The sequence below is a fragment of the Acomys russatus genome, chromosome 8, assembly GCF_903995435.1.
Source record: "Acomys russatus chromosome 8, mAcoRus1.1, whole genome shotgun sequence".
Classification (NCBI taxonomy): Eukaryota; Metazoa; Chordata; class Mammalia; order Rodentia; family Muridae; genus Acomys; species Acomys russatus.
The window spans coordinates 74,579,543-74,649,685 of record NC_067144.1 but is presented as its reverse complement, the minus strand read 5'-3'; the positions used below and the strand labels follow the sequence as shown (position 1 = coordinate 74,649,685).

The window sequence follows — 70,143 nt, the reverse complement described above, 5'->3', positions numbered from 1 at the left end:
CAATTTTCTCTTTGTCTAATGTGAGTCCCAGTTCATGCCTTAGCAGTGGGACTGTTACCAAATTCTGACAGACAGTTGTCCTTAAAGTAGTGGTCTATGTGTCGACAGCATAAAAGAAGCATAGAGGGGTATGGGGGGGGGGCGGGTAATACCAGGCCCTGGACAGGAGCTGCTTTGTAATATAAACAGAAGATAATACTTTTGTGGGCCAGTAACAAACTGTGACAGCCATTCCCACCAGCTCCAAGATGTCCTAAAAACAGACTAACCATCTTGAGATTGAGATTGGCTTCTCGTCCACAAGAATGTTGAGGAAGAATGTCCCTGCTCCTTTCTCTCTCTCTCTCTCTCTCTCTCTCTCTCTCACCTCTCGCTCTCCTCTCTCTCCTCTCTCTCTCTCTCTCTCTCTCTCTCTCTCTCTCTCTCTGTGTGTGTGTGTGTGTGTGTGTCTCTCTCTCTCTCTGTCTCTCTCTCTCTGTCTCTCTCTCTCTCTCTCTCTCTCTCTCTCTCTGTCTCTCTCTCTGTCTCTCTCTCTGTCTCTCTCTCATACTCACACACATACACAGGCACACACGCGGGGAATGCAGCAATAGCTGCACTGGTGTCCCTAACAAACGTTTTCACTCAGTTGATTGACCCAAGCATTAAAGATGGCAGCTCCTGCCTCTCCTGTTGATCTTCCTCTTCCTTAACCAAGACCTCAGAGCACTAAGGAGTTCTCTAGTCAGGCGCCACGTCTCCTCATCACAGGCCTTTGCTGATGACCTACTGTGTGCTCCTCCTCAGCTGCTCTCACAGCTACGGCCCAGAAACCTGACGCGTGCCTTTTAGCACAGGAAGGAGACTAAAACACTTTTCAGTTTTTTAAAGCCATGGCAGAAAAACCGTGAGGACACCCGCTAAGGGACGCGCTGCCTCAGACTGGGTCATAAGGACAAGGGTAAAACCTCCCTTTTCACAAATGTGCCTTGAGAGACCAGCGGCTTCCACAGCATCGCATGCTCTCTAAGGCCTTCGTCGGCCTATGGTGTCCAAGGGTCCCACCAAGTCCTTAGCAGTCCCTATTCTGGTTCTCGTCTTTAGCCTGTTAACATCATCACATGATGCTGACCCGCGCATAGAGACCTCCACAGTTGATACCCTATCAGCAACAGCTGTCTAAAACCACGGGGGACACAAACGCTTACCAAATGCCTCCTAGCCCATAGCATGTCCCCACGAGTGTCTGGTCAATACCTCAAGCAAGAACAGACTACGCTCCGCTTAAGAAACATGTACAGCAGTCATCAGTAGCAAATCAGTAGCTAGCTCTGTGGCGGTCAGGTTAGGTTTGCAGCCGGCATCATCTATGAGGGACAGACAGACAGCCATGCAAATGCGCTGGCTGGCAGAGGCATGAGGACAGACCGCCCCGAGAGCTGCTTCTGCACCAGCTCTTAATGATCACGTGGAGGGAGGAAGTACGCTCACGCTAGCCCCTCTTAACTCAGCGTGCTCCTTTTCCCATCATGCCCCTGCGCCAACATGGATGAGGTACAGTCTGAAGCTGGCTGCACAGAGCGGGGCAGGAGAGACACACCTGGGACAGGTTTGCATGATGCACACAGGGACAATACCCAGCCCCAGAATTCTGCACCTACCTGGGAAAGCTGAAGAACTCGCCTAAGAATCATCTTCCTCTTCCTCGGCTGCCCCTTCCTCGGCTGCCCCTTCCTCGGCTGCCCCTTCCTCGGCTGCCGCCTCTTCCTCGCCTTCTCCCTCTGCTCCTTCCTCTGCCGCCGCTTCCATCTAGTTTGTACAGAGTCACACCATTATTGAGAAGCTCGAGGGCCACAGCACAGTGGGAACAAGATGCCAAACTAGTGCTGAGGGCTCCCATGACACATGCCACACAAAAGACGGTGGAGGTGGCTGAAGGAGACGTCTGACATTGATGTCCACTTGCCACGCGCGCATGCACGCATACACCTGTGTGCACGCGCGCGTGCGCACATACACACACACACACACACACACACACACACACACCAATGAGAGGAACATAGCAAAAGCTGTACAGGTGTCACCAACAAGCGCTTCCACTCAGCTGAGTAAACAACTGTTAAAGACGGCAGGTCTCACCTCTTCTGTTGTTCTCTCGCCCTCTTCCTCCTTAGGTCCGCAAAGGAAAAAAAAACGGTTGGGGTAAGACTTAAGTTGAATTTTTAAGATAAGCGAGTGATATAGTAAAGCAGAAGCCCATTTGACAGGTAGGAATTACTCATCCCCAAGGTGTGCGAACAGCACATCTGTAGTGATCTAACTACACCCTGTTCAGAAGCCCAAGCTGTTAAGTTTTTCAGCCAGAAAAAAATTTTTAAAAACATTTTAAGGTCTTTTCTGCCTTTATATCTTTTAAGTGTGCCTTTACTCCAGTTCATAAAAACCAAGGGCCAGTGAGATGCCTCGGTGGGTAAACGCTTCCTGTGCAAGCCGGATGACCCGAGTTCAGTCCTCGCATCCCACACAGGGTTGGACTGGGGAACTGGCCGCACAGGGTTGCCTTCTAACCGCTGTTTATGCCCCGTGACAGAATGATAATGCTCTTTAAATAATTACACCATTTCCCCTCCTCTCCAACTCCTTCTATGAACTCCTCGTTTGCTCTCGTTCAAATGCATAAGTTTGGCATGGCTAGTGGGCTACATACCTTAAGAGCACTACCATATGGGGCCATCACCCTACAACCACCACCCACAAGCACACCAACACTAGCTCTCAGAGCACTGCTCCACCTCTACCCCCCACCCCCCACCCCCCCAATCAGGCCAGGGCTTTGCTTTCCTTTTCCCATCTCTCTAATCACTGAGGTTCTGCCTGACGTGGGGCAGTGGCTCAATCGACTGATACAATGTGAATTGAATATGCTTATAAGATGTCACTCCTGCCTCCACTTCTTTTTGGACTGAGGTACGAGATCCTAACTTCCCAGCTCAAGCTCACAGAATTAGACAACACCTGAAGTAGACAGCTGTCACAAAGTCACACAACGCTTGAATGCAGTGAATATAATTACATAGACTTATGAGGAAATCTGTCATTTCTGGGTAAAGGAAGCCAAGTGCTCAAACATGGTGGGAGCCAGGACTGTGAGTGTCATGCCACCCAAATGATGTCACTGTGTAGCCCTCCACGGGGGCCACCAGGAGCAAGCATGGGAAGTGAGGCGTCTCAGACCTTCCACAGCAGCTGTTTTTGGTTGGGAACTTAGCCAAGACTTGGGCCACTGACATGGCGCTGGGACAGAACCAAGGGCAGTGTCGGGGGTGACGAGTGTCAGACATGGATGGCGCTGAGGACGCTGAGGTCTGCCAGTGTGACCTGAAAGGGCAGCTGGACCTAGAACTGGCAGGAGGGAGCACTGGTGGTGTCCCCTGGGTCCCCTGCCCTGAGCCCAGCCTTGGGACCGCGCCCACACTCGCCCTGACAAAAGGAGCTTTTGTGAGGGCTGGTTTGGAGGAGCCAAGGTGGTGAGACCGAGCCCGGGGCGTCAAGGTTTTCAAATGAAGAAAAAGAACTGGCAACAAATGCGGCTCAAAACAGTGTGACATTTCCCGTAAGATGACCTTGGGAAGAGCCCGCGCTAACGTGAGCCGCTTGAGGTATTTCCACCACCTTGTGAAGCTCTGAAACGCTCTCGTGGGGAGGCTCGGCCCGACTGCCTGTAGCCCACCGCAACCCACAAGGCTCTTGGGTAGCCTGCACCAGGCCAAGGCATCGTCAGCCGAGCTCCCCACACCCCATGCTCTTGGTGCCTACATAATCCCCAGGCATCGTGCATCACCTTGCGGTCCCTGAACGGCGGACCCCTTCAGGATCAGCTCCATGCAGGCCTTGGGTCCCATTGCTCCTTCACTAGCACCTGCATGCCCTGGCTCTTTTCCCCCCAGGAGGCTCATGGGAAGGTATATGCAGGAGTTAGTCATCACTGAAGACGGAGGGGTAAGGACCCTCGTCCGAGCGGGAACATGAATGTGACTTATCGCTGGTCATGGGACGAGTCCCTGAAGCCAGCACTGACTGCTTGCCACCACACCTGGTGCGGGGCCCTCCCTCTGGCCCTCTCAGCATCTGGTCCACGGCAGTTAGAACAGGAGTGGAAACAGCTGGTTCCTCCAAGCAGCGCTCTCAGTGTCCGTGCAGCATAGCTCCCGGCACCTTACAGGAGCTCAGTACTGGGAAAGACGCAGTAAAACTCCTGTGAGCAGAGCGAGCACTCACGTTCTTCTCTGGGGACTCAGAAATGCCACCAGTGTCCTCAGTGTCCTCTCTCTGTGCCTCGGTTTCTCCACTTTCTTCAGTCTTCTCTATTCCCTGTTTGGAAAAGAAGCCCAAGGCATCGCTGACCTTCAGTAAGCTCCCAAGGGGGGGAGAAAAGGGGGAGCAGGCCACACCCACTCCCGCTGTGACACATAGGTGACCCCAGCAGAGACTCTCTCTGCACAAAGCCACTTAAATGCTGGCACAAGCTCCCCCAAGCCCCCAAGCTGCTAACAGACTGACTGCATGCTGCAGCCATAAAGTGCAGAGTGAAAGATGCCAAGTCAGCCGTTCACGGCTGGTAAAGGTGACAGGTGCACAGATGTGTGAGTATGGATGAATAACGCACACGGATGAGCAGGTAAACTGGATGGATGGATGGAGAGCAGATAAAAGACAGATGATAGAGATGATGATAGGCACAGGCTAAATAGATGGATGAGAGCGATAGATAGATATAAATACATGCATGCATGCATGCATGCATACATACATGCATACATGCATACATACATACATGCATACATACATACATGCATACATACATGCACACATACATGCATACATGCATGCATACATGCATGCATACATACATGCACATAGATACATGCATACATACATACATACATGCATACATACATGCATACATGCATACATACATGCATACATACATGCACATAGATACATAAGTAGACAAAAAGAACAAAGAAATGTCAGGACCATTCGTCACCCCAGGACCCCGGCAGCACCAGCCTTACCTCCGCAGCACCCTCTGTTTCTCCTGCTACGTCTCCATTGGGAAGAGAAGACGCGTCCTCAGACTTTGTCACCTGCACCAAATGGTTGAAAACACTTGAAAATTCTCTGGAGGACATAACTCACATTTCTGTGTCCTTTAACCAATTGAATTTTTCTCCTCTCCGGCCTTGATTTTATTCAACAGTTGGGCCCAGTAGAGACAAAGTCGTCGCCACCCACAGTGCGGTGGCCGGAGAGACACTCAGGGGTGGACACTCAGGGGTAGACAAGAGACTGTTCCTCTTGCAGACAGCGTAGGTTCGGTTCCCAGCGCCCTCCGGCAGCTCACTACCACCGGGAACTCCAGTTCTAGGGGATGCAATGCCATCTTCTGGCCTCTGCAGGCACCTAGCACATGCTTGAGATATGCACAGATGTGTAAGCAAAGCACACATACACTTAAAATAAAATTAAAATAATTTTAAGAACATAGAAGCAGAAAACCATCCTAACACAAGCTTGGGGCGGAGCCACCTCTACCTCCCTGTGAGATGACGGTCTTAACCCATGAGGTGGTTCCCAGATTTCTAGAACATCAGCTTATCTTTGTGACACCCTTCAAACTCACACCCTCTGTTGCCACCCCTGTATGACAATCTTTTTTTTTTTTTTTTCCATTTGACTTTTCGAGACAGGGTTTCTCTGTGTGGCCTTGGCTGTCCTGGGCTCACTTTGTAGACCAGGCTGGCCTCGAGCTCACAGCGATCTGCCTGCCTCTGCCTCCTAAATGTTGGGATTAAAGGCGTGTGCCACCATGCCTGACTGACAATCGTTAATATTTGGTATATACCCAACTCCACTCTCATACATAGTAGCTGTTGGGGGAATTTGTTGTTTTCCTATTTTGTGGGCTTTGAAACAAAGCAAGAACATGCTATGGCTTAACACATCATGAACATTTGTCCAGACGAAGTCATAACATCCCGATTCATTCTTTGTAGCATTTGCTTAATATTAAGTATATGGTAATTTATTCAAATATATCCTAATTGACAGATAGTCAATGTGTTCCCTGTTTGTGACTCTATGGCTAACATGACAAATAAAATAGGGGATATTTTTTATCAGGTTTCTTTTCAGAAAGATGGGAGGAATTCATATCCCTCCAAAATACTTGGCATCCCACTTTTCTTTAGCCTTTTGACCAGTTAACACAGTTGCACTTTTTTGTTTTGTTTTGTTTTGTTTCTGAGACAGGGTTTCTCTGTGTAGCCCTGGTTGTCCTGGACTCACTTTGTAGACCAGGCTGGCCTCGAACTCACAGCCATCCACCTATCTCTGCCTCCTGAGTGCTGCGATTGAAGGCATGCGCCAGCACGCCCAGCTTTTTTTTTTTTTTTTTAATTGTTTTTAGGAATATCTAGATTTTTAATCCATCTATACTTTAATTTTATATATGATATAAAATAACAGGTTGGGACTGGGGTTATAGACCATCAAGAAGCATTTGCCTAAAATGAATGAGGCCTAGGATCAATCCTGAACACAAACTTTAACATTTTTAACCTTGAAGTCAAGGCCCACGTGGTCTGAATGAGGAATGTCCCAGTAGGCTCCCGTCCTTGACGATGGCTCTCTGTGGGGAGGTTGTGGGACCGTGGCAGCTGGAGCCTTCCTGGAGGGAGTACCTCACCAGGGGTGGCCTTTGGTGTTACCAGTGGTGCCCCACTTCCTAGTCTGTATTTTCTGTGTGGATGGAAATGTGACAGCCAACTGCTTCCCTGCCGTATTGGGCTCTGGGACTGTGAGCTAAATTAAACCCCTTCTTCCTTCGGTTGAGTTTGGTCATGGTATTCTACCACAGCCACAGGAAAAGAGCTAACATAGTCCAAAATGCCTCCTCCTTCTACACAGGGGGTAAACTGTGCCTAATCCACTCTTCGCTGTTGTGAGGCTCGCCTTTAACAGCTGAGCCATCTCTCCAACCCAAATTACACCTGCTCTAAATCATCACTTGCAGCTGATGTAAGACATGAAGCCCTGAAATCTGTATCGCGCCCAGCAGCTGTTAGCGCCATCTGGCTTGTAGGTTTTACCACACAGAAAGGCGAGTTGCCATTCAAAGTCACCGTTTTCAAACTTGTCATCGTTTGTCACTTTGGGCTATAAATCGCGTTGTCTCAGGGTGATGTGTTGGAGGTTGGTCTGATGTATTTTGATGCTAATTACTGCTTGCTGTCTCTGTCCCACCTGTACCTAAGAGCCTAACAAGTTTGGCCAATAAAAGGCCATCACACCTGGGCAGGGCAAATGGGTTAGGCGTGGCTAAGGTTCCAGGGAGTGGGGAAACAGAGAATCTTGGGAGGAAGAGATCAGAGGAGAGGAGAAGAGGAGGCTGCTCATTACGGGCTAGGTGGGGAAGCACATGGCCGGTGTGGATGGAGGATTTGGCCCAGATGAAGAACATTAGCAAGTGTTTGGGATTATGGGTGAGAGGTAGCTTGGTAGACATTATTAGAAGCTGATGGCATGGGGTTGGACTACCTGCCCCACTGTGGGAGGTAGTTTAGGGGACTGATGTCTGCCCTGCCCCAGGCTAACTCAGGCTACTTTAAACTATAACAGGTGTCTGGGTCTTGATTGATTGCTAGCGGGTTAGAAAATATTGCCGTAACAGGAAGTAGAGGCCTGATAATAAACATTATTAGGCCATACTGATAAGATAACCGCAATAGGAACGGCTCCTGGCACTGGGACAGCTTCAAGTCAAGAATCACAGGTTCAAAGTCAACCTAATCTACACAGTGAGAACTTGTCTCAAAACAAAAGGAAACCTTGAGACGCCATTTTTTGTCTTATTCACTAGACAGGAGCGTTACTAGGAGAAAAGCCGTGACAAAGGTCTTGATGTTGCTGTGGCTGTGGAGACTGTTAGGGTGTCAGGTCTTGATGTTGGTGTGGCTGTGGAGACTGTTGTTAGGATGTCATGAGGTGACAGCCGGGACGCACAAACCCTGACGTGGAACAACTACACTCCAACAAAATACTGCAGAGGTGGCGCTGGGACACCGTAGTGACCGCCTGTCCCTGATAGTTAGGGGAAACTCCAACTGCACATAGAATTGGATACTGTCCACTGGTAGCTGCTAAAATAAAGCATATAAGCATTTTACGGGGGGCTGGAGAGACGGCCCAGGAGTTGAGTCCCCCTGCTCTTGCAGGGAAGGAGGGTTTCATGTCCAGCACTCACATGTTGGCTCACAGCCATCTGTAACTCTAGTCCCCGGGGACTTGATGGCCTCTTTTGGCCTCCAGGGGCCTCAGATGCACACATGGTGCACAGATATATGTGCACCCATACACTTTTTTTTTTTTTAATTAAGGAGAATTTGATAGGGCCAGAGAGAGGGCTGGAAACCTGAATTTGATCCCTAGAGCCTATGTAAATGTGGACAGAGAACCAGTTCCACAAAGCTGTCCTTTGGTCATCACACGTGGACGCACTTCATGTGCAGTTATAATAAATACAATTTATTTTTAAGTTTTAATTAACTAATTATTAATACTAATACTTTGTTGTTGTTGTTTTGAGACAGGGTGACGTGTAATTTCACAAGGAGTTCCATAAATTCTTAAAAACAAAATCCCTTCGACTCCAAGCACTGCTGTTTCTACCGTCTTTTATCATAGCCCATCCTGGACCACACAGGGCATCCAAGCTTACCTTTGACCCAGGAGGGGGAGCCAAACCAAGGAATGAGTAAATAATATTTTCTTCTTTTGCAGAGAAGAAAGAGTCAAAATCCTTGAAACAAAGAAAGAGAATATTTAAACCCACTATACACTTGGGAGTTCGAATAGCCCTGAGCCCAGGCCCCCTGTCAATCAGTCATTAGCACAAAAACGCTTCCCTTGTCAACTGATAACTAAGCTAGACAGCTATAAAGTCAAGCTGGTGATCTTGCATTGGTTTTTTTTTTGGTTTTTTTTTTTTTTTTTTTTTTTTTTTTGGTTTTTTTTTTTGGTTTTTCGAGACAGGGTTTCTCTATGTAGCCTTGGCTATCCTGGACCCGCTTTGTAGGCCAGGCTGGCCTCGAACTCACAGCGATCCACCTGCCTCTGCCTCCCGAGTGCTGGGATTATAGGCGTGCGCCACCACGCCCGGCTTGCATTGTTTTTATACATTGTCCCTGTACCTCATAGCATAAGTACACACACACAGAGGAAACAGGAAAGGCGGGGCGGCAGGGCGTGACCAGGACAGCTGCACAGCACTTGTAAAGAACAAGATGTGGAGAGGCCTTTTCCCCCCACCCTACTGGGTTTGCATTCTGTCCTTTCCACTTCCCTGAGTACCAGCGACACTAACATCTGTATTGATGCAGATTCTAATGATCAAGTCTTCCTCCGTTGTGCCCAAGCCCTGGCTTCCCATCTGGTGTTGCCTTCCTCTGATATGGTCTGCCATGGCTCACCAGACATCTTCACCTACCCCACACTGCAAACTCCCAGATACCTGACGCCCCGCCTCCAGCTGCAGACACCTGACGCCCCGCCTCCTGCTGCAGACACCTGACGCCCCGCCTCCAGCTGCAGACACCTGACGCCCCGCCTCCTGCTGCAGACACCTGACGCCCCGCCTCCAGCTGCAGACACCTGATGCCCCCCCTCCAGCTGCAGACACCTGACGCCCCGCCTCCAGCTGCAGACACCTGACGCCCCGCCTCCTGCTGCAGACACCTGACGCCCCCCGCCTCCAGCTGCAGACACCGACGCCCCCCTCCAGCTGCAGACAAACATGAACGCCCCGCTCCTGCTTGCATACACCTGACGCCCCGCCTCCAGCTGCAGACACCTGATGCCCCCCCTCCAGCTGCAGACACCTGACGCCCCGCCTCCAGCTGCAGACACCTGACGCCCCGCCTCCTGCTGCAGACACCTGACGCCCCGCCTCCAGCTGCAGACACCTGACGCCCCGCCTCCAGCTGCAGACACCTGACGCCCCGCCTCCAGCTGCAGACACCTGACGCCCCGCCTCCTGCTGCAGGCACCTGATCCACAGCTGACCCTCACTCCCACGCCTGCTGCTGTCATAGGACCCAGCACATAGCTGACCGAGAATCCACATGAACCATTAAGAACGCCTTTAATCCCAGCACTCGGGAGGCAGAGGCAGGTGGTTCGCTGTGAGTTCAAGGCCAGCCTGGTCTAAAAAGTCCAGGCCAGGCTAACACAGAGAGACCCTGTCTCGAAAAACCAAAAAAGAAAAAAGAAAGAAAAAAAGGGACACTTGAATGACAACTGTTTTTATAATCCATATTCTACGCATGAGGAGAAATATAGCAACAGTATCCTAAATTAGTCTGTGCTGGCTAGTTTTATGTCAGCTTGACTCAGGTTACAGGGGTGGTGTATGGCTGTGATAAAACACCATGACCAAAGCTACCTGGGGAGGAAGGGGCTTATTTCAGCTTACACTTTCAGTCCATTAGAAGAAAGTCAGGGCAGGAACCTGGAGGCAGGAACTGATGCAGAGGCCATGAAGGAGTGCTGTGTACTGGTTTTACTGGCTTGCTCTCCACTGCTTGCTCAGCCTGCTTTCTTACAGCTCCCAGGACCACCAGCCCAGGAGTGACCCCACCCACAATGGTCATCAGTCATCAGTCAAAAAAAGGCACCACAGGTTTGCCTACTGGCCAGGGTGGCAGGGGCCTTTTTTCTTAATTGAAGTTTTTTCTTCCTCTAACCTGAGTCACGCTGACATAAAACTAGCCAGCACATTGTTTTTTTACTTCATGAGTGTTTTGACTGCATGTGTGTCTGTACACCGTGTGTATGCCTGGTGCCTGTGGAAGCCAGAAGACGTGTCAGATCCCCTGAAACTGGAGTTACAGCTGGTTGTGAGCATCCATGCAGATATTGGGAACCACACCCAGTCCTTAGGCACAAACAGCAAGTGCTCTTAACTGCTGAGTCATCTCTCCCGGCACCCTAATGTCTTTAAGTTTCAAAAAGCAGTGAGGGAGGGCTGACTTTCCCTCCTGCTGATGGCAACATTAGGTGGCCTAGCCGGAGCAGTGCTGGGGAGCTTGCTCTCATGGTGTGGTGCAGATAATGGGGGGGGGGCCGCGGGGAGGGGCAAGGGGTGGGCGCGAAGGGAGGATGGTGGCTGACCGGATCCAGGGCTCTGAGTTGGCTCACCCCAAACTCTGTATCAGCTGCAAAAGCTTGGGACACATGAAAGGACCAGTCTGCTGTTCCGAAGCTGCAGGATCTCCATGACAACAGGACAACAGCAGGGTAACCCACAGGAGTCCCAGTGAGGATCCAATACTGGTGGTGTCCCGTAAGCCAGAGACCTTGAACCAGACCAGTGGCTCTTTATAATGAACATTTGCAAGTGAAGATGTGAGGACAGAAGGGGTTGGACACCCTGTGACGTGCTGCAGCTTCCATGTTTTTCTATGCTTTGTCGTTTGTGCGCGGGCTCGTGCGTGTGTGTGTGTGTGTGTGTGTGTGTGTGTGTGTGTGTGTGTGTGTGTCACGTGCATGTGGGTGTGTGTGTGTGTGTGTGGTAAGGGGGAGAGGCTGCTAGAGCAAAGGGCAGATATGAGGGGATGGGGAGATGAGTGAACTTTGTGAAACTCACAAAGAATCAAGAAAAAGTTTTAAAAGTTAAAAAAAAAATGAACCGGGCGTGGTGGCGCATGCCTTTGATCCCAGCACTCGGGAGGCAGAGGCAGGCAGATGGCTGTAAGTTCGAGGCCAGCCTGGTCTACAAAATGAGTCCAGGACAGCCAAGGCTACACAGAGAAACCCTGTCTCGAAAAAACCAAAAACTAAAATATAAAAAAATCATGTGTCCACTGAGTACGCACTTCACGGGGCTAGCAAGAATCAATCCCTTTTTTACCCAAGGCACAGATTTTGTTGAAACAAGTCGCCTCTGGTTTTCAAAATAAAAAACTTAAAACAGCTCTCAAGTCTTCCGAATCTTAGTTGCACTGACTCGGCCATCTTCTAACTCTTAAATATTGAGTTATGGACAATTTCAAATGAAGTCTCAAAGCTAATCTGCTTTAAACAGTTTCTGACAAACAGAGGCTCACGGTCCGTGGATAGATACAGTGCCTGCCATGCGCGGCCCCTACGGTCAGGTCCCCAGCAGCTGAGTGCAAGCAGGCGCATGCGCAGCCGCAGCATCTGCTGGGAGGGTACAGAGAAACTCAGCCTCGCTGACTCAGCGAGCCCCAGGTCCAGGGACAGACCCCGCCTCAAAAACAATGTAGTGCGTGATTGAAGAAGACACCCAGTGTCAACCTCTGCCACACACACACACACAGAGACACACACAGCACCGAACGCTCACCCCACAATATTGCTCTTCGTTGAAGATCTGAGGAGGCAAAGGGATGCCATTCTGAGGTCTCTTCTCCCCGGGAACATTCTCTCTCATCCACTTCCTGTTGTCTTCATCCCCAGCAATGTCCAGTTCCTTAAAGTCTATTTTATTGGCCTCCAAAAAGCCGACCACCTCTTGCTGTTTTTTCCTAATCTGGTTAAGAGCAGAGAAAGACGATCATTACACTGTTACAAGATTATAAGGGAGCTGGTTCGGAAGCATGCTTTGTTGACGTGTACACGACGTCACTTCTTTCCTTCCGCTGCGCTACGCAGCCTAAATAACTGTGTGCAGCATTAAAACAAAGAAACCCCCCCGCCCCCCGCGCCGCAAAAAATCATACCTTTTTCTTAGAAAGGATCGACGGAGGGGATCATTGGAGCTGCCGGTCCTGGCACAAGTGGGTGCATGACGCTACACAAAGTGCTGTTCTCAGCACGTGCCCCCCAGAAAGGAAACAGAAGAAATCTGTTTGCTCTTGGACTCACCAGGGAATTCTTAAAACTGGCTTGGACTGACTGGAACACAGGAGGAGAGCCTGGCCTGGGAGCTTAGGGGAGGAGGAGGGGTCGCAGAGTGGAGCCCAGAGGAGGAAGGAGGGTGCAGGTGGCCTCCTGAGGTGACCTCCATGCACACAGGATCAGCCTTTAGAGGCTCCTCCCCTTTATGACAGGGAGAGGTGTGCACATGGCACCCCAGCAGATCTCCTCAAGACTCACTCCACATCTTCCCTGGGGTCCCTTCTCTGTCCTCGGCATGCCAATGCCCTGACATTTCCACAGGCTGCCCTACTGCTCTCTAAGAGACAGGCCGGCAGGACCTGGAGACTCTGGGTGGGGTCACCGTTTGGAACCTTGGAGACCTCAGTGGAGGCTCGGAGAGCTCTTTCCCTAACCTATGGCGCTTGTCTGCAGCAACCTTTGCCTCTGTCCTCAAGTCGCCCAGTCACTGTTGGCCACACTGCAGTGTCTGAGAATCTGCAGGAACACCTCACCCAGCCCTTTGCTTGACACCTCTTGCTTATTGTGCGGTACAGTGAGGAGACCTTCCAACTGAGGTCACCCTACTGTAGCGTGAAGTCTGCGGGATGGGAGTCATGGGTGACCTTTGCTCTGCTCTATGAGCAAGGCCTTGGGGCTTTGATTCCCTCATCTGGAAAACAGACACAGGATGCCCTCCTCTGGGGTGGTGGTGCGAACTGAGTGACATGGTGTGTGGGAACGTGTTCTGTGTCATAGCCCGAGAAGCCGCACTGCCGGGCACCCAGTACACACTGTCCTTTCCCGTGCTAACCTGGCCATGGCAGCAGGTAGGGGTTTCACAGCTGGGGCTTTGCTTGGGACAGGGTCTCACTACACAGTCCAAGTTGGCCCAGGCTGACTTCACACACATGGTCTTCCTGCCTGGTCCCCCCCCCAAGTGCTGAGATTTCAGGTGTGCGTCATGACACCTGGTTCGCCAGATACGTGTTCTGATCGCTGCTTTAAAATAAATAAAATCGGTAGATTTTCCAAGACTGAAACCCAGACCAAACGATATATGGATATATATATGGATGGAGAGAAAGAGCTCAACAGAGCTCACAAGCATGAGTTCAGATCCAAGAACCTAACATGAAAATCTACAAAAACCTATGGAGAAATGCACAGCCACACACACACCTGTAACCACAATCTGTGGGGAGTGAGACAGGAGGATTTCAGGACCTCCAGGCTGCTGGGCTAGGCCCAGGCTGAGAGGGAGAGCCTATCTCAAGTGAGTAAGGTGAAAATGAGAGAGAGTATGACACTGGACAGTCTCCTCTGGCCTCTGCACATGTGTGCACACACATGCGCATAAACATACATACACACACAGAGTCTCACTTTTCCTAACAGACTCACACCATCAATCTAGTGGGAGAGGGAACTGAGAAACCAGGAGCCCCATGAGACCTTGTCGTAGAGGTGGCCCGTGCGGGGGATGCACACCTTAAACACAGTACACTGGGGGCTGGAGAGATGGCTCAGAGGTGAAGAGCACTGACTGCGCTTCCAGAGGTCCTGAGTTCAATTCCCAGCAACCACATGGTGGCTCTCAACCATCTATAATGTGATCTGATGCCCTCTTCTGGCCTGCAGGTGTACATGCAGACAGAGCACTGCATTCATAATAATAAATTAGTCTTAAAAACAAAAACAAAACAAAACAGTACACTGTCCTCTTCTCCTCTTTGTCCCTGTGCCCCACCGCAGAGACAGCTTTCCAGAAGAGAAGTTGGTCATAAGAGATGACACCTTCCGATTCCTGCTTCCCACACCCCCTCAGGCCAAAGCTCTCCTGAACATGGTAGAGTGTGGCTCAGGTCTTTAATGTCATTGCTAAAATGGGGCTGGCATGTTTTCAGCTCCTGTTCAATGAGATAAGGCTGGGGTGTTTTGTTTTGTTTTGGTTTGGTTTTTGGTTTGTTTTGTTTTGTTTTTCTTTTGTTTTGTTTTGTTTTTTGGCTGGGCCACCATCTTCTAAGCATGTGATCTTCGCAGACCACCCAGCATATGTGCAGCAGGAATGCAAGAAGTCACTGCACAGTTGTTCCTGTCAAAAAGCTGTTGGGTGAAATCGCCGTTCCTGAACAGCTCTGCAGTACAGATTTGAGGTGTTGGCTTCTCATTTTCGGGGGGTGGGCATTCAAGACAGTGTAGCCCTCACTCTGTAGACTAGGCTGGGCTCGAACTCACAGAGATGCACCTGTCTGCCTCCCCCAATGCTGGAATTAAAGGCGTGCGCCACTACTGCCAGGCGAGCTCTCTTTCTTTATAAGACAGAAACTCTTCCACTTGCGTGTTTTTAGACAGTTCTTCTAATATGTAATGACTATAGCCCCAGAGCTACTAAAGACAGTGGCCAACAGTCACAGTGACTACTAATTAATGGCAACTATATGCTCAGAAATAGCATTTAGTGGTGGCTAATAAAAATCAAGACGGTGACCAACACTAACAACCAGCTGCCGGGGGCTATAATTAATAATCAGAAAACTTTCCTGGCCCTGGCATGGTGCTGGGCACCCGACAGTGGTAGCTCAGGAGCCCTCATGACCAAGCTATGAGGCGAGCACTATTCTTATCCTCGCTTTACAGACAAGGAAATTGAGGCTTAGCAAGGAGAGACGCCTCCTCCAAGGCCACACGGAACATTTGCCTAGGGAGTCACAACCAACCCAGCCATTCCAAGGTCCTGAGTGAGGGGAGACCCTGGAGGGGGTCAACAAACTAACAAAGCCAAGAAACCTGTAGATGTATTCCTGTTGTCTGAAGAATACAAACAGCCAGAGAAAAGATGAAGGACTGAGGCCGGGGAGAGGGCTCAGGAGTTGAGAGCACAATTGCTCTTGCAGAGGACCTGGTTTTAATTCCCAGCACCTACATGGTGGCTTGCAACCATCTGTAACTCCAGTCCCAGGGGATCTGCCACCTCTTCTGGCTTCTGTGTGCATCAGGCACACGTGTGGTATGCAGACATACATGTAGGCAAAACATCCATGCACCCAAAACTAAAAAGTAAGCAAATGACTGTACAGAGTTTCAACGTTTAAACCCCACTTCAAAACAGGCTCCTTGAAAAGTGATTTTCAATCTAAAAAGCCTAAACGTGCACTCACTCTCAGGACATGGCACAGTGGTAAGTTAGCATGTTTAAGCAGCATGTTCTGTGCGCGGCCCCAGGGGTGAACCCAGAACTGTAGAAACAAGGGTGTGTGCAATGTTTATATCTGCCAAAGCCAAGTCCACCCTCATCAACAGCCACGAAAGATCTACACTTGCAATCTCTGTGTTTGGAGTTCTCTCTTAGAGATGTGTGTTCCTGTTTTTCTCCTGTTCTGGGTCATCAGCTCAGGGCTACATGCCATGCCATCTGTTTCCAAGTTTGAGTTAGTCCGTGTCCTACAGAAAGAAGAGAAGCGCAGACCATCACGAGTGGGTGGGTGGGTGGGTGGGCGGGGCCACCGAACTCTTTCATTTTTCTGCTCACCCTTTCTGGAAACCCTCTTGAACGTCAGGGTTGGGGCGGTGGCCCTCAGCCAGCTGTGGTTGGGGCTGGGAACAAGTCTGCTGCGGGACTGTCAGAACCCCAGCTGCAACCTGAGACCCCCCAAAAAGTAGCTATAAAAGGAAACAGCCCGGCTCTGTCTCTAACTCTCTCAGGATTAATTAACTGTTTTCTTCCTCCCACCACTCCCTCGCTCCCTCGGTTCTGCTAAAATACGGGCCAAACCCTCAATCCAGCAGACACTAGAGTCCCGCCTGACGCCAGTCTCCGGGGATCTATTCCTAGAACTGAGTCCCTAAATTGCTATTTCCTCAGCAGGCCGCTAAGCACTGCACAGGAGGAGGAGGTGGGTGGTGTCAACAAGGCACAGCCCTGGCGCCCTGGTATGACGCTGGGCTTTCAGCTCACACTCTGGGTGCCCTCACTTCTGAGAGCACTTAGAACTGTGGCCTCAGATGGGTTTGCTATTGTCATTGTGACATCATTTTCCACAAATAATAGCTTCACACCCACTATCTTTACGTTTCCAGCCATTGGGAACATAGGAGGAGTCGCGCCCTGAGGTCGCTCTCGGCCAGCCCCGTCTTCTGTTTCCAAGTTTTAGTCTGCGCCTTACAGAATGAATGGTAAAGCACTCAAAAACCAAAACGGATATCACACCGCACTACAACAGGGCGAAAGGCACAGGCTGGGGGGCACAAATTTTTAAAAAATGAGCATAAACAGTCATCCACCCTCCAGTCACCTTCCACGCCCACATGACAAATCACACACCTCACGCACCCTTTCCAACGTTGTGAAGACAAACGCAAAAGGAAGCGAAGGGCTCTCGCGTTCACTGCAGTGTGCGGGTGACCCTCACGCAAAATCAAAAACAGCGTTCCGGGCCGAAGCCCGGGTGTACGCACTGCTTCCACCTCCAGCTGGGAGCCATCCAGGAAAATCACACGGGAAGAAAGCCCACGGGGCCCCAGACACCTACCGCTATGGACCCAGAAGATGTGGCAACAAACACTCTGATAACCATTTCGACAGTCGGAAAGAGGACTCCCCCTCACACACCCCTGCTAGGGAAGTCGCTAGACAAATCCCCCAGTGACGCTGGGGCAGCAGGTGCCAGGCCAGCGTTGGCGGGGACCCGAGCCTCGGCTCTCAGCCCTCCCCCTCCAACCAAAAGGCGTCGCAGCCTTTCCCCCTCCGCTGGGGATGTCAGGGAAATGATTGGCTGATAAAAGCAGCTTGCTGAGCCCTTTCCTTATCACTTTAAAGGCCTGACAACAGTCCCTAAAAGGCCAGGCCGAGAGCGCACCAATCACAGGCCTGGGAGCGGTGCCTGGGGCAGGAGAGGCGGGGTTGGGGGCAGCCCGGAGCCTCGGGAAAATCACAGAAAAAGGCACCTTACCCAAGAGGAGGCTCGATTCACAGGGCTTTAGACAAATCACAGAGCTGTGGAGACTGAAACAGCCGCGCTGGCCATTTAAATGAAGAGCAGCTCCCTGCTTTAAAATTTTCTAGAGGTTTATTCAAAAATCCGATGAGCCGTCACACAACAGACTCCTTTGAGTGGCCTGTTTCCTGCTTTCTCCCTCTACCAGCTGTTGGATGCCGTGGAACCTCACTGACAGCTCAGAGGCTGCTGATAACTGCTACTAGAAATATCTACCCTATTTTACAGGCCTTGGGGGGTGGGGGTGCTCATGACAAGCTACAATGCATCTCATTTATACGTGCGATTTGAATTGCATTTAAGAATCAGAACACAAAACTAGTAAAGAAGGCCAGATGGTAGCGGCGCAGACTCTTCTGATTGGCCCATGAGACGGCTCGGGCTAACGTCACTTACCTCCAAGTCCGGTGACCACTTGAGTTCCATCCCTAGAACTTCATAGCTGAAGAAAGACAATCACACAGAGACATACACAAACACATATACTCTTATACACACCGACATACGTACATACATACACACACATACAAACACACCTACACACATACAAACACACATATACACAGACACACACATACATACATATACACTCAGACAGACACACACATACACAGACATACACACACATACACAGACACACACATATATATACATACACACACCTATATACACTCAAACACACACGCGCACACACATGCGTACACACAGATTGAAACTTCCACATCAAGGGAACCGTGGTGAGCACCGACCTCCGGCACCTGACCTTTCTGCTCCCCCTCACCGCAGAGGGGGGCGGCGCCCTGGAGCAGGTGGGACCTCTGTGGCTTCCACGCCTGCTCCTTTCACCAGTGGCTCAGATCCTGCGGACTCGGCTGTGTCCCCCTGACCTGGCGTGGGTGTTACCACGGGAAACGACGCCACCTAGAACACAGCTCCATGCCAACCCATCCGCAAGTCAACGTTTAACTCTGAGCAGCGTAGATGGGTATAAACCTAAGGAATTTAGAAGGCAGATTGGCAGCACCGCCTTTAGAGAAACACCATGAATAATTTCTCCCAGGGGCCTGGGACGTCCCTCGCTCCTGCAGAGCACGTCCAGTCGGGACCACGTTCCCCATGAGTAGTGGCGTCACTAGTGCACCGCGGATCACACCGCGTATCCGCTGGCGCCCCTCTCTCCTAGCAGCGCCCTGCACAGCATCCCTGAGCGCTATGAAAGCCGCCCAGAAGCAGAACCTGGAGTTTCCTGGTCAGTTCAAGATTGATCGCTTTGTAACCAAAGCGTGTGGTGTCTTCAGCAAGAGTCTTCCCAGCTCCTCCTGGTGGGACCGCAAGAGTTTGGGCAACTCTCAGGTCTCTCTGACCGATAACTCATAGGGAAGTAACCTGTGTTTGGCACTGGGCTTTCTTGTTGTTGTTTGTTTGTTTGTTTGTTTTTTAAGACAGGGTTTCTCTGTGTAGCCCTGGCTGTCCTGGACTCACTTTGTAGACCAGGCTGGCCTCGAACTCACAGCGATCCACCTGCCTCTGCCTCCTGAGCTGAGATTAAAGGCGTGTGTGTGTCACTGTGCCCGGCGAGGTTTTCTTTAATAGCCCAGGTCTTCAGGGAGCAGCGCCGGCCACTAACGTGGGGGCCTCATGTTCAAACTCTCTTAATACACTTTTAATTAGCTCATAAGTGAAGGGGGCTTCCTATGGTTACTTCACACATCCTTGATTTATCCATCCCCTACCCTCCTCCTCCTCTTCTCCACCCTCCTGTCCCCATCACTCCTTATTTAGTTGCCAGTGTTCATCCCACTTCTTGATGTCATATATTAGCTTGCTTTTTTTTTTTTTTTTTTCCCCCTTGGTTTTTTGAGACAAGGTTTCTCTGTGTAGCACTGGTTGTCCTGGACTCACTTTGTAGACCAGGCTGACCTCGAACTCACAGCGATCCACCTGCCTCTGCCTCCAGCGTGCTGGGATTAAAGGTGTGCACCACCACGCCGCCAATATATTAGCTTCTTATTGCCCTGGGTACTGGCTAAATCGCAGAGACGTTACTGTTAAAAGTATTCAAAATGAGCAACATTTGTATCAACCGTCTTGCCAAGACTCGGGGGACAGAAAAGAAGAGGAAGAGAGACTGTCTGGAATCAAAGGTCGGAAGGACGGCTGTGAAATGACTTGACCGCTGCACACGTGATCTCGCAGTAGCGGTGTTAGCTACAGAAGCCTGCACAGGCTCAAGCCAACTAAACGGTCCAGCGTGCAGAGGGACAGACTCCTGAGGCGCATGCGTGGATCCCGAGGCGCGCGTCCGTGGCTGAGGAGTTATTGGTAGCAGGTGGCTGATGGCAAAGTCACTTCGCTTTTTGAGTGCGGCCACCGGTAGATCCCCCGTGTCCTAGGGAACGTCTCCACACACACTACTAACTGGATTCAGAGGGAAAAAATAATCATAAAATAGGAAGTCCTGGGGGAAATGAGTGGGTATAATCAAGATACTTTATATTCCTTCATAAAATTTTCAAATAATAAAACTTTTAAAAACTCAAATTAGCTTTAGACTTCAACAGGCAAAGTTAGCTATTCCAACATTAGGTCTTCCTGAAGACTATAAACCAATTTAATATTCATTCTTTTCTGTTTTCAAAATACTGTGTACGTACTATTTTTTCCTACACACAAAAAATACTTTGTATATCTTGAAAGTCCCACCGCTGTGTACATTGGGAATATAAACTGTGGCTGCATTCTCGTGTTATGTGGAGAATACACACCCCTGCTCAGAGGATGAAATATGTTCAAAAATGGTTCTTCCCCCCCCACCCCCTAGCTGCCACCTTCGAGACCTACAGAGGGAAAAATTGCTGGCTGAAGTAACAACTGCCAATTTTTTGGAGTTGAACACCAGCCAGCTCCACTCCAGGTAATTGGCATGAAGCCCTCCTTTGACCTATCAACCTCCCACTCAGAGTGAGAGTGTAGGTCTGATATTCTCTCTCTCTCTCTCTCTCTCTCTCTCTCTCTCTCTCTCTCTCTCTCTCTCTCAATATTTATTTATTATTATCTATACAGTGCTCTGCCTGCAGGTGCAGACCAGAAGAGGGCGCCAGATCACATTCTAGATGGTTGTGAGCCACCATGTGGTTGCTGGGAATTGAACTCAGGACCTCTGGAAGAGCAGGCGGTGCTTTTAACCACTGAGCCATCTCTCCAGCCTGGTTTTAGTTTTTTGAGACAGGGTCTCTCTACATAGCCCTGGCTGTCCTGGATCTCTCTATGAAGACCAGGCAAGGCCTCAGGTTCACAAAGATCCCCTGCATCTGGACTGCTGGGATTAAAGGTGTGCACCCCTGACAGGCCTAACTCTATTCTTTTTTAAATAATCATAAAAAGGTATAATTAGGACTCTGGAAAAACCTGAAAGTATTCCGTTGACATTGTTGAGCTTGAGATGACAAACAGAACTGCCAGACATCCCGGATAAGTCTTTTTTGTTGTTGTTTTGTTTTGTTTTGTTTTTAAGTGTGGGCTACCATGCCCATCATTTTTTTTTTTATTTTATTTTTTAGTTTTTCAAGACAGGGTCTCTCTGTGTAGCCTTGGCTGTCCTAGACTCACTTTGTGGATCAGGCTGGCCTCGAACTCACAGTGATCCGTCTGCTTCTGCCTCCTAAGTACTGGGATTAAAGGCATGTGCCACCACGCCCGGCCCAGATAAGTCTTAAAGTTCACTGTTTCTGGATTATTTTCCACCTCAGTTGTGTGTGGGGGCTGTGTGAGAGATGGCTCAGTGGTTAAGCGCACTGCCTGCTCTTCCAAAGGTCCTGAGTTCAATTCCCAGCAACCACATGGTGGCTCACAACCATCTATAATGTGATATGGTGCCCTCTTCTGGCTTGCAGGAGTACATGCAAGCAGAACACTGTATACATAATAATAAATAAATAAATCTTTTTTTTTTTTAAAGGGGTGGGCTGGAGAAATGGCTCAGAGGTTAAGAGCACTGACTGCTCTTCTAAAGGTCTTGAGTTCAATTCCCAGCAACCACATGGTGGCTCACAACCATCTATAATGTGATCTGGTGCCCTCTTCTGATATGCAGACAAAGCACTGTATACGAAAGAAAGAAAGAAAGAAAGAAAGAAAGAAAGAAAGAAAGAAAGAAAGAAAGCAGCTGTGTGGCCAAGTAAGCACGCAGGAGCGAACCACTTAGCACCTGTGGTGTCCGAAGGAGAATGGCCTCCAGAGGCTCATAGATTCCAGAACTTGATCCTCAGTTGGTGAAAACTGTGAAAGATTAGGAGGTACAGCCTAGCCAGGCCCAGCTGGCACTGACTAGTCTCCCTCCCTCCCTCCCTCCCTCCCTCTCTGTCTCCCTCCCCCTCCCCCCTCTTTCTTTCCTTCCCTCCATCTGTCTCCCTCAGCCTCCCCTCCCTGTCTCTCTCCCCTCCCCCTCCCTCTCTGTCTCCCTCCCCTCCCCCTCCCCTCCTTCCCCTTCCCTGTCTCTCCCCCTCTCCTCCATCCCCCTCCCTGTCTCTCTCCCTCCCCCTTCCCCTCTCTCTCTGTCCCCCTCCCTCTCTGTCTCCCTCCCTCTCTGTCTCCCTCTTGCTCCCTTGCTCCAGCTCTCACTTCTGGATCAGGAAGGATATAAGCCTGCACGCTCCCTGCCTTGTTAAGCCCCCAATAAAGGCTTTCTTCTGTAACTTGCCTTTGTGTTTTGTCATGGTACTCTGGAGTTTCTGGCTCCAGGGTAAAGACTAGACTCATTCCAATGATAGTTAAAAGATTTATTAATTACAGCTAGCAGGAAACAGTCTCTGAGCTAAATTTAAGACATGCAAAGCCAGGTGTGGTGGCGCATGCCTTTAATCCCAGCACTCGGGAGGCAGGCAGATAGCTGTGAGTTCGAGGCCAGCCTGGTCTACAAAGCAAGTCCAAGACAGCCAAGGTTAACACAGAGAGACCCTGTCTCAAAAAAATAAAAAAAAGAGTGCCATGCAAAGAGTGAGGATTTGTTTGTTTGTTTGTTTGTTTGTTTGTTTGAAACAAGGTTTCTCTGTGTAGCCTTGGCTGTCCTGGACTCGTTTTGAATACCAGGCTGGCCTCAAACTCACTGAGATCTGCCTGCCTCTGCCTCCAGTGTGCTGGGATCAAAGGTGTGCGCCACCACACCCAGCTTATTAACATATCTTTAAGGAGATCTCCAATCCTGCTTCTGGTTGGAGAACAGCTCAGCAGCTGAGAGCATGTCCTACTTTTTCAGAGGACCAGAGTTCAGGTCTCAGCACCCAACTAGGGAGGCTCACACAGCCTGTAACTCTAGCTCCAGAGACCTGAAGCCACAGGCAGCCATACCTACATGCACACACACACACACACACTTAAAAATAAAGTAAGTCTTAGCTGGCTGTGGTGGCACACACCTTTAGTCCCAGAACTCGGGAGACAGAGGTAGTCTGTGAGTTCAAGGCCAGCCTGGTCTACTTAGATGGTTACAGGTCAGCCAGGGCTGTATAGTGAGGACCTGTCTCAAAACAAATAAACAGGAGCTGGAGAGATGGCTCAGTGGTTAGGAGCTCTTGGAGAAGATCTGGGTACAAGTTCCAGGACCCTCATGATGGTTACAAACTGTCAACTCCAGTTCCAGACCAGCCAGTGCCTTTTTCTGGCCCTTCTCAGGCACTGCAGACACACACATAGTGTACACACACACACACACACACACACATACACACACACACACAGGCACCCAAGTAAAACACCTATACACATAATCTTCAAAAAATAAAAAATATTTTAATTAAACCGTAAAAGGGTTAAAGGTCACCCTCAGTTACATAGCAATTGTGAGGCCAACAGACCTATCTCAGAGAACACAGTATTTAAAAGGGTAAATATAAAAATCTGACGGTACATACACTTGTGAAAACAAAAGATAACTGATGGTGGGGCATGACGGCACACACCTTTAATGTCAACAATCGGGAGACAGACAGGCTGAGTTCTGGTCTGTGGGGAGAGTGAGACACTGTTCTTAGTAACAGGGGATTTACAATTGAAGACGCCCGTCTTAGCAATCAAACTCATAAACTTGATCAACTTTTGTCTTATGCTGCTGTCAGTCTGTAAATACTCTGTGTTTGGTGTTTGTGCTCGCATTTAGTTTCAGAAAGAAGCCCCGTATGTATAAAAACCAAGTTAACAGGGACACTCTGTCCCCGGTCGTGTCCCTTCCTGGCACGGCGGCAAGGAGCAGGGTCAGCTATAAATTCCTCGCCACCGCTGCTCCAACTGCTCAGCCTGCAAAAGACCTCACTGAGCCGCCCTTGGCCCCGAGCACGCATGCGCACACCTGGCGCGCCCGCGCCCGCCCCGAGCCCGGCACAGAGAGTACGCATGCGCACATCTCGCGGCATGGGCTCTAGTCCCAGGAGGCTCCGCGCGGTTGCCATAGCGACGCCCGCGCTTCCCTAGGTCCGGGGTTGAGGCAGCTGCGGGAGCAGCGCGGAGCAGGTAACGGCCTTTGCCGCCGCCGCCCCCGGTAGTCGTGTCCCGTCAGCCGGCGCCGGCCTCCCCGCAGCCGCGCGGCAGTGCCTCCCGGGGTGGTCCGGCGTCTCGGGAGAGGCCTCTCGGTCCGCTCGGCCGAGCTGGTAACGTAGCCCCGGGAGGCCTCCCTGCCCCGGAAGTGCGGCCTGCGTACAGCGGAGCATGCGCAACCGGGGGTCGCTGGACAATGTCCTCCCCCCCGAAGTGCTGAGAGCGGGAGTCGGGCCCCAGCCTCTGCGTCCCGCTTCCCGGTCCGGTGCATCGGAACCCCGACCCTCCGTTGTGCATTCCCCACTCGGCTGGTGCCCGACCCACGGCTCAGCCTCGGGGCTCTTGGTCAACCCTGCTTACCCAGAGTGCTTTACGATTTGTTCTTCCCCTGACAAACAGTTATTTCTATTCAGGCCACCCTTTTTTGAGCCTGTTTTCTGTCTACACAAATCACCTAGGGTATTCATCCAGTCCCAAAGCCCACATAATGAACCCCAAATATGTATATTCAGCCCCGGCCCCGTCTCTGAACAACACGGGTGGACATTGCCGGATGGCCACGGCGTTTTCAATACCAGCTTATCCAAGATTGGTGCCTGATTAACCCCGCGGCGGGGCTCCTCTCGGACTCACACATGATCCAGCCCGTTGCTGAAAACTCCATTCTTCCACTTGCTGGGACTTTCTGTATCTAGCTTGGCGTTATCAGCACACTCTTTCAAAATACATCCAGAACAGATTCGTAGTTGTGCCGTTTCTCCAAACCCCCGCTGTCACCACGTCAGTGCCCCTTCCCTGCTTGAGCACCGGTCTTTTTATACTAATAAGGTTTTGTGGGACTTGGAAATCAGTGTCTTGGTATGTACTTTTGCCTATGCCACGTTTTAAGGCAAGACTACATAAGCATGATAGGAGTTGACAAATTAAAAGTCGGGTTGCTGGATTCAAACTGTGTAGAGAGAACTTTCAAACAGACTGTCCAGGAGAGCAGAGCCAGGGCTGCCTTCTAACCCTAGCCTCTCACGCCACCCTCAAACCCTCTCTCTCAGTGTCTGTTTCCCGCCCATCTCCCTAGGCCCTGACACCAAGCACACATCGGCGCCTACAGCCTTAAGCCTTAACCACAAACGCGCCCATCCGAGCAACGTCACTTTCACTGTCACTCAGTTACACCCAGCTCACCGTGCATGAGCGGGGCCCGGAAGTGGCCTGAACAGGAGCCTCGTCCACTGCAAACCGCCCCATGAGTCCGGACCTGAGTCCGTCCTTCCCGCTGCCAGCACCTTGGTCCAGGCTGCCCGTTCATGTCAGTCAGTTTCCACAGCTGTAACAAACACTGAAGACAGCAACTCAAGAAAGACAAAGGTCATTTAGAGGTTCCAGTCAATGGTCAGTTGACCCTGTTACTTGGGCCTGTGGCATGGACCACAATCCCTATCAAAGGCTTGTTCCAGGGACCTGAGTTCTCCGTTGTATTCCTTGCAGATTTGTGTCTTTTTCCTTTAAGGCAGAAGAGACCCCTGTGGCCAGTTTATTGCCAACATAGGATTTTCCCCAGACCGTGCGCAATTATTTACCTTTCGGTTTCATTATGATTCCCGGACACTAGTCCCTGACACATCACGTGATTCCGTACACTTCACGTGATTCCCCCCATCACACGACCTGTTGGGATAGTGACGAATGAACACCCAGTGCACACAGGATTAATGTTAGCTGCAAGGTGTTCTAGAACAAACCCGCTGAAATAGAATGAAAATTCTAGTAGGAAATAAACCCTGAGGAAAGGTCAGGTTAGGGGAGCTAGAAGTAGGCACCTCCGATGACCCTAGGTCCTTCCTGGGGGCCATGTCAGCGTCTTCTGAGTTGCAGTCCACGACATTTACCGTCACCTAGTGGAGGCAGAGAGGCACGGCTTCCAGTCCTGAAGGCAGGACTCTGCCATGTCCATGAACTCAAAACTAAATATGAGATTGGCAAATGACCAAAACCCACAAAAGCCAGTGTGTAACCAGCCAAAGGCTGGAACTGGACGCTTTTCATGCTGCAGCTCTCAAAGGGGTGTGTGTGTCTGAGTTCAATTCCCAACAACTACATGGCTGCTCACAACCCATCTATAATGAGATCTAATGCCCTCTTGTGGCCTGCAGGAATACATGCAGGCAGAACACTGTATACATAATAAATAAATCTTAAAAAAAAAAAAAAAAAAAGAATTACAACTGGGGCCTGGATAGATGCTTAGGAGCACTGACACCTCTAGAAAAGGATCCAGGTTCAATTCCCAGCAATTATGGTGATTCACAGCCAGGCCACAGCTCACACCCCTGGGGAATCCAGTACCTTCCAAGGGCACCAGGAACACACGTGATGCATGCAAAACACCCATAACACAAAATAAGTTGGTTTTTTTAAAGATTTATTTATTATAGCTGAGAGGTGGTGGCGCACGCCTTTAATCCCAGCACTTGGGAGGCAGAGGCAGGTGGAATACTGGGAGTTTGAGGCTAGCCTGGTCTACAAAGTGAGTCCAGGACAGCCAAGGCTACACAGAGAAACCCTGTCTCAAAAACAACCCAAAAAACTTATTTATTATGTATACAATATTCTGCCTGCAGGCCAGGAAAGGATACCAGATCTCATTATAGATGGTTATAAGCTACCTGGGAATTGAACTCAGGGCCTCTGGAAGAGCAGCCAGTGCTTTTAACCTCTGAGCCATCTCCCCAGCCCCAAAATAAGTTTTTAAAAGAAGAGTAAATACAACTGCCAATAGCTGATTTCCCTTTGTAAGAAAAAAAGGGCCTCAGTGTATGATGTATATAGTAATTTCCAGTGAAGACAAACACAGACCGTATCTTAATTTTCTATTGCTATGAAGAAACACTGTGATCAAGGCAACTTATAAAAGGAAGACTTTAATTTGGGGGCTTACACTTCCACAGTTAGAGCCCATGACCAGCATGGTAAGGAGCAGGGCCGCAGGCAGACAGGCATGGCCCTGAAGCAGCACCTGAAAGCCCACATCTGAGCCACAGCAGGAGGCAGAGAGAGCTGGTCTCAGAGCTCTCAGGGAGATGTCCTCCACCAAGGCCACGCCTCCTCCAGCAAGGCCACGCCTCCTCCCAGCAAGGCCACGCCTCCCAATCCTTCCCAAACAGTTTCACCAACTGCAGGCCAAGTATTCAAGTATATGAGCCTGGAAATAAGTGTTTTCATTCAAACCATCACAGATAGGTGACAGGCAGACAGACAGATAGATAGATAGATGATAGGTAGATAGACAGATAGACAGACAGACAGACAGACAGACAGATACTGTTCTTATACAAGTGTCTCTGTGAAATTAATGTTTGTCGTTTGTGATATTTTAGGGTTTTCTGAAATATAGTCTTTATTTAAAAAGACACTAGGACATGTCGGAAAGTCCTACCTTGGAGGCTTGATGTGTCCTACAGTGAAGAGTGCTCCGCATGCAGACTACAGTTCATCTCCAGACACCTTAGGGAAGGAGCTTGAAAAAGAGCAACACTGGGAGCTGGAGAGATGGCTCAGAGGTTAAGGGCACTGTCTGCTCTTCCAGAGGTCCTGAGTTCAATCCCCAGCAACCACATGGTGGCTCATAGCCATCTACAATGAGATCTGATGCTCTCTTCTGGTGGGAAAGTGTACATGCAAGCAGAGCGCTGTATACAAAATAAATAAATTAAAAAAAAAAAAAGAGCAACAGGTGTGCAGCCACACGTTCTTAAATAGTTCAGTATATGCTTCTTTCATCTGGTTTATTACAAAATAGCATTGACCGGGCGTGGTGGCGCACACCTTTAATCCCAGCACTCGGGACGTAGAGGCAGGTGGATCGCTGTGAGTTCGAGGCCAGCCTGGTCTACAAAGCAAGTCCAGGACAGCCAAGACTACACAGAGAGACCTTGTCTAGAAAAACCAAAAATACAAAAAACAAAATCAACATAGAAAACAAAGTGTAGAATTGTGACAGTTTGTGTGTACGCCTTGACCTACAAGACTGCTATGTCTTCCTCTGTAATAGATACACAACACAAAGGTGTGCTGTTGCTACCAGCAGCCATCCCTTTGGTCTGGTGCCGTCTGGGAACAAACATCAGGTTCTCCATTGTAGCAGCTGGGATCATTTTGGATCGTGTTCCTGACTCAGGACAGCAAAGAAACACTTGCACTACAGAGACAAAACTGTGCTTCGAGTGAGTAAGACGGACACCGTCGTACTGTAAACACTGCCGAGATGAGCCCAAACGAGGCCCTCACTACCTCAGAGTTGTCAGAGCCAGGTCTGGCAAGGCTTGCTGATGGTTTGCTGTTCTAACCTGCCCCTCATCAGCACTAAAGGAGAGCTCTCTGGCTGTGCCAACTAAAGCAGACCATCTGGGGTTGAGCCGTTATGGGCCATGTACCCCCAAGGTCACATGTGGAAACAGCAGTGAGATGCAGCCTACTGTGTTAGTTCACACTTTAGAGCAGTGTGGTCAGAAATGCATCATCCTGAAATTAGTCTTCAGTCAGTTTACAACAGATCAGTGATGAAACTGGGACCTAGCCCTTGTTGTTCTGCAGGGCCCTGCGGATCTCACTGCTGACTGCAGAGACTGACTGCCAGAGCCAAAACTTGCTCTTAGTTTGATTAATGTTGCCAGTGACAACCAGGTCTCAGCTCTGCCTCCCAGCACAGATGACCCAAAACAGCCACAGTCAGCCACAGAGTACAGACCTTAGCATAGCTCTAGGGCCCTGGAAACTGCAGAATGCTAACGTTCCATCTCTTCAGTGGGTATAACTTGTGCTAAGTGTAAGTACTCCTCCAGTGAACAGTGGGATTATGTTCACATAAATTTATCATAAAAAATATGTTTGGGGGGCTGGTGAGATGGTTCAGTGGTTAAGAGCACTGGCTGCTACTGCAGAAGATGTGGGTTTGGTTCCCAGCAGCACATAGCAGTTCACAACTATCTGCAACTCCCAGGTCCAGGGGATCTGATGCCCAGAATCGCAAATGGCACACACTAGCAGGAACTATGTGCAACTGGCAAAGCCACGCTCCTGCTAGAGCACAAGGTAAATCATAGTCAGCTGTGAGGCAGCCGCTCACCCCACCCCCACCACACACAACACATACACACCTGGGATTAAAACAAAAACACATTCCCATGACATTCTGAGAGTTTTAAAGAAACCAAAGTGACAAAATTGTCACTAGAGATGTCCCGTATCTGATTGTGGATGTCCCGTCTAGCCGTTGCTTAGCTGCTTATTTAAGGAGCTGAGGAGAGTGCTAGTGAAAGGAGAAATGTGGTGGAGGGAGAGTCCTGTCAGTGGCTCTAGACTCTAAGGATTTGGTGGTTTGGTTTTGCTTTGAGAGACAGGGTTTCTCTGTGTAGCATTGGCTGTCCTGAAACTCACTTGAGACCAGGCTGGCCTCAAACTCAGAGATCCACTGGCCTCCTCCCCCTGAGTGCTGGAATTAAATGTGTGTGCCACCACCGATGGGCAATAAACACTCTTGACTTAATTCTTTGTGTAACCTTGGTAACCTTGGTGGTTGTAAAGCTGAGGGCCTCGTGAGTGCTAAGCATGTGTTCAAGGCTGCTGAGCTACATCCCAAGCTCAGGCCCTCTTTAAAGAGTGTTCTAGGCAGACTGACAGACTCTGTAGCCCAGGCTGTTCTAGAACTCACTATACAGCCCCATAGGCCTTGAGCTCATAGCAATCCTCCTCTGTCAGCTCCCTAGTTGGCACAGGGGGAAGGGGGCCTTCCAGGCCTAAGTGGGGACAACCCACCAATACAGAAGTCCTCCAGATGAGCTCAGCTGCTGAGGCAATTTGGTTTTATCGAGACAAGCAAAGATTAGAGGCTAGGCTGTGAGCAGGAGGGAGGGGGAAGGCCAGTTACTGGGGGGCAAGGCTTTGCGGGGGGGGCTGCCAGAGTATTTTAGCCCCTTAGGGTGTCTTTTTCTTATTTGTTTGTTTTGTTTTTTGAGTCAAGAGTTTCTCTGTGTACTCCTGGCTGTCCTCAAACTCAGTGATCCGCCTGCCTCTGCCTCCCAAGTGCTGGGATTAAAGGTGTGTGCCACGACGCCTGGCTCCATTAGGGGGTCTTGCACTAACATCTGTGATTCCTCTTTCTTTTTCGTGTGTATGTACATGGATGTTTTGCCTGCAAGTTTGCCTATGTACTACATGCATGTTTGCCTATGGACCACATGCATGTTTGCCTATGGACCACATGCATGTTTGCCTATGGACCACATGCATGTTTGCCTATGTACCACATGCATGTTTGCCTATGTACCACATGCATGTTTGCCTATGTACCGCATGCATGTTTGCCTATGTACCACATGCATGCCTGCTGCTCATGGAAGCCAGGGAGGGGGTCAGATCCCTGGAACTGGAGTTCTAGACTGTTGGGAACTGCAATGTGGATGCTGGGAATTGAACCCTGGTCCTCTGGAAGAACAGGCAGATGACCTCTTAGCCATCTATCTCTCCAGCCTTGACGTCTGAGAGCCTTAATCCAGAGGCAGCAACAGTTCTCAAGGCAGGACCTTGGCCTGGAGTGCTGTACCCTGCTGCCCAGAAGCATGTGTCTGAGGGCAATCTGTGCTGCCATGGTGGGACGTTGTACTAGCAGCCCACATTGTGAGGCCAGAAAAGGACCTGAACTGTGCAGCAGCATCGTCACTTCACCTTTGACCTGTCAGAGCCACTTGTGTGCAATGAGCACTGTTGGTGCGTGCACGGTCCGTACCTCACAGAGGCAACAGTTAGGTCAGGCCACTATGCTTAAGACGCTTAGTGGGAAAACAAAGTGCACAGTGATCCCACCAGCCAAGGAGAAGCTTAGAGCATTAAGTACATGTGGCAAAAGGCAGAGACAGCTCAGGGAACTCAAAGCTCCCAATAGAAAGTGCTGCACTCCTGTTGCGGAGGCCCTCATGCCGGCTAGACTAATATCTCTTTTGCTTTCTTGATAAAAACAGAACTGAGAACTGAATGGGAAAGCCACGCTTCTAAAGGCGCCTGCGATGGATGGGTCTGCTTCAGTCTACTGAGGAGGTAGGCTGCCATGTAAGGGCTTCCAGTAGCCCGGCCCCTCCTCATGCTGAGCCTCTGCAGGCCAACTCAAGCTAACTGGGCTGAGTGTGCGCACTGGGGCTCTGGGCTGAGTGTGCGCACTGGGGCTCTGGGCTGAGTGTGCGCACTGGGGCTCTGGGCCGAGTGTGCACATTGGGGCTCTGGGCTGAGTGTGCACCCTGGGGCTCTGGGCTGAGTGTGTGCACTGGGGCTCTTTTTGCGTGGGACTTCCTCTTCTGTCTACGTCAGAGTCTCAGTTCACGTAGCTCACACCGAGAGAGCCCACACGTGTCCTCCTGGAACGGCGTTAGTCCACTTCTGCGGTCACTCAGCAGCTCCTCGCAAACCATATAGACCTACCTGAGCAACATGCCTGTCGTCCCAATGCCAGGGAGGCTGAGGCAGGGGGATTAGAGTTTGAGGCCAGCCTGGTCAGAATTAGCAATAAAGATAAAGAAGCTTGCCACCAAGCCTGACAACCTGAAGATGCCCAGATGAGCTGGTTCTAGCAAGTTGCCCTCTGACTTCCAACTCATAAATAAATGTTAAAAAAAATATTTTAAATGACGCTGGGCTGGATTTCCAATCCCTTCAGAACAAAAGGAACTCACTACTTTTGTCTTTCTTTTCTTTTATTAAACATAAATTGTGGCCAGCCTAGGTTATACCTTTAAAGGGACAATGGTTCAGCAGTTAAAAGCACTTGCTGCTCTTGCAGAGGGCATAGGTTAGGTTCCCAGCATCCATATGACAGTTCACAACCATGTGCAACTCCAGTTCAAAGTGATCTGACACCCTTATCTGGCCCCCACAGGCACTGCATATGTATGGTGCACAGACACACAGGCAAACACTCATATACATAAAATAAAAATAAATAAATAAAGCCAGGCATGGTGGCACATGCCTATAATCCCAGCACTCTGGAGGCAGATCTCTGTGAGTTCGAGGCCAGCCTGGTCTACAAAAGCAACTCTAGAAGAGCCAAGGCTACACAGAGAAACCCTGTCTCGAAAAACCAAAATAAATAAATAAATAATAAAGTAAATAAAGCTGCCAATGTTATTATCAGATATAGTTTTATGTTGCCTATGAAAATTATCAAAGTTTGACCCCAAGGTCCTATATTTCTTTTTTTTTAAATATTTTATTTACTTTTTAATTTATGTGCATTGGTGTGAGGGTGTCAGATCTTAGAGTTACAGACAGTTGTGAGCTGCCATGTGAGTGCTGGGATTTGAACCCAGGTCCTTTGGAAGAGCAGGCAGTGCTCCTAACCACTGAGCCATCTCTCCAGCCCCCAAGGTCCTATATTTCATGTAGACATAATACAAGACTAAATTGAAACTGTTCCAGAAAATGCTTTTTAATAATACATTGTTCTGAGCTGGGCTGGTAGCTCAGCCTTTAATCCCAGCACTTGGGAGGCAGAGACAGGCAAATCTCTGTGACCTTGAGCTGGCCTGGTCTACATAGCAAGCTTCAGGCCAGCCAGGGGTGCACAATGAAACCTTGTCTCAAAAAAAGGAAGACAGAAAATCCTGTTTCACATTCTTTTTTTTTTTTTTTTTTTTTTTTTTTTTTTTTGGTTTTTTCGAGGCAGGGTTTCTCTGTGTAGCCTTGGCCATCCTGGACTCACTTTGTAGACCAGGCTGGCCTCGAACTCACAGTGATCCGCCTGCCTCTGCCTCCCGAGTGCTGGGATTAAAGGCGTGCGCCACCACGCCCGGCTTCTGTTTCACATTCTTAATTAGCCATTACAGTAATGCAGCACGGGTTCATTTTAATGCCAGCAGCCATTAGCTGAAGCAGCCTTTGCTTTTCCTAGGCTGTGGACTATGTCTTTGGCTGATACCACAAAAGCACACACAGATGAGCACTTCCCCAGCCTGGCACCAGGAAGCACCCGGAGGTCTGCAGAAGGCAAGAGCAGCCCGGATGCTGGCAACCTGTCACGGAACAGCCGGGCTTCCAACGGGAGCGTGGATTTCAGCAAGTCCCAGTGCTCGCTCCGAAGCCTGGCTTCTCTCTATGACTATTCGGAAGACTTTCTTTCGGACTGCTCTGAAGCAGCTGCCAGCAGACATCAGTCAGAGCAGCCTCTGGGGCAAGAAAAGGAGAAGAGAAAGAATAATACTTCTAAAAACCCCCAGCCTAAAGGTAAGAAGCCAGACTTCCCAGCTAGGCTGGAACCCTGGTCACAGTGACATCCTTGTCCAGTTACAGGTGTGTGTTCCTAAATATTCCAGATATGAGTGAACTTCTATAGAAGGAATTGGGAATAGAGATAATTATAAAACAAGAAGCTATAGCCTTGTCCTCAAAGAGCTGCCACTCTGAGCCTGCTAGTAGGGGTCCTGGGTGGCCTCACCACAAGTGTTTGGTACTTGGCTTCACCAGCTTTTTGCCTTTGATCTCAGCTAAAGAATCAAAGTTTGAACTGCCAATGAAATGTCAATGTCTTGTCTTAATGCCCCAAGAAGACAGTGTCCCAAGTATGGTGAGGATATTGACAACCTTTCAAAACCAAAATCACGTAAAAGGCTGTTAGTGATGTCTTTTCCTTGTGGCCTTTTGTTTTGTTTTGTTTTGTTTTGTTTTGTTTTGTTTTGTTTTTCTGAGACAAAATCTCACTGTGCAACAGCCCCGACGGCCTAAATCTCGATTTGTAACCAGGCTGGCCTTGAACTCACAGAGCTCCACCTGCCTCTGTCTCCCAAGTGCTGGGATTAAAGTGGGAGCCTCCACACCGGGCTCCTATCCAAGTTAGTATTTGCCTGTGCCACCCTCCATCTCCTTCCTCCTTTCCCATGCCCAGACTGGATGTTTCAGGCAGTGGCCAGGAGTGTGTGCTCCTTAGGCAGGCATGGCTGGACCATCAGAACTGACGGAGAGCCAACTGTCTGAGGATCTCCTCTACCCCGTCCCCCTGCCTTTCCCCAGCCAGCTGCTACCAGAGGCGTCCAGGCCTCTCTGCACTGCAGAACATCCGGGAGCAGCTCACTCTTCCAAGATGTGTCTGTGAGCCATAAGACATTGTGTGCATCTGGGGTCTACATGTATTTCTGAGCTTTTCCAGGGTAAAATCAAAGGACTGAAGTGGGGCAAGAATGGACCGCTCCAGGCCCAGGCCCTGTCAGAACAGGGAGAGCTCACTTGTTGTTTCATGCTGAGATGTGGTCAGGAGTCTGGACCATTTCGAAGCAATGGCATAGCAAAGGACATCATGGCTAGGCAGGCCCTGCCGTCACAGAATCCTAGGGCACATCTGAAATGCACAAATCTTTGAACATCCAGCCTCTGGGACCAAAACTGACTTAAGGGGAGGGAAAAGGGCTGGAGAGATGGCTCAGGGGTTGGGAGCACTGACTGTTCTTCCAGAGGACCCGGGTTCAATTCCCAGCACCCACATGGCAGCTCACAACTGTCTGTAACTCCAAAATCTGATACCCACAAACATACATGCACATAAAATAAAATAAATAAATTATTTAAATTAAAAAAAAAGAGGACAGAAAAACTTTTGACCAGAGGCTAGAGGTGACTCAGCAAATAAGAGCACTTATTCCTGCAGAGGACATGGGTTTGTTTCTCAGGGCTCATGGTAGCTCACAACCATCTGTAATCCCAGTTCCAGGGAATCCAACAGGCACACATACATGAATGCAAGTAAAACACTCATACACATAAAATAAAAAATAAACATTTGTCTAAAGGGCATTATCTCAGAACCTACTGGGAGAATGGTTATGACCTGAAGGTAGGAACTCAAGCAGGCAGGAACCTGGAGGCAGGAACTCAAGCAGGCAGGAACCTGGAGGCAGGACCTGATGCAGAGGCCAGGGAGGAGTGCTTCTTACTGGCTTGCTTCCCATGCCTTGCTCTGTCCTTTCTTTCTTTCTTCCTTTCTATTTTTCCTGGGGTTTTTTTTTTGTTTTTTTTTGTTTTTGTTTTTGTTTTTTTTTTTTTGAGACAGGGTTCTCTGTATAACCCTGGCTGTCTTGGATTTACTTTGTATACCGGGCTGGCTTCAAACTCACAGAAATCCACCTACCTCTGACCCTGACTCCCTGAGCACTGGGATTAAAGGTGTGCGGTTTCAGCCTGCTTTCTCATAGAATCCAGAACCACCAAACCAGGGATAGCAACACCCACAATGGACTGAGCCCTCCCCCATCAATCAGTAATTTAAAAAATACTTTTTTAAAAGATTAATTTATTTGTGTATTTAAGCACTCTATTTGCATGTACGGCCTCATAACAGAATAGGACATTAGATCTCATTATAGGTGGATGTGAGCCACCATGTGGCTGCTGGGAGTTGAACTCAGGACCTCTGGACTAGTAGCCAGTGCTCTCAGCCGCTGAGCATCTCTCCAGCCCAAGAAAATACTCTTTAAGAGGCTTGCCTACACCCTGATATTATGGAGACTTTTTCTTCTTTTTTTAGTTTTTTGAGACAGCCCTGAAGGTCCTAGAACTTGATCTGTAGACCAGACTGGCCTTAAACTTACAGAGAACTGCCTGCCTCTGCCTCTAAGTGCTAGGACTAGAAGGTGTATGCCACCACTGCCTGGCTAGAGGCATTTCTTAATTGAGGGTCAATTAAAACCTCAAAATATGACTTTAGCTTGTGCCACGTTGACATAGAACTATCCAGTACAATGGTTTTGGTTTTTTTTGAGACAGGGTTTGTCTGTGTAGCCTTGGCTGTCCTGGACTCACTTTGTAGACCAGGCTGGCCTCGAACTCAACAGCGATCCAATCTGTCTGCCTCCAGCACCACACCCGGCTCAGCACAATGGTTTTTAACATAACTTTTGTTCTGTTATGTTGGAGGGATATAGGAATATGCCTCCACACCTAGCAGGATATTTTGAGTAATTTTTATTAATAGATATCTAAACACAGGCTTGGGGAAGAAGAGGTTTTCCGTCCATTCTGTGTCCCTTCAGGCTGTATAGCCTTGGATGCCTTAAGCGTTCAGCTGTAGAGCAGATGTGACTGGGCAGACCACCTGGGCAGTGAGACACGTACGTAACGTACGTAGCTAGCGGCAGGCAGATTCGGGGAGCCTCTTTTGGCCTCCTTGTTCCAAGGTGCTTCCGTGTATGTTGGGAGGAGGTGTTGCCACACTTGTGCACATTTTACGCCTGTGTGCGGGGCTGGTACCCACCTGCACTGTCTGTTCACACAGGCCGGAAGGACATCCCCGCTGGGGAGAAGCATAGCTGGACTGCTTCACTTCTCAGTTCTCAGATCCAAACGATTGCCAAAAGACGAGACACCATGACACATCGAATCCTGTCAGCCAGGCTTCATCGGATCAAAGAGCTGAGGAACGAGCTCGCTGACGTGCAGCGGAAGCTGGAGGCCACCGTCATAGAAAACCAGTTTCTGAAGCAACTTCAGGTTAGGCACTCGAAAGCCATAGGTAGATATGTGAACTCACAAAACAATCTGCCCCAGATCACAGCCAAGCACCAGAGTGAGGTGAAGAGCCTCAGACAGCTCCTTCGGAAATCCCAAGAAAAGGAGCGAATCGTGTCTAGGAAACTCCGAGAAACTGACAGTAAATTGCTGAAGACCAAAGACACCTTGCAAGCCCTGCAGAAACTTTCAGAAGACAAAAGCCTTGCCGAGAGAGAAGAGCTGACTCACAGGCTGACTGTTCTTACAGCCAAAATGGAGGCAAATGACAAAAAAATACAGGTTTGTATCTCAAAGTTCTAGTATTGACAGAGGGTGCACACCAGTCACAGCCATGGCTGTGACGCAGCTGCACACAGGGAGTGACTGTGCCTGCCCTGGTGAGTCTGGGGCCACACAGAGCATCTCCATGAGCCAAAGGTCTAGTGTATGCTGTAGGAGTCTCCCTTTGAAAGGATCGCCTGCTTCAGCTCCTGCTGGCCTCCCTCACTGGAGTATCGTGTCTGTCTGTCCAGCCCCTGTGCTCATGTCGTCTCTCCTCAGCCTCATAGATTAGACTTGTTTCTACACAGTTTTAGTTATTTAAAAATAGTGTTTCTCAGAGTAGAAGAGAAGGGGAGCTGGGCATGGTGGAGCACACCTGTGATCCCAGCACTCAGGAAGGCAGAGGCAGGAGGATCGATGTGAGCTGTAGTCCAGGCCAACCAAGGCCACATGGAGAAACCGTGTCTCAGAAAAAAAAAAAAAAACAAGAAATGGGGAAAGGAAGGGATGACAACAGAGGGGACAGGAAGGGAGGGGGAGAGGGAGGGGAGAAAGGAGAGGGAGGGAGAAGGGGAGAGAAAGGGGAGGGAGGAGGACAGGGAAGGGGGGAAGGGAATGGGAAAGAGAAGGGAAGGGATGGGATGACAGAATTAAACTGTCTAAAGAAAGATGGATGGACCGATTTTCCTCAACAGACTCTGGCTGTCAGAAGCACGGGGATGTCACTAAAAGGCACAGTGGGGGAGCAGGCCGTAATCACACAGGGGGGAGCAGGCTGTAATCACACAGTTCTGCTGTTTACATGATCCTCATGGACACACGTGCCAAGGTATTCTTTAATTCTTTGGTACTCGATGGCGACAAATATATTCAGGTAAGTATTAGATTGTTTCACCCACATTTTCAAGACACTGTTCTTCTGGGAAAGTCCTCTGCTGTCAAAGAACACTGTCTTCCCTGGAACAAGTGATAGGCACCAACAATACCAACAATACCAAGTGTCCCCATACACCCAAGACAGCATCTGGGGGGCTGTGCACCTGGCAGGCCCACCCCTAGCATGTGCCTATTGTCCCCAGCCTTACAGTCAGTCCCACGGCAGCCCTCATGCCTGTCCTCTAGGAGGCTCTGGCTCCACGGCCTGTGCTGTCTCTAGAGAGGAGCCATCTGCAAAGACGCAGGAGGATGCACTTGGGCCCCACTGTTCAGCAGGACCCTGGTTGTACTTACTGGGCTTTCAGGGTGTGTTTGAGTATTTTTTTGTTCCTGTCCAGGGTTTGTAATGTACATTGGAACATTGGGGTGGAAAGATTATTTATTCTCTAGACCTGAGATCTGGGACTTTCTGGCTGATATTTCCATTGTTTTGTTCTGGTTCCACAAAGTTCTACCATCTCCTAACCCAGTGATGAACTTTGCCCCTGTCATAAATGTAGCTCGTTTCATTGCAGTCAATTTTCATGACACCCCGCTGGCTGCAGAGTAGTTGAAATATATACTGTTTTCAGAACTTGGAAAAACAGATGAGGCTGAACAACCGATCCTTTGGTAGGCAGCTGGCCAAAGAAAATCGCAAGACGTTGGCAGCTCAAACAGCGACAAAGACTCTGCAGGGGGAAGTGACACAGCTGCAACAGAAGCTTAAGGTATTTCCTCCGAGACAATGAGAGATCTGCACACAGGTCTGCAGTTAGCAGGGAGTCCAGCCACTGCTCACTGACATTAGAAAGACTCTCATTTCAGCCAGCTGTGGTGGTGCATGCTTTTAATCCCAGCACTCGGGAGGCAGAGGCAGGCGGATCTTCAGAGTTTGAGGTCAGCCTGGTCTTCAAAGTGAGTCCAAGACACCAAGGCTACACAGAAAAACCCTGTCTTGAAAAAACAAAAACAAAAAAAAGAAATACTCTCTTTTCATACGACAACTGCTAACAACAGCACATTCTGACATTTTAGTGTATTGCAAAATAAACTTTTAAACTTAGAAATCAAAGCACTGGGTATCCACAGTACATCTTAACGCCCGTATGTTCACTTGATGTCTTACTTGTGACTGAGATGCAGCCCAGTGGCAATGCATTTGCATGGTGTGCATGGTGTGCATGAGGCGCCTGCAGCGTCTCCTAACAGATACAAAACAGAGATGGTGGAGACAGGGGGATGAGTACTTGGAAGTCACCATTAGCTAGAGCGTAATTTTGAGGCCAGCCCTGGCTATGTGAGACTTCTATTTCAAAAAATAATAGGGCTGGCATGGTAAAGGGGCTTGCAGCACTCGGGAGAGAGGCAAGCAGACCTCTGAATTGGGGGCCAGTCTACAGAGTGAGTTACAGACAGCTAGGGCTACAACCGTCTCCAAAAACAAAACAAAAAAAATTACATGTTTATATATGTGTATGGAGGATGAAGGGGTGATGTTTATCTGAGCGCCCATCGAGCCTAGAGAGAGGTGTTGGATCCTTTGGAACTAGAGTTAGAGGCAGTTGTGATCCTCCTGATGTGGATGCTGGGGACAGAACTCAGGTCCTCTGGAAAAGCAGCAACTGCTCTTCCCCACTGAGCCATCTCCCCAGCCCTGTTTTTATTTTATAGTCGTGTAGACATACATTTGTCTGTGAGAGCATGGGCTCGTGCTTGTGAGTATAGTGCCCGAGGAAGTCAGAAAAATACATCAGATCCTCTCAAGGTGGAGTTACAGCCATCTGTGAGCCACCCAGCATGGGTGCAGGCGCTGACCTCGGGTCCTCCGCAAGCCGCGTGTGCTCTTAACTACTGAGCCATAGCTCCAATCTCCACAAAAAAAAAATGTATCTTTAAAAAAATGATAATAGGGTACAGCTGGAAAGATGGCTCTCAGTTAAGAGTGCTCAGTGTTCCTACAGAGGGTCTGGCTTTGGCTCCCAGCCCCATGTGACAGCTCACAGCGACCTGGAACTCTCGCCTTCTCCTCAGCTCCTCAGGATCTGGCATGCACGTGGCACACATAAACTCATGCAGGCACACACGCACATTTAAAATAATTAAATAATTAGAATAGACACTTCTCGAAAGAAGAGAGATACAAAACATACAAAAATATGAAAAATGTTCAATATCTTTAGCCATCAAGAAAATGTCTGTCCGCATTGCCATGGGGCTGACTGTTGCTACCACAGGAAAACGCTGCTGACACTGTGGAGTGGGAAGGTAAAGTGGGAGCCGCCATGGAAAGCAGTGAGTTCCTGAGAGAGCTGAGAAGCTAAGCATAAGTCTTCACACACAGACTGATTGTTATTCCCCTTATAGGTGAGGAGCACGTGGGGGTGGGAGTGTAAAAAACCAAACCCTAAAAACATGCCTGAGAACTCCAAACACTGTGGACCAGTGAAGGGTACAAAAACATCACTACAATGAGGGGTGTACAACACACTCACCCCACAAATGAAGACATCAGCCTTCCATCCCCCGGCTGCTCATCAAGAGATGACAGAGCTCCTGTCACTTTCCTTGGGGCTCCCACTGCTGCCCACATCCCTCTCAACCATGGCCAGCTGAGCTCACCCACTGGTCCTGTGCCTTGGGGTGCGCGCACACGTGTGCAGAGACCAGAGGTCGACGCTGAGTCTCCTCTCTCTCTCTACCTTGAGACGGGGCTCTCACTGAACCTGGAGCTCCAGGACCCCCTGTCTCTGCTTCCCAGGGCTCGTCTAGGGTTCTAGGCTGTGCACTGTGCTTATGTGCAGGCACACACAGCGTAAAGTGCACTGTATGACCCAGGTTTCCCAGGGACACTGAGACTACTTGGTAAACCACAGAGCGAGGCTGACATAGCTAATAAATTCTGACCCTGAGGAGATACAAACCTGTCTGATCTGTTTCTAACGAGTGGCCTCATGACTCCCAGTCACCACCAGTGGCCATCACGTGATTTGCATTTGTGAGTCAAGTCATCTGGGCAAATGAGTTTGACCTGTAGGCTTCCCCCACATAGCCAACCCTGAGAATGAGCCAGGGGCAACAGAACAGAAACTTAAGGGCGTCAGAATCAAAACTGTTCACATAATTATGTTGCATAAAAATTACTTGCAAACGTCAATGGCTTAAGAAATGACATTGATTTTGTTCATAGTTTAGGCAGGACTTGACAGACAGCACATCTGTGTCCCTCTGCTTGAGTAAGGGTGACTCACAGGCTGGGTCATAGACGTGCCTGAAGTCTCACTCCTGTATCTGCAGCTAGTGCCAGTTAACAGCTAAGACCCTAGATACCTTGTTGGCGGAACACATCAGTGGTTGAGCCCCAAGGAGAAAGGAGGCCTGGGAGAGGGAGGAGGCAGCACACTGCCCGTAGGAACTAGCCACACAGGCACAGAGCATCGCATCTACCTCCACCATGAGCTGAGGCAGGCAGCAATCTCTTAATACGGAAGAGCTCAGGGACCAGAAATTGCACCAATTTTAGGACACTGTAATCTACCACATAAACCCAAATTCTTATTGTGTGGTCCGAGGCCAGGATGTCTGTCTCTGTACACTAGCCTCGTTTTCAGAGTGATCTCCACAAGCCTACGGCCAGCTCCACAGCATGGGGCTAACTGTAAAGATGGGTGTCAGCCCCCACAGCACCGAGTGAGACGCTGAGGCCCAGGCTACGGGCTAGGCTGGGCAGCTCCTACCAGGACGCGGCCTCATCCCTTCAGCCTTAGCTGACCTCCCCCTGGCTTCCATGGGTCCAGGTTATCACAGCCATACGTACGATGTTGGCATTTCCAGCCTCTGGGATGATAAAGATTAAGGTATGAGAAAACAGGAAGTGGAGAAATGGGCCATAATGCTTTGTTTCTGGAAACATACATTCTAGAAAAGATAATGTTTCTTATCCATGTATATGCATCTCAAAATGAAATTTTATGATTAAATAGAGCATAAAAAATAAAGGACTGGAGCGACACCTGCCAGGTTAGGAGCACTGGCTGCTCTTGCAGAGGACCCAGGCTCAGCACAGCGCAGCCTCTATAATCCCACTTCCAGGGGATCAAATGCCCTCTTCTGGCCTCTGCAGTCACCAGGCTCGCACGCGGTGAGCACGTATATGCATGCAAGCAAAACATCCAACTAAACACTCATAAAAATATATACTGAACTTTTTTAAGAGTAGAAAGCCTGGGCTGGAGAGATGGCTCAGAGGTTAAGAACACTGACTACTTTTCTGGAGATCCTGAGTTCTGTTCCCAGCAATCACATAGTGGCTCACCACCATCTAGAATGTGATCTGACGCCCTCTTCTGGCCTGCAGATGTACATGCAGACAGAGCACTGTGTACATAGTAATAAATCTTAAAAGAAAAGCGTGGAAAGCCTATACACTAGAGCTCAGACAGGTTTCCTTCCCTGACATTTCTTTGTCCTCAGACATGAGGATGGAGATGAGCTGGGAGGCGGTGCTGGAGCCCAGCAGGCTTGTCTCGATGGATAACGCCAGGACATTAGGCTCTTCGTCCTTTTCTTACCCCACAAGTTAAGACTTTGAAAGCTTTTGCCATGGCTCAAAAACATTCCTGTTGGGGTTAGAACCGAGCAGTAGCCTTGTTCCAGGCCTCACCCTCCCACACCCGTGTGCACAGCCCTGAGAGATGTGAGGTGAAAGGCTTGCTCTCTGCCACCAAATTACTGTGGCCACCAAGTATGGGGAAAGTGACTGAGGCCTGGATTTTGATTTATTTGTTTTAAATTTCAGCAGCCAAGAAATGGTCTAGCTAGCCGGGCGTGGTGGCGCACGCCTTTAATCCCAGCACTCGGGAGGCAGAGGCAGGCGGATCGCTGTGAGTTCGAGGCCAGCCTGGTCTACAAAGTGAGTCCAGGATGGCCAAGGCTACACAGAGAAACCCTATCTCGAAAAACCAAAAAAAAAAAAAAAAAAAAAAAAAAGAAATGGCCTAGCTGATACTGCTCCTCTGAGGGCTATAGAGCAAGGGTTTGTGGGAAACTGACACTGTGCTCTTTTCAGGAGAAGGATCATGAGCTGGAAATTAAAAACATCTACACTAATCGAATACTTAAAAATTTACATGAAAAGGAAGATTACCCGAAAGGTATACTTTAGTCTCTTCTGCTCACAAATCTATGTTTAAGTATCTGGGCGTATCCTCCTAACATAGGCAACGCGGTGGACGCTTTTGTGGTCATAGAATGACAGAGTGCTCCTGCTCCTGCTGGGCTGAGGTGAAAGGGAAGCAAGATGGCTGCCAAACGCAGCTCTCTAAGGAGATCTGTAAGCCAGTATGCAGGTCTGAACATGATGTTATCCAAGGTACATTTTATAACAGGTCCCTGCATCGGGGTCAGTGGATTTAGAGAAATGCTTACTGCTGTGCAACCATCACTCTGGTCAAAATCACATCTCCCCCAACACCCAGGAAGCCCCCTCGGGCCCTCGGCAGGCCTATCACAACCGTGTAAACCCTCCTTCTAGACCTGCACACCTGCAGATTCCCACACAGCGCTGCATGTACTGGCTGCCTTTGTTCAGCGGGGTGGCCCCACGCAATGCTCCTGTCCAGCACCTGCCCTATAAGACACACGTCACACGTACTGCACCTCCGCCCACCCCACCCCAGCCTCTGGGTCTGCTCAGGGAAGGCACAGCGGTAGGAGCAGCCAGGTTTGCTTTCAAAGGTGCTGACCTCCAGCCTTTGGCCTCCATTCACTCTGGACTATAACCCCAAGTAATGCCACCAGAGAAGGCGGTGCGCCTGCTGTCGACGGGACAGCGCTTCAGTGTGTACACACCACGGACAGTCTACCTAGCAGGTATCAAGAGCCCTGGCATGCTGCGGCAGTGACTCGCTCTCTCAGAACAGCAACATGGACATCTCATCCTAGCCCGTTTCCCTGCACACTGTGATGCGCGACACCTCTGAGGCCTAGAATGAGACAGAATGGGGGAAGGTGGGAGCGGAGAGCACGGCCGTGCGCTGACTGTTTATAATAAGACAGAATGGGGGAAGGTGGGAGAGGAGAGCATGGCCATGTGCTGCCTGTTTATAAATGTCTCCTGTACAGTGCTTCCTGGTTCTGCTTCTCACAAAAAACCTTTTTTATAGTTTCTTCAACAAAGTCAGTACAAGCAGACAGGAAAAGTTTGCCATTTGTAAATATGAGACACCAGGAAACCCAAAAGTCAGACGTCCCTCCTTGGACAATGAAGGTACGAGAACTCTGAAATCTTGCATTGTCAAAAAACATCTCAACAAAAACAGAATAACTGACGGGGTGTGGTGCTGCAGCACGCCTTTAATCCTAGCATTTGGGAGGCAGAGACAAACAGATCTCTGTGAGTTAGAGGCTAGCCTGGTCTACAAAAAGAGTTCCAGAATACCCAGGGCTACTACACAAGAAATCTGGTCTCTAATAAAACAATAACAACAAAAAGCAACTAAAAGCAGTCACTTAATTGTACACAAAAACCACTGTTTATTCTAAAATATAATTTAAAATTATCTACACCCAAAAATGTGTTTTTACTAGTTTTCTAAATTACAGGGTAAAAAGACAACAGGAAGCATTGGTCATAAAGAAAAATCAACTGAAATAAACCATGAAATTTCCTACTATACATGTAAACTACCAAAGCAAGAGGAGTCTAAGAGGAAATATGAAGGTAATCTGAACTTTAAAGTCTCCTGCCAGGCAGACAAGACCTCCCCTGCAATCCCAGCAAGGGGGTGGGGGCACTGAGGCAAGGAGAGGACTACAAGTCAGGGACCACTCAGCAGGCAAGGCCATGGATTGTTCTGGAAGACACAACATCATTAGCTCCACAGTCAGGGCTCCTTGCCTTAGATCCAAGGCAGGTGACGGTCAGAGAATGAATGAATGGCTGCTCAGGGCATCCAAACCTGAGACAGCAAGATTAACTTCCAGCTCCTGAGAGCAGGTCACAAAGCAAGCTGCTTCTGTGAGTGCAAAGAGGAGGAGCCTCAGCCAGCCCAGGCTGCAGACTGCCTGAGCAAAGTCAGCCCTCCAGGCCTCAGGCCAGGAGGCCGATCCCTAGCTGTCCTGGTATAGCGCAGCCCTGAGGAGAGAGGGGGTGGGGGCCTGTGGGCTGGGCTGCTGCTGGCCTGCCCCTGGGATCTCCCATCACCACCTGCTTCTCCGCTGAATGACCTGTTTACTAAACCATGTCCTCCTTTTTTGCACAGCAAATGCCGCTGCCTTAACAAGCACATCACCTCCTGGAGCGTCGTGGGGCCAGGCGGCCACTGAGCAGATCTGTGCCGTTCACCTAGAATGCCACTCTTCAACCCAGACAGGTGATTAACAACCACTTAGGTATACATCCAGAGTCCTGGGCTGGAGAGATGGCTCAAGAGGTTAAGAGAACTGACTGCTTTTCCAGAGGTCCTGAGTTCAATTCCCAGCACCCACATGGTGGCTCACAACCATCTATAATGGGATCTGACGCCCTCCTCTGGCCTGCAGGGGTACATGAAGGCAGAGCACTATGTACATAATAAATAAATAATCTTTAAAACAAAAACACTCAGAGCCGGGCGTGGTGGCGCACGCCTTTAATCCCAGCACTCGGGAGGCAGAGGCAGGTGGATCGCTGTGAGTTCGAGGCCAGCCTGGTCTACAAAGTGAGTCCAGGATGGCCAAGGCTACACAGAGAAACCCTATCTCAAAAAACCAAAACCAAAACCAAAACAAAAACATTCGGAGGCCTGAGGCCTGAGTAGAAGGCCTGGCAGGGCTATATTCTTGCTGTGAAGTTAATCAAAGTTCACAGCTTTGGCAGCCTTGCCTGTAAGGCCACTCTGATGTAGTTCAGTGGGGACATCTCCAAATGTGCATCTCCAGCAGTCAGTGTTCATTTAATTTTTCCACTTATTTTTAAGCCCGTTTGGACAGTTTATTTGCTCATCTGGTACCTTCTACTTGAGCATATGCCATGGTGAAGCATGGTTCGAGGCACACACACATCACCAGCTCACATTCTAGTGCAAACTGTCATGCCTCTAAGGCCACTTGCCCGCAGGTTCCCAGAACCGCCTCCGCCAGCTGCCACCCTGGCACGCTTACAGTGCTGGAACTAAAACTTGCTCGCCACATCTGCAGCCCTGCACCCGTCTCTCTGTGCAGGTTGTTCCTAGCAATGAAGTGCTGGGCCTAAGAATGTATTCACTTGAGTTCCACTAGAAACTGCCAAATTGCTGGAAAAACAAAAGCACAAAATTGCCAATATACATGCCCATCAGCTTCTACTGAAACGATGTCCCAATCTGGTGAGCAGGAAAGGCTCTTGTTCAACTTACTTTAGTAGGCTCGGGGGAAGAGTTCCTCAGCATCTGTGCATGGATAATCATTTTTCTTCTTTGCTAATTCCCATTTATTTGGGATGCTCCATGAAAACTTGGCAAAGCCCCTCCATTAGTGCCCTGCATGTTTGTCTCATCTGTCATTTCAGTGACTTACCTGGAAGTCTAGGGCAGATGGAAATCCACTGACGTTTCTGTTTGGGGCTGGGTGGTTTTAGGGAGTCAGGTCGTACATCCAGAATTACACCCTCATCGGCAAATCCACTCACTTTCGCATGTACGTAAGTGCTGTGAGCACACCGGTGGAGACCAGGGCACCGCCTCCGCCTCGCTGCCTGAGCCAGTCTCACTGCCCCCTTTCCCAGCCAGCAACCCCGCAGTGCCCGGGCCAGTCAGCACAGCTCTGCCCCAGCCACGGGATTTTGCTGTCTAGTGCCTCAGCTTGCACCCTGAGCCACTGGCGCCATGGGTGTGTGTTAGGGTGAGTGTCCTAAAATCCATTCCTTGTTTGACCGCACTCGATGTTCAATCTTTCTGATGCAGATTCACCAAAGGAGGTCGAACACCCAAAGCCACAAGCCTCTCTGGAAACCATTAGGAGGCAAAAAGAGGAAAAGGAAGAAGATCAAGAAAAGAAAGCTATCCCACCAGAAGCAGAGCCCATTGCGAGGGGGAGCGAGGAGCCCGCTGCGGCGGGGCCGGGGGCCCTGGCCAGGGCAGCAGCCAGCGAGGTGGCCGAGGTGGCCCGCGATGCCGAGCCCGGGCCTGGGCTGAGCAAGACCCCGCGGCCGCGGAAGCACTATTCCTTCACCGAGGCCACCGAGAACCTGCACCACGGGCTGCCCACATCCTGCGGGCAGGCGTCCGGCAGCCCACGCTGTCGCCACGGCATGGGCAAGCACCGCGGCGAGCAGGAGCTGTCGCTGGAGCCCGGCGGCTACGAGCCCTCCTTCGGCAAGGCCGCCAGGGCCACGGCGGCGGCGGCGACCTTCCGGGACAGGAAGAGCAGCCTCATGGAGGAGCTGTTCGGCGCGGGCAGGGGCGGCGGCCCCGCGGAGGGCGAGGCGGCCAGCAGAGCCCCGCTGCTCGGGCCCGGGAAGGCCTTGGCCAGCAACGCCTTCGGGGACTCCAAGGCCACCACGGTGCGGTCCATCCAGGCCTCGCCCACCGAAGGAAAGAGGAAAACAGTTATTTAAATACAGCAGTACCTAAGCATTCTGGTTTAGGTACTAGTTACTTATGAGCCTTTAATCTTATTTACCATGAGGGCTCACATAGTTTATGTTTTAGTAGTTGGGTGGACTATGGGTAATTTCTGTAATTTGCTTTATTGCTATCTAATAAAAAAAAACCCACTGTACCTTGGTCATATGGTAACATTTAAATATAAATCTACATCTGCATTATGAAGGCCTACTCTTTTTTGGAAGACCTGGAGAAGTGGGACTCAGTGACTCTTGGCCAGTCTAAGGCGTACACACTTCTGTCAGCAAGACGGTTGTCACAACTGCATGGCAGAGGCACTGGCAGCAAGATGGCAGCAGACACACATAGACAGCACCTGGATCTAAGCTTGGCCTGGGTCTGCGCGGCCTGCCTTTGTGAGCCCCGCCCCCGCGCCTGCATAGAAGTCTGTACTTTTGTTATTGAGATGCATTATTATAATGACCGTTTATCTTAATCTCGTTCTAAAACAACTGTATGTCAAGCTCGCTGCTCCTGTGTTTTGTCTGTATTCCAGCCTACACTGTGTACCTGCCTCCATTTAATCCTAAGAGAAACTTACTGTCTACAACTGCTCAGTCTCCAAATGCTTATGGGCGAGTGTATATTAACCCTTTAAACACCGAGAAGAAGGGCTGGGTGCGGCCCTGTGGCACAGAGGCTGTGGAGGCATGATACCGATGGCACATGCTGGGTACAAGCTTTGTGGAGGTCCTCGCCTGCCATCTCTCAGCACTCGGGAGGCAAAGCCAGACTCATCTCTTGGTTTGGGCCAGCCTGGTCTTCGTGGTGAGTTCCAGGCCAGCCAAGGCTGCACAGTGAGATTTTAATTTAAATTTTAAATTTTTAAATTTTTTTTCAGATTTTTTTCCTTTTTTAAAATTTCTAGAAGTTTAAATGCATACGCACCGACACTCATAAGCACGGCCCACCTTGGAGAACCCTGAGAAGCCAGCGACAGCAGAGCCTGGGCACTGCCGAGCTGGAGAGAACAGAAGCGAGCATCACGCTGCACTGGTTCCTTTTTAAGCCAATGTTTATTACCCAATTTTAAACAAATACAGTTTTGGGGCAAAAAACACAGTGATGTCCCCTACTCAGTCTTACATACATTACACACGTGGGAAGTGTTAACAGTCTTACACACGTTATGCATGTGACAGCCCTAACACCCGGGAACAAACTAACCCTCCAGTCACTGTTTCCTGCAGGGTCAGCTGAGACCACAAATCCTGTGAGAGCCACCGGGTCTGGGTGCTTTATTCTGAGTACTGTTCCAAGTGGCCTTGGGATGCTGCCCGCAGCTGCATAAGCACCATTCCAGACTGTGGCAACACACACACACACACACACACACACACACACACACACACACACACACCAGAGCTGTAACTAACACACACATACACACACACACACACCCCAGAGCTGTAACTAACTAACACACACACACACACACACCCCAGAGCTGTAACTAACTAACACACACACACACACACACACACACCCCAGAGCTGTAACTAACTAACACACACACACACACACACACACACACACACACACACACACACACACACACACACACACCAGAGCTGTATCCCTGAAGGGAACCCAGATTCTGCAGCAGGTCTCCTCAGATCCTGAACGCAACTGCCGTAGCCCAGGTATTTCCTGCGTGGGGAGGAAGCCGGAGCTGGCAGGCAGGCAGGCCTCCTGGCCATGTTAGCTAAGCCTACTGCTGCCCATTTGTGCCTTTCATAAAAACAGCCAAGAAACCTTGGTGCCATGTAGATCTGCAGTGTCAGTGGATCCTCAGGCTGCCCTGGTGGTACTCGGACTGACAACAAACCCAAGGGCCACACTTGGCCTGGTCACAGTACAATCAGCGTAACAAGGAGCTACTTAGGAAACACAAGAATATAAATATGATCCTTCAAAACCCGTGGCTATGCCTTCAACGCCAGCAGCTGAGAGGCAGACAGGGGATTTAAGTTCCAGGTCAGCCCCGTCTGCACTGTGACTCCGAGGCAGGCAGAGCTGTGCACACATGTGGTGCTAGCACATAGCTTTTCTGGACTATGGTTCCCCAGAGTCAAGTACCGCAGCTTGCAGCCAGCGCAGTGATGGATAGTTCCTGCAATATGGCTGTCAGGACAGTCACGCTAGCCCTGGCAAATACTACAACTAGGAAAAGTGCTTCAAAAACAGACGTGGCATAGCGGCATACACTTTTACTCCCACCATGTGGGAGACAGAAGCAGCTGGTCTCTGTGGGTTGAGGCCAGCCTGACCTACATACAAAGTTTCAGGACACCCAGGGCTACATGAGAGACCTTGTCAGACTTGGCAGAACGGTGGCTTGTAACTTCATAAGCCTAAGGAGGCTCAGGCGAACAGATCAGACCCCACCTTGCACATCTGCTCCACTGTATACAGCATAAACACCCAATGCTTTAAAGACAGACATAATTTGAAATGCTTTAAATAAATTTTAAAAAAGAAATGCTTTAAATAAAAACAATATGCCGTGGTCTTGTGAACACATACAGGAACCACCATGAAAAATTAATAGGCTTAGGTATGTGACAATGCTAAGCTGGTCCAGCAGATGACAAAGGGACAAGCACAAGCAGTGTCCACTAGTGTCACTTCAGCTGAGCTGTGTCAGACAAGAGGTGGAGTTTTAATAGTGGTATGCAAAGTGTGTGTTTTCTAAAATTAAAAACGGCACCCTCGGCCTTGATAGAGAAGTCCGTGTTTGCAGCTGCCGATGGAATGAAGCCACGGCCAGACTGACCTCAGCGTGCAGACGCCATGTGGCGGTTCACAGTCCTTATGGATCCAGAACTACATCAGACGCAGAGAAGTAAACATATTCCAAAACATAAAACAAGAACCTGCGGACCTGCGTGCAGTCAGCTCCTCACCCTAACGGAATCCTTTTGTAAAGCCTTGTAGCTGCGTGTCTCCCCTCAGCTGAACGGGTGGAGCACGATGGCCACAACTTTGTTACAGACTAGAATCCAACAGGTGATTCCAATTCCACCTGAAAAGACAAGCACATCAGAGGCGTCAGCGGCAAGGCCTCTGCACCATCAACCCAGGGAGAGGCACATCTCTGTGTGACCTTGAGGCCAGTCAGGGCCTCACAGTGAGACGCTGTCCCCCATCTCCCAACCTAAAAAAGTATTGCTATGTGTCTGCGTATTCCTCAATGTCATGAACAACCGTTAACATCAAAAGGCCTCTTAGCACTGAAAAGCAACAGCCAACGGCAGGAGTTACTCAGGGCGGCAGCCTCTGAGTGCCAGGGATGTAACTCTGCCCCTGAGCATTCAAGCCACCTGGCAAGTAGCTCCTCCAGACCCTGAAAGGCTGAGATAGGAGAGACCAGGGAGGATGAAGTCAGGTGATCAAATCTCCCACCACACACCTCACAGGAGCCCTGCCACCCTATTTCCAGGAAACAATTACCTGCTACTCGAGTAGGGAAGGCTACCAGGCGATCCAGCGGGGTGATCCACTTGCTGGGCACCACAGCCACAGGGACGGAGTAATACTTCCAGATGAGCGAGATCATCAGCGCTGCCTAGAGGAAGTTCACAGTGAGTGGAGGGAGGCCTCACCCCAGACAGTCCTTGCAGCGAGAGTGTGTGTGTACGTACACACACACACACACACACACACACACACACACACACACACACACGGCTTGAGATAAAGCAGTGCACACTGGTGATGGGTGGGCCTTCTCATTGGCACTGACATGTTACTGTTTTGACATGGATGCCATACAGTCCCTATTTAAATTGGCTGAGTTCACCCCAGTGTCTATCCTGAGTAGCTGAACTGCGCGCCAAATATAAAAGCAGCCACACGCCAGGCAGTGGTGGCACATGCCTTTAATCCCAGCACTCGGGAGGCAGAGGCAGGCGGATCTCCATGAGTTCAAGGCCAGCCTGGACTACAGAGCAAGTTCCAGGACAGCCAGAGCTGTTACACAGAGAAACTCTGTCTCAAAACAAAACAAACAAACAAAAAAAAGCAGCCATGACTCTGCAGTCCCTCTGCCATCTCCATCAGCTTCGCTTTCTTGTTCTTTCCTAGGAGCACCTTCTGTGGTCCCCGATGCTCTTCTCAGCTGAGCAGACGGAAGGGCAGGAGGCTGCTGTCTCTGAGGAGCTCCTCAAGGCACACCATGAGCCCCAGGTAAGAATGCCAGGCACCAAGGGGAGGGAGGAGGGTAAGACTAGAGAGACGGCCCAGCTTTGGTGAGCACAGTCTGCTCTTCCAGAGGACTCAGGTTCAATTCCCAGCACCCAGGTTGGCTCACAACTGTCTCTTAATTCCAGTCCCAGAGGATCTGATACCTTCTTCTGACCTCCAAGGATACCAGGCACACACATGCTGTACAAGCATATGCAAGCAAAACACCTACCCACAGGAAAATAAAATTTTTTTAAAAAGATTTATTGATTATTTATACAGTGGTCTACATGTACACCTCAGGCCAGAAGAGGGCATCAGGTTACATCATAGATGGTTATGAGCCATCATGTGGTTGCTGGGAATTGAACTCAGGACCTCTGGAAGAGCAATCGCTGCTCTAAACCTCTGAGCCATCTCTCCAGCCCCGAAAATAAATTTTAAAAAGCAAAGACAGGGGGTGGGTGGGTGGTGGTGGGTGGTGGTGGCATCAGTGCACACTCAGGAGGCAGAGGCAGGCTGGTCTCTGAGTTCAAGGCCAGCCTGGTCTACAGAGTGAGTTCCAGGACAGCCAGGGCTACAGAGAAACTCTGTCTCAGAAAACCAAAAGAAAAAGAAAAAAAGAAAAATCAGTTGGTTTCCCACCTGAGAACGGAAGCACTGTTTACACCACCAGGGAGGTTGGGCATCAGCTTCTGGGGTAAGGCAAAACAAACAGCTCTAAGCCTCAGTCTCCACCTGAGACAGAGGCTTTCTCTTTAGTCTCAGATATTCATAGGGAGGGGGGCCTGGAGAAATGGCTCAGCAGGTCAGCACCCACACAGGAGCAAGGGAAAGCAGCCCCCTGAGCCTCAGAGCTCAGGAGTAGGAGCTGGGCCCAGGCAAGCTGACCTGGGGTTGAGGGAGAATCCTGCCCCAGTGTATAAGATGGAGATTAAGCAACAAGACCGCAACATCCACCTCTGGCCTCCACACATGCGCACACACAGGGAAATGCCCACACACGCCCACCAGCCCAGGGTCACCACATACTCACTTGTAGCACATAGAAGGCCACACTTATAAACCATTTGATCTTGGCCAACTGAGCTGTCCGCGCTTTCACTAAAATGGAAAAAGGCGAAATATGAATTAATCCTACAAGACGAAGAAAACACCTAAGGACACAGAAATGACGTTTCCCCATATTAAACACTTTCTTTTCTTTTCTTTTTTACGTTTTTTGAGACAGGGTTTCTCTGTATAGCCTTGGCTGTCCTAGATTCTTTGTAGACCAGGCTGGCCTCGAACTCATTGATCTGCCTGCCTCTGCCTCCCAAGTGCTGAGATTAAAGGTGTGTGCCACTGCGTCAGCCTAACACTTGCTGTTTATAATGGGCCAATCAATTTACTTAGACTATCAAACAGGAAAAGAACAACCCCTGAGTGTAACACCCCTTACTCTGTATGCCAACCTGCCACCTACAAAAATCTAAGGTTGTGCCCCCATGCTACTGTTTAAGTAGACGCCTGCCCACAGTGTGTCCACTCACTCCCCAGAGCCTCTTTTCCTAATGGGTCTGCCACTCACCCACAGGGCTGAACGTCACACCATTTTCTAACCTACACCATCTCTGAACCTGCAGTCGTCCAGTTCTCCCAGGCCCACACAGGCCCTATGTGCAGCCCGCTCCACCTTCCACAGCCCTGCAGGGCCTCTAGGGGCACACTGCTCCATGGAGGCTTGTGGGCAGGAGTGGCAGGGGCGAAGGCAGTCTCACTCTGAAGCCCTGGAGGAAGAGACAGACAGACAGACAGGGCTTCACTCTGCCTCAGAGTGCGGGAACTCAAGTGTGTTCCATCCTCAGCACAGGAGCTGTGTCTCACTGTCCACACACCCCATCCTCAGCACAGGCGCTGTGTCTCACTGTCCACACACCCCATCCTCGGCACAGGAGCTGTGTCTCACTGTCCACACACCCCATCCTCAGCACAGGCGCTGTGTCTCACTGTCCACACACCCCATCCTCAGCACAGGAGCTGTGTCTCACTGTCCACACCCCATCCTCGGCACGACTGTGTCTCACTGTCCACACACCCCATCCTCAGCACAGGAGCTGTGTCTCACTGTCCACACACCCCATCCTCAGCACAGGAGCTGTGTCTCACTGTCCACACACCCCATCCTCAGCACAGGAGCTGTGTCTCACTGTCCACACACCCCATCCTCAGCACAGGAGCTGTGTCTCACTGTCCACACACCCCATCCTCAGCACAGGAGCTGTGTCTCACTGTCCACACACCCCATCCTCGGCACAGGAGCTGTGTCTCACTGTCCACACACCCCATCCTCAGCACAGGAGCTGTGTCTCACTGTCCACACACCATCCTCGGCACAGGCGCTGTGTCTCACTGTCCACACACCCCATCCTCGGCACAGGCGCTGTGTCTCACTGTCCACACCCCATCCTCAGCACAGGCGCTGTGTCTCACTGTCCACACACCCCATCCTCGGCACAGGCGCTGTGTCTCACTGTCCACACACCCCATCCTCGGCACAGGCGCTGTGTCTCACTGTCCACACACCCCATCCTCGGCACAGGCGCTGTGTCTCACTGTCCACACACCCCATCCTCAGCACAGGAGCTGTGTCTCACTGTCCACACACCCCATCCTCAGCACAGGAGCTGTGTCTCACTGTCCACACACCCCATCCTCGGCACAGGAGCTGTGTCTCACTGTCCACACACCCCATCCTCAGCACAGGCGCTGTGTCTCACTGTCCACACACCCCATCCTCAGCACAGGAGCTGTGTCTCCTGTCACACCCATCTCAGCACAGGAGCTGTGTCTCACTGTCCACACACCCCAATCCTCAGCACAGGCGCGGTCTCAGGTCCACACACCCCATCCTCAGCCAGGAGCTGTGTCTCACTGTCCACACACCCCATCCTCCGGCACAGGAGCTGTGTCTCACTGTCCACACAACCCCATCCTCAGCACAGGAAGCTGTGTCTCACTGTCCACACTCACCCCCCATCTCGGCACAGGAGCTGTGTCTCACTGTCCACACACCCCATCCTCAGCACAGGAGCTGTGTCTCCACTGTCCACACACCCCATCCTCAGCACAGGAGCTGTTGTCTCACTGTCCACACACCCCATCCTCAGCACAGAGCTGTGTCTCACTGTCCACAGACCCCATCCTCAGCACAGGAGCTGGTCTCACGTCACAGACCCCATCCTCCGGCACAGGAGCTGTGTCTCACTGTCCACAGACCCATCCTCGGCACAGGAGCTGTGTCTCACTGTCCACAGAACCCCATCCTCAGCACAGGAGCTGTGTCTCACTTTCCACAACACCCATCCTCAGCACAGGAGCTGTTGTCTCACTGTCCACAGACCCATCCTCAGCACAGAGCTGTGTCCTCACTGTCCCACACACCCCATCCTCAGCACAGGAGCTGTGTCTCACTGTCCACACACCCCATCCTCAGCACAGGCGCTGTGTCTCACTGTCCACACACCCCATCCTCAGCACAGGAGCTGTGTCCTCACTGTCCACCACACCCATCCTCGCACAGGAGCTGTGTCTCACTGTCCACACACCCCATCCTCAGCACAGGAGCTGTGTCTCCCTGTCCACAGACCCCCATCCTCAGCACAGGAGCTGTGTCTCACTGTCCACAGACCCCATCCTCAGCACAGGAGCTGTGTCTCACTGTCCACAGGACCCCCATCCTCGGCACAGGAGCTGTGTCTCATGTCCACAGACCCCATCCTCAGCACAGGAGCTGGTTCTCACTGTTCCACACACCCCATCCTCGGCACAGGAGAGCTGTGTCTCACTGTCACACCACCCCATCCTCAGCACAGGGAGCTGTGTCTCACTGTCCACAGACCCCATCCTCAGCACAGGAGCTGTGTCTCACTGTCCACACACCCCATCCTCAGCACAGGAGCTGTGTCTCACTGTCCACAGACCCCATCCTCAGCACAGGAGCTGTGTCTCACTGTCCACACACCCCATCCTCGGCACAGGCGCTGTGTCTCACTGTCCACACACCCCATCCTCGGCACAGGAGCTGTGTCTTGCCGTCTACACACTATGGGTGTGGGCCTGAGAGTGCAAAGTGCTCTGAGTGTCCATTGTGTGATCTTTATCTAGAATTCCCTCGGCAAAGCGTCAAGCCTGAGAACAAACCCTACGGGGGACAAGGTGCCTCTGAAGGAAAATCTACCAAGGATTTCTGGGTCTAGAAAACAGAAGTTTACCAGCAAATGAGAAATAAAGTGAAAGTAAAAGCCAGGTGTGGTGGTGCACACCTGTAATCCCAGCACCCGGGAGGCAGAGGCAGGTGGATCTCTGTGAGTTCGAGGCCAGCCTGGTCTACAAAGTGAGTCCAGGACAGCCAAGGCTACACAGAGAAACCCTGTCTCGAGGATAAAAGAAAGACAGACAGCCAGACAGCCATCTCAGAGCTCCTCTCAGAGCTCTTCTCAGAGCTCCTCTACACAGCGACGTAGCCCTGTCCATCTAGGAAGCAAAGCCGCACCCCGAGCACATCTACTAATACCGTGAGTTTTGAGCTTGTCCGTCATTTTATTGATCTTCCTTTCCAGTCTGGCGTATCTGGCAAACTCGTCCATCATGTTGACGGTAGACAGCTCCTGCTTCATGTTCTGGATCTCTGATCTCATCTGTGACTCTTGCTCTGCATCCTTCTGCAGCACCCTGGAAACCTGGCAGGGGCAGCTGGCATCAGTGTCCTGCCACATCCTCACTGGTACCCAGACAGCCACTCTGTTCCCCCTTCAGGATTGAATCCATGACTGGCTATGACCACCCAAGACAGGCTATGACCGCCAAAGACTGGCTATGACCACCCAAGACTGGTTATGACTGCCCAGTCTGGGAGACAGAGGCAGGGCTTAGGGGCTGCACAACAGAAACAGCTCCGCAGCCAAACCAAAGAAGGAAACAGTGGCCACCAGGTGGCCCCCACCAACTATCAGAACTTCAGGGTACCGGGGAAGGTGGGGTGCAGCAATGTCCAGACGTACATCAGAACCCCTGCCAGAGCCAGAAGCTCCCGGGCCTGGAAACAGCAGAGACCATCAAACAGTGCTGCAGGAAAGAACCTCAGCTAATGAGGGGAGACCGAAGCTGGCCTTCTGGACTGCATGCTATTAACATGTCTGGCACCAGTACTACAGCCAAGGCCTTTGCTCATTCACCAAAGTGTAGAGCAGCAGAGGACTGTCAGCTTACCTTCAAGGGTTCAGGAAAAAAATTAAATTAAATTAAACTGAAAAAGTGTTCTTTTAGACTGTATGACTAACTCCTGAATGTACATGTTTATCCAGACTTTAAAAAAAGCAGCTCTGAGCCAGGGGTGATCCCAGCACTCGGGAGGCAGAAGCAAGCAGATCTCTGAGTTCAAGGCCAGCCTGGTCTACAAAGCAAGTCCAGGACAGCCAAGGCTACACAGAGAAACCCTGTCTCGAAAAACCAAAAAAACAAAACAAAACAAACAAACAAAAAACCAAAAAAGCTGTTTTCAAAGATGAAAAGAAGAAGTATCTAAAGTGAAGCTGGCCCACAACAGGCCCCCAGATCAGAGGGCCCCTCTGCACAGTAGGGCAATGGCAGTTCTAGCCAGAGCCAAGCCCAGCAGTGATGGTGCACACAGTCTAGGCCGACAAGCTGAGCCCCTCACCGGTCCACACATCAAAGCCCCCCCCCCCGGCTGGGCCACGTGAGCTCGCTGCAGTGCGTGTTTGAGGCTGGCCTCATGTGGGGTGCGTGTCTCTGAGGCTGGCCCCACGTGAGCTCACTGCGGTGCGTGTCTCTGCAGCTGGGCCAAGGAACAGGCATGCAAACCTGCCTCTCTTTACTGCTCACTGTCCTCCACTCAAAGGAAGAGTCACTTCAGTCTGGCCCACCCCACAGAGGAAAACAGGGATGCACCAAAGTCTCTAAAACTCAGACTGGAGATGCTCAGTAGTTAAGAGCATTTTATTTTGTTTTGTTTTTGTTCTTCAAGACAGGGTTTCTCTGTATAGCCCTGATTGTCCTGGACTCACTCTATAGAACAGGCTGGCCTTGAACTCACATCGATCCACCTGCCTCTGCCTCTCCAAGTGCTGGGATAACAGGCATGTGGCACCATGCCCGGTTCAAGAGCACTTGCTTTTCTAGAGGATTGGGGTACAGTTTCCAGCACCCACATGGCTCACAACCATTTGTAAATCCAGTTCTAGGGAATTCAACACCTTCTTCTGGATCCCAGGGTATCAGGCATGCAGGTGATGCACAGACATGTATCATACATGCAGGCTAAGGATCATACACATAAAAAAGAAAAAAATTTTTCTAAAGCCAAAATCATGCTGGGCGGTGGTGGTGCACACCTTTAATCCCAGCACTTGGAGAGGCAGAGACAGGCGGATCAATGTGTGTTCGAGTCCAACCTGGTCCACAAACCAACTCCAGGACAGCTGAGGCCACACAGAGAAACCCTGTCTTGAAAAAAACCAAACCAAACCAAACCAAACAAGAACAGAGCTATCATTCAAAATCAGGGAACCTACTCTGCCCCTTGACGCCCACAGCCAGCTGGCGAGCTGACCCCGAGTGAAAGCAGGAGAGCCGGCTCTGCCCCTCGCTGGCTGCGGCACTGGGTAAGCTAGGTGAGGCAGCATTGGAGAGCTTGCCCTGATGACATGGGTTCAGGAGAGCTGGCGGGCTGACCCACCCAGGCCCAGATCCAGGGCTTTGAGTTGGGCCACCCTGATATCTTCCTTGTCCATGAACACATGAAGGGGCCCTGCAGATGCAAAGCCACAGGAGCTCCATGACGCAGGACAACAACAGGATGTCCAGGAGGGTAGGGGGCCACCCTTAGTGGCTCTTGGCCTAAAGCACAGGCAACTCCACCTTGCCTGCAGGCTCCATTTCCTACACCTCTGTTTGGCACGCAGCAAGCTGAGGGTCAGCTCGGGGGCCACACCACTCCGTCCCAGTCCCCAGAAGCCACTTGTTTGCCTTACCTCTGCAGCTGCATTCCTCAGAACCTATCTCCCTATCCTTGAAGTTTTTACTACTGAGATATGTAGCAGAACATCCTCATTAGCTCCTAGGAACCCGCTTGCTTATCAGCTACATTATCTCAAAGTTTACTCCCTTAGCTTGAAGTTTTTACTACCAGGCTAGAGAGCAGAATAGCTGCCATTAGGTTTCCATAGCAACCCTGCCCTTGCCTCTCTGAGACCCTATAAAAACCCTGTGAATATTCTCAATAAACGGGGGTTTGATCAGAATCCAGACTTGCCCTCATTTCTTCATGTCTCCTTGTCCTGTCTCTTTTTCAGTCCTGCACCCTCCCAGGTTCCGTTTGAAGACCCCGCAGGCTGGGGCACAGGAGGAATCCTAGTGAGGATCCAGCATCATAGTGTAGGAGAAACCAGAGGCTTCGAACCAAATGACCCACTGCAACGAACATTTGCAAGCAAAGGTACGTGGGACAATCTGTCATTTTGTTTGTTTTTGGTCTTGTCGTTTTATTTTCTTTTGCGGAGGAAGCTGCAAGGGCAAAGGCTGGATATGAAAGGAGATGAGTGGAATTGCGATGAATCAGTAAAAAGTTTCAAAAATAAATCGGGGGGTGGGGCTAGCGAGATGGCTCCGCAGATAGGAACAGCTGCTCTGTCAGGAGTTCAATTCTTAGCATCCACACAGCAGCACACACCTACTGCCTGTAACTCAGTTCCAGGGGAGCACACGCACGCGCGTGCACACGCACACACACGCACACACACACATGCGCGCAGGCAAAACACCAATGCACATGAAATACAAACATACATACATAGGCTTCACATTAAAGAAAAAAAATCAGGGATCTTATAAAGGCTGCTTGAACTTAAACAGGAAACAGGAGCAAGCTAGGCCTGGAGGCAGACGCCCATGCTAGGCTCCGGTGACCCCCTGAAACCCGGCATGAGCTACACAGTGGATGCACCTCAAAAGAAAAACAGATGAGGGCTGCAGAGACAGCTCAGCGGTTAAGAGCACTGGCTGCTCTTGCACAGGTCCTGAGTTCAACTCCCAGCAAGCACACGGCGGCTCACAGCCATCTGTAGTAGGAGCTGATGCCCTCTTCCAGTGAGAATGAAAACAGAGCACTCATACACATAAATTAAATAGATCTTAAAAAAAAAACAGGTGATTCAAACTCACAAATGCCCGTGAGACAGAATTACTGAGACACTGGCTTTGTGAAACTTTTACCAAAATGACTGAGGCAGAGCAAAGGGCAGGCGCTGGGCAGGCTTCCTTCTCACCATGTGGGCAGAGGCTCGCTGCCCTCAAGCAAGCACTCAGTGCTCGGCTGCAGCGCTCCAACTCTGGCCAGGATACATTCTACTGACACACTTGTCAAGGGTTGAACTTGGAGTCACTTTATCACTGATGACCCAAGGGCTGGACAGGTCTGAAGCCTGGTGGTGTGGCCTAGAGCCCGGCTCCTCCCTCCAGGAATTCCTCAGGCAAACACAAAATGACCAACTCAGGCCACCAGTGTGGCTGTGTCTCCAACATCCATCTCATCTCACAAAGGGACCAAAACCCAGACCCACAGTTCTCAACTAGTAGCAGGGACATCTAGAGCAACTCCCTAGCTGGGCCAACCCCCTCCTGGGCCACATGCTCCCCACTAGTGCAGTGTAGAAGGCCCTGTCCACCAGGCACGTGCCCATCCCCCAGCACACCTCCCAGTCAAAGCTCCAGGGGTGGATCCTGTTAGGTTTGCTATTGGAAGCTATACAAAACCCTGTCCCAACCAGGAACGGTGGCGCAAGCCTTTAATCCCAGCATGTGGACAAGCAATCTCAGGAATCTGAGGCCAGCCTGGTCTAGAGAGCAAGTTCCAGGACAGCCATGGCTACACAGAGAAACCCTGTCTCTAAAAAAAAAAAAAGAAAAGAAAAGAAAAAAAAAATTAAACAAACAAACAAATAAATTCAAAATCCCAAATAAGACCCTTGCTAAGAGTCTGGTCTGTGGAAAGGGAGTGCCTAAGGCTTGGGGCAAAAAGCAAAGGGTAACTTCAAAACTGCTGAGCTCACAGAGAGGGGTAGGCGACACCAGCCAGACCCCAGAGGCGTGTACAGGAGTGCAACTGCCCACAAAGCAGGGTCTGTCAGGAACCTGGCACAGACACCTGCACACTGCAACTCTCAGACCCTCACCACACCTGTACACGTCAGCTCACGGGCTCCCACGCATGAGCAGAGTGTGTCCTATGTCCCCTTCTCCTAAGACAATACTGGGTCCCCTACTTCATAAATTAGTCTCAACTACGCAGGCTGTGACCAAGTAAAGGGAAGGAGTCTCAGAAAAATTCAACCATGCCAACAGCAGGCAGTCCAGGTGCTTCCTCCATGCACACAGGGCAAACACCTAGGCATGTGCTCCTACAGGGACAATCCTTGGGGACAAGGGGCCAGTACAGAGCACACTCAAGTCTGGTGTACTGGAGGAGCCTGAGACGGTAACAGGACGTCTATCTCTCCTCCTTGTCTGCTAGCCACTTACAAACCTGTAGCCACCCCAGCCAGGCCGATCCAAGTGAGGCCAACCCAGCCTCCCTGAGCATCTGAGTTCTGCTTCTTAGCTCCGCTGCGAGGGGAAATGTAATGAGACGTGAAATAGAAGGGGATGGAACCACGGAGAAGCAGGGAGGTGGTTCTTGCTATACAGGCACGAGGAAGCCACCCAAAAGGTGGGTGTGGGTGCCCCTCTGTGCGTCCAGCCTTGGGAGCTGCAGACTGGATCCCACAGCATCCCAGCCCTGCCAGTCAGTGTGCCCCGGGTTTTACTGAGAGACCCTGCCTCGACAAGTAAGGTAGAAGAGGAGTTACCAAGGGCTATTGCTGATATCCATCAGCCTCAGCCCTCTGTGTGAGCATACACACACAGACGCACGCACGCACGCACACACACAGACACACGCACGCACACACGCACGGGTACACAACATGAGATGGAAAAATAAAACCACACAAGGAGCCTGAAGAAGCACACACATAACCACAAGGGGCTGCTACCGGATACACAAGGAACTTTAACCACAGAAACAAGAGTGCCTCAGGGACAAAGGACTGAGGTGCTTCTCCGGGAAACCTGTCTCCTGCCAGCCGCCCACACCACAGATGGCCGCTGTGATCCCAATCGTGCCGGCACACGGGCTAGGTGTTCCCCGACCTGCAGACAGCGTCAAATCCCAGTCACAAATCACAGAGGACAGCTCCAAGTCAGAGTTCCTACCCCCCCCCCTTTAGGCTCCACTGCTTTGCTAGACCAGCTCACAAAACTCACTGGCTTATCACAGAGCAAGTTTTCCAAGGCCATGGGCACAGGCCGGAGAGCGGTGTCTCAGAGGTTAGGCACGCTGGCTGCTCGTGCTGAGGACATGGTGGCTCACATCTGTCTGTGACGACAGTTCCACGGAATCTGACGCCCCCTCCTGGCCTTAAGAGCACTGCACACTAACATGCATGCAGCAAAAACTCATTAATAATAATAATAATAATAATAATAATAATAATAATAATAATAATAATAATAATAATAAAAAGTAGGGCTTTTAAAAAACGTTTTAAAGGCCGCAGATAACAAGACAGATGAAGACATATGTGAGGGTAGGTCAGAAAGGGTGCCAGAGCATCCTTCCCCAGTCAGCAGCCCCGCCCCTTCCCAGTGCCTAGGGAAACCCTTATTCACTTTCCTTTATCCAGTCCTTCCGGGGAGTGTGTGACGACTTCATTATGTAGGCAAGAGTGAAACGTGGAAAACCTTGTAGGAATGTGTTGGGCTGGAGGCGGTCCTGGGAGTAAGGGCCTGAGCTCGCTTCCACACCTGCTACGCAACTAACACTTTAACTCCAATTCCAGAGGATTCAGCGCTCTCTTCTGAACTCTGCTGGCAATGGACGGATGCACAGTGCGCGGATAGGCATGCGGGCAAAACACCCATACGCATGAAAATAAAAACTAAAAAGGAACCCGAGTGAGCAAGAGGGGTACGGCCTGTTAGGATTCTCCTCCCCACCTAGGGCGCACGGGGGGCTCCCCACCCTCCAGAGCGCGGTAGGTGGAGTCGGTGGGAGCCACCTCCAGGTGCAGCACGGACCGCGCCAGGCCCGGCGCCCCGGCCTCTCCCCCCCACCACCACCACCACCCCCGCCTGCTACTCACGAACGAGGACAGGGACGGCAGGAGGATCCGCAGCACGTTGCACCCGAACACGAAGCTCAGCACCAGCAGCCACGCCCAACGGTCCGCCTCGGCCGCGCTCATCCCGGATCCTAGGGAACAGCACCGCTACAGCAGCGCCATGGGGACCGCGCCGCCCGCCTGCGCCTGCGCCTGCGCACTGCAGCCTCGCTGTGCTACTGCGGCGTCGTAGGTAACCCGCCGCCCGCCTGCGCCTGCGCACTGCAGCCCCGCTCTGCTACGGCGGCGCCGGGGCAACGGCGTCCTCAACTGCGCCTGCGCAGAGCCACGGGGATTTTTTTTTTATTTTCCCGACCCCTCCTGCGGGGCGGTTGTTTAGGACTCCTCTTTGCCTTCAGCCTTCCCGGCTTCCATAGCCATGTGGTACCGGTCCTGCTCGCAAAGCTCTGAATTTGTAGTAACTGAAAATTATTTACGTTCTTGTTAACTCACCTTTATTCTTAAATTTTTTTTCGGTTTTTTGAGACAGGGTCTCTCTGTGTAGCCCTGGCTGTCCTGGATTCATTTTTGTAGACCAGGCTGACCTCGAACTTACAGCGATCTGCCTGCCTCTGCCTCCCGAGTGCTGGGATTAAAGGCGTGCACCTCCACTGCCCGGCCAAAGAAATTTATTTTAGGATAAGGCTTTGCGTGATGAGAGAGCTACTTTATCCTACAGTAAACTAAAACATCTTTTTTGGTTTTTGGTGTGTTTGTTTTTGGTTTTTCAAGACAGGGTTTCTCTGTGTAGCCTTGGCTGTCCTGGACTCACTTTGTAGAGCAGGCTGGCCTTGAACTCACAGAGATCCACCTGCCTCTGCCTCCCAAGTGCAGGGATTAAAAGCGTGCGCCACCACGCCCGGTGAAAATCCTGTCTTGGAAAAAAAAATCTTGCACACTATTGTTTTTTCTTTCCTTTTTTTTTTTTTTTTTTTTTTTTTGCGGGGGGGGGGTACTTTTTTTTTTTTTTTTTTTTTAACAGTATTGTTCTTAATAGAACATTTTGCTGCCAGACTTGGGGGTGCATACCTATAATCCCAGCATTCAGGACAGTGAGGCAGGAGATACTGGCTTTGAGGCCATGGGGGGCTACATAAGACCCTGCCTCAAAAGAACAACAAAATTCCACTTCCGATTGCTATTCTGGCCAAGGCTAAAAAAAATCATAGTTGTGGGTTAATCAAACTTAAAGCAGCAACCTGCTCTAGGTTTGTCCGAATATCCTACCCTCCAACTGCATCAGGTAAGTGTGCCTGTGCACTGTCTCTGCCATTACAAAGCCCACACTTGTTCTCAGGAAGCCGGAAGAGCAAGTTCCCTCAACATCAGAATGGATGTTTTCCATTTGCCTTGAGCGTTAAGTAGCTGTTCCTTTGAGGGAGCGATTCTCCTTTGAGCCACATAGAGCAGGAACAAGGAGTGAAAGGAGCCTTCCTCCAGTCACAGGGGCCGGACAGCACGATTAGACCAAGCTCCGTAGAACGTGTGTGTGTGTGTGTTTCGAGACAGGGTTTCTCTCTCTCTGTAGCCTTGGCTGTCCTGAACTCGCTTTGTAGACCAGGCTGCCCTCGAACTCACAGTGACCCGCCTGCCTCTGCCTCCCAAGTGCTGGGATTAAAGGCGTGGGCCATCACACCCGGCTCCACCATAGAACTTTTAAAAAAGAAAAAAGAGGGGGCTGGAGAGATGGCTCAGCAGTTAAGAGCACTGCCTGCTCTTCCAGAGGTCCGGAGTTCAATTCCCAGCAACCACATGGTGGTTCGCAGCCATCTATAATGTGATCTGATGCCCAATAATAAATAAATAAATAAAAACATTTAAAAAAAAAAAAGAAAGAAAGAAAAAAGAGACTAGTATGGTGACACATACATTTAATCCCAGCACTCGGGAGGCAGAGGCAGGAGGATCTCTGTGAATGAAAGCTAGCGTGGTATAAGTAATAAGTTCAGGTCAGCCAAAGGTACATATGAGACCCTGTCTAAATAGAAATCAATAAGTAAGAAATCCAAAATAAACAAAAAAGAAATCCAAAATATAATTTTATTTTTTAAATTTACATTTTTACTCACTTAGCATGTGTGTTTGGGTACATGCGGAGGTCAGAGGGTACTAGTGCCAGTCAATTCTTGCTTCCCACCTCGGGGTCCCTGAGGGTATAGTCAGGTCATCAGCCTTGGCAGCAAGGGTATGTATTTGATAAGCCAACTTGCTGGCTCTTAATTTACCGTTGTGTGTGTGTGTGCAGGCACACTCATGCCATAGCGCATGCTCAGCTCTTTCTCTCACTGTGTATCAGCATAGATTGGTTCTCCTGCCCTCCTCCTGTCTCACCGGAGCAGTGCTGGCATTAGGGATGTGCCACCACAGCCAGCTCTTCACACGGATCCTGGGGTGGAGTGCACTGCGAGCGCGTTTGCTCACGAGCCGGCTCGCCCCAGGTGCTCTGCTCTCCTTTGCATCCCTAGCGCCTGGGACTTGCACAGCTGCTGAGCTACCAGGGCAAAGTCAGCATCCAGGGCTGGTGTTTACCTCTCTCCAGATGCCTTCTTTCATTCTCAGGCTTGGCCTAGCATTGTTTATCTTCAGCCGATACCACAAGCACGGAGGGACTTCAGAGTGACAAGAATGCCACAGCACAAAGGGACAGGAAATGTTTCCATGTCCTCTCAGCAGCCTTGCTGCCCATGAAGCTATTCCCTCATTATTGTCATGGGCACGTTACTGTCTCCACTAGACCTGGGTGCTCTACTTTGTGTGTGTGTGTTGTTTTGGTTTAGTTTGGGTTTTTGTTGTTGTTGTTTTTCTTTTTTGGTTTTTCAAGACAGGGTTTCTCTGTGTAGCCTTTGTTATCCTAGGTGACTTTGTAGACCAGGCTGGCCTCGAACTCACTGAGATCCGCCTGCCTCTGCCTCCTGAGTGCTGGGGTTACAGGTTACAGGCACACGCGCCACAGCGCCCAGCAGATGCTCTTTCAACTCAATGTGTCAGAAGAAACCCATCTGCCGCCCTCAAATCCCTGTGTCTCTCCCTGGCTCCCAGTCCACTCGGCTGGGCAAACACTGCTGGCCACCAGCCCTGGGTCCCGCCGCCTGTCCAGGGCGACAGAGCCCTCCTCAAACATGCACGCCCCCCAACTTCTGGCCAGTTGCAGGGTAAGCCTGGTTAGTGTGTGTGTCCGGTTCCTCCTGGAATGTGCTGTGACTGGATGAGGCCGAGCGAGTCACAACAACACACTGAGGTTCCGGGACGAGCACAGCTGTGTTCAGATGCTGTAATGTGGGGGTGCCGAACAATCCTGCTTACCGCTCGAAGATGAAGCCACTGAACAAAATAAGGGCACATTGAGGGCATGGTGGCACACACGCGCGTGCCACCCGAAGGACTCTGGATACTTGGTAAGGGGACCAATGACAGGAACCTAGGAGTCTTAGACAAGTGTAGGCCACGCAGAAGAACCGTGTCTTTAAGAGTTTAGGGGATAACATTCAGTGTAATCTGAATAAATTATAGTAAAATTTAAAAAGAAAAGATTTAGAAGCATTTCGAGGCCAGCCTTGTCTACAAAGCAAGTCCAAGAAAGCCAAGCTACACCGAGAGACCTTGTCTAGAAGAACCAGAAAAAAGATAAGACTTAGAAATTGGCACAGTAGTGTAAGATTGTAATCCCAGCATGCAGTGTTCCTTTGTTGTTGTTGTTTGTTTGTTTTGGGGGGGGTTGGTTTTTTTTTTGTTTGTTTGTTTATTTGTTTGTTTTGAGACAGGGTCTCTCTGTGTAGCCTTGGCTTTGTAGACCAGGCTGGCCTTGAACTCACAGAGATCCACCTGCCTCTGCCTCCCAAGTGCTGGGATTAAAGGCATATGCCACCAAGTCCGGCTTTTGTTTTGTTTTCTTTTTGTTTTCTGAGTCAGGGCCTCCCTGTGTTTTGGGTAAGATTTATTTATTTATTCTACAGTATTCTGCCCAAATGTGTGCCTGCATACCAGAAGAGGGCACCAGATCTTATTATAGATGGCTGTGAGCCACCATGTGGTTCCTGGGAATTGAACTCAGGACCTTTGGAAGAACAGCCAGAGCTCATAACCTCTGAGCCATCTCTCCAGTCCCAGGCTCTTTTTTTTAAAGCTCTACTTTATTTGGGGTGTTTAGGCCTCAGCCTCCCTTCCAACCTCCTAACCCTACGTAGGAGAGAAGAGGTTAACAGGGAGAGGGGGCCCCTTTGCTTCTCCTGGCTGTTTGGGGTTGAAGGGTCTTAGGGGCTGTACCAATCTCCATCAACAGCAGACACAGTCAACTGTCTCCTCCAAGCCTCTGCACCTCAAATTATCTCCCTCAGTCTGTCTGCTTCGAACACTGTCTCTGGTCTCTTCAAACTGCTACACATTGCATACTAATATAAGATTCCAGATGGCCTGAACTCAGCAGTGACATCATTAGCTAAGGAAATGTAAGATTCCAGGTGGCTTGGACTTAGCCATCATGACAATAGCGTTGTCAGCTGAGGAAGCAAGTTAAGAATTACAGGCTGGGCCAGGCATGGTGACACACACCTTTAATCCCAGCACTCAGGAGGCAGAGGCAGGAGGATCTCTGTGAGTTCGAGGCCAGCCTGGTCTATAAAGCGAAGTCCAGGACAGCCAAGGCTACACAGAGAGACCCTGTCTCGAAAAACCAAAAAAAAAAAAAAAAAAGAATTGCAGGCTGATAACAAGAGCAAACAAAGGAACAGCGAACTGAGAGGAACAAGTTAAAAATTCTCTGTTAGCCTCCATCTCAACCCTGCCCCACGATACTGCCTTAATCTCACCCTACTTAGAATTTACTACCTCAGGCCCCTCCTATTGTTAGCCAAGCACTCTTTAACTAACCATTGTCACTAAGTTCTGCTTCTGTAAAAGATATTTAAATCCTGAGTTTTTGTAGGACGGGGTCTTCCATCTCCTCGGAGCTTCGTGGACCCCAGCGCGTCGCCTCAATAAAATTCCTTTGTTTTGGCACCAACTCTGGACTCTGACTCTCAACTGGGCTTCCAGGAATAGACTCTGACAACCTGAGTCTAGCGCTAACACCGCCAACACCGCATGCCACCCCGCTCAGCGTTCATTATATCCTCAGAGCCTAGGCCCCGCCCTTCTCCACACCACTTAAGGCCTTACCAGCTGGCAGAGGCCACGCCCCTCAAAAGACAATCAGCAGCTGTGGACAAACTCAAACTAAAATCCCACCCTTGGGGTTAAAAAAAAAAAAATAGCTGGAGCCTGGCAGTTGGTGGCGCACACCTTTAATCCCAGCACTTGGGAGGCAGAGGCAGGCAGATCTCTTTGAGTTCGAGGCCAGCCTGGTCTACAAAGCGAGACCAGGACAGCCAAGGCTACACAGAGAGACCCTGTCACGGTGGAAAAAAATACATAACACAACTGAATTTACAGTAAAACTTCCATTACACCAGTACTCAGGGAGACATAGGCAGGAGGATCTCTGTGAGTTTAAGGACAGCCTGGTCCACTCCAGGACAGCCAAGGCTACACAGAGAAACCTTATCTTAAAACAAAAAGGAAAAGAAAGGACTTGAAGATGCTACACTCAGGTCGTCAGAGTCTATTCCTGGAAGCCCGATTGGGAGACAGAGTCCAGAGTCTATGCAAAAGCAACGGGAGTTTATTAAACTGAAGCTCCAGGGCCCACCAAGCTCCGAGGAGATGGAAGAGCTCGTCCTGCAAAAACTCAGGGTTTAAATACCCTTTACAGAAGCAGAACCCAGCACACAGTGGTTCGTTATCAAGTGATAGGATGACAATAGGTGACCTTTTAGGTGAATGGGGGCCTGAGGTAGTAAATTTTAAGTAGGGTGAGATGGGGGCAGTAAATTCCGGGGACAGGGTGGAAATGGAGGCGAGGGGAGAATTTTTAATTTGTTCTTCTCCGTTTACAGTTGCCTTATTTGCCCTTGTTATCAGCCTGCGATTTTTTAACTTACTTTGTTCAGCTAACAACGCTATTGCTATGATGGCTAAGCCCAAGTCGCCTGGAACCTTGTATTGCTTAGGTAACATTGTTACTGCTGAGTTCGGGCCACCGGGATCTTACAAAAGGGTGGGTCAGCGTTTAAGTATGTGTCCGGAGCTATAATCCCGCACTGTGACTCAGTGAGAGCAAAGGCCACCTTCAGCTAACCTTTGATTCCCAGGACCTGCCGGGAGAATCCTTTGTGATGCCGCTGGAGGCTCTGTGACACCTGGATTACCTCCCACTGCGAGACAAAGGAGAGCTTTTCTCGGGAGGGACTTCTTTTCAGCCTGCCTGAGGAACTAGGGGAGAGGACCCGCACTCCCTCAGACTAAAGGGGGCCTCACCTCTGCGTGTCTCTGTCCTATCTCTCTCTGTTCACACCCTCTCTTTCAGGTGGACCCCGGTTTGACGTGTTCCACAGGACGGGACGAGTATGTTCTGTTCTTACAGAAGATCCGAGTCAGCCCTAACACCCATGGGGGGGGGGCGGTCACAATCACCTGTAACTCCAGCTCCAGACGATCTGACACTGTCTTCCGGTTCCTGTGGGAACCTGCACTGTGCACAAACCTACATACAGACAAAAATGCTTGGGGGAGCCAGGACTGTGACCAATGTTGCACCCCGATCTCCCCCCCCAAAACACCAGAAAACACATGAAACCCTGTAAATTGCAAGAGGAATCTTTAATTCAGCTCTGAGCTAGGGTGCACCCGATCCCCAAATGCTAGGTCTCAGGAGCAACCTCCAGACCATGATCTGAGGTCCTTTTATCCTCTCAATGTCCTTTAAGCAGAAAAGGGCACCAAGACCACCCATGGCTTAACTTCTTTTGTTCTCCCCTACTGGACAGGTCGGTTGTAGGTAATGCTATCTCTGGTGGGCAGGAAGGAATGTAGCCATAAAACTGGGTC

General features: G+C 50.3%; 3 protein-coding genes across 7 annotated transcripts; 1 reads left to right on the top strand and 2 right to left on the bottom strand.

Moving 5' to 3' along the window:
• Positions 1 to 4,167: 4,167 nt before the first annotated feature.
• Positions 4,168 to 17,654, bottom strand: Sh3bgr (SH3 domain binding glutamate rich protein). The gene is made up of 5 exons (XM_051150387.1): positions 17,451 to 17,654; positions 12,407 to 12,592; positions 8,762 to 8,842; positions 5,058 to 5,129; positions 4,168 to 4,353 (listed from the first exon to the last, which is right to left on the bottom strand). Exons 1-5 carry the CDS (start codon positions 17,493 to 17,495, stop codon positions 4,168 to 4,170), a joined length of 570 nt encoding a protein of 189 aa, XP_051006344.1. The 5' UTR covers positions 17,496 to 17,654.
• A 13,805-nt stretch (positions 17,655 to 31,459) lies between these two features.
• Positions 31,460 to 47,944, top strand: Lca5l (lebercilin LCA5 like). 5 transcript variants are annotated; one of them, XM_051150306.1, is made up of 9 exons: positions 31,460 to 31,532; positions 33,379 to 33,710; positions 36,748 to 37,262; positions 38,753 to 38,890; positions 43,228 to 43,312; positions 44,324 to 44,427; positions 44,763 to 44,880; positions 45,422 to 45,532; positions 47,081 to 47,944. In XM_051150306.1, exons 2-9 carry the CDS (start codon positions 33,389 to 33,391, stop codon positions 47,731 to 47,733), a joined length of 2,046 nt encoding a protein of 681 aa, XP_051006263.1. In that variant the 5' UTR covers positions 31,460 to 31,532; positions 33,379 to 33,388; the 3' UTR covers positions 47,734 to 47,944. The 5 variants fall into 5 exon arrangements, with proteins under 5 accessions (XP_051006263.1, XP_051006262.1, XP_051006261.1 ...); XM_051150305.1 differs by lacking the exons at positions 44,324 to 44,427; positions 44,763 to 44,880; positions 45,422 to 45,532; positions 47,081 to 47,944 and having other exon boundaries at positions 38,797 to 38,890; XM_051150304.1 differs by lacking the exons at positions 43,228 to 43,312; positions 44,324 to 44,427; positions 44,763 to 44,880; positions 45,422 to 45,532; positions 47,081 to 47,944 and adding an exon at positions 40,343 to 40,764 and having other exon boundaries at positions 38,797 to 38,890.
• Positions 47,945 to 50,654: 2,710 nt separating this feature from the next.
• Get1 (guided entry of tail-anchored proteins factor 1) lies at positions 50,655 to 63,369 on the bottom strand. The gene is made up of 5 exons (XM_051150307.1): positions 63,205 to 63,369; positions 56,523 to 56,688; positions 53,004 to 53,071; positions 51,236 to 51,350; positions 50,655 to 50,807 (listed from the first exon to the last, which is right to left on the bottom strand). The coding sequence occupies exons 1-5, from the start codon at positions 63,304 to 63,306 to the stop codon at positions 50,734 to 50,736; spliced, it is 525 nt and encodes a 174-aa protein (XP_051006264.1). The 5' UTR covers positions 63,307 to 63,369; the 3' UTR covers positions 50,655 to 50,733.
• Positions 63,370 to 70,143: the final 6,774 nt, after the last annotated feature.

Coding starts and splice junctions, on each gene's coding strand:
- Sh3bgr (XM_051150387.1), bottom strand. CDS start 17,495: ATGGTTATCAGAGTGTTTGTTGCCACATCTTCTGGGTCCATAGCG. Junction 8,843..12,406: donor ACGAAGAGCAATATTGTGGG/GTGAGCGTTCGG, acceptor CTTTGTTTCAAG/GATTTTGACTCTTTCTTCTC. Junction 4,354..5,057: donor AAACAGAGGGTGCTGCGGAG/GTAAGGCTGGTG, acceptor TTTTCCAAACAG/GGAATAGAGAAGACTGAAGA.
- Lca5l (XM_051150306.1), top strand. CDS start 33,389: ATGTCTTTGGCTGATACCACAAAAGCACACACAGATGAGCACTTCCCC. Junction 43,313..44,323: donor AAAGGAAGATTACCCGAAAG/GTATACTTTAGT, acceptor CCTTTTTTATAG/TTTCTTCAACAAAGTCAGTA. Junction 44,428..44,762: donor TCCCTCCTTGGACAATGAAG/GTACGAGAACTC, acceptor TCTAAATTACAG/GGTAAAAAGACAACAGGAAG.
- Get1 (XM_051150307.1), bottom strand. CDS start 63,306: ATGAGCGCGGCCGAGGCGGACCGTTGGGCGTGGCTGCTGGTGCTGAGC. Junction 56,689..63,204: donor TGCCGTCCCTGTCCTCGTTC/GTGAGTAGCAGG, acceptor TGCCCCTGCCAG/GTTTCCAGGGTGCTGCAGAA. Junction 53,072..56,522: donor GGACAAGCTCAAAACTCACG/GTATTAGTAGAT, acceptor TTTCCATTTTAG/TGAAAGCGCGGACAGCTCAG.